At 41.5% G+C, this 72,089-nt stretch overlaps 1 protein-coding gene and 1 non-coding gene across 2 annotated transcripts; both read left to right on the forward strand.

Moving 5' to 3' along the window:
- The first annotated feature begins 5,767 nt into the window (after positions 1-5,767).
- LOC131217493 (protein SMALL AUXIN UP-REGULATED RNA 12-like) lies at positions 5,768-6,463 on the forward strand. Its single transcript, XM_058212428.1, has one exon. The coding sequence runs from the start codon at positions 5,877-5,879 to the stop codon at positions 6,369-6,371; it is 495 nt and encodes a 164-aa protein (XP_058068411.1). The 5' UTR covers positions 5,768-5,876; the 3' UTR covers positions 6,372-6,463.
- A 26,790-nt stretch (positions 6,464-33,253) lies between these two features.
- LOC131217811 (small nucleolar RNA R71) lies at positions 33,254-33,359 on the forward strand. Its single transcript, XR_009157401.1, has one exon. It is a non-coding gene; the product is annotated as a small nucleolar RNA R71 (small nucleolar RNA).
- The last annotated feature ends 38,730 nt before the right edge of the window (positions 33,360-72,089 follow it).

Consider the following 72,089-nt stretch of genomic DNA (forward strand, 5'->3'; position numbering starts at 1 on the left):
GATCCTTCGGTCGGTTTTAGTAAAGTTGGTCCATTCCATAACCGAGTCTCTAGACTTGTCATATTTTTTTCCCCAATAGAACTAATTAAGGAGAAATAGAAAAACATGTTTGGCTTAAAGTGACTTCCGCCACTGTTTGGATACGAAGGATTTTGCAAGAGATCTTGCCGAGAAGGATTTTTCGGCGGTTTTTCTTTTTTTTAACACACGCACTCACATCATAGTGGAATTTCACTGCAATGGATACTTGAACCGATGACCTTATATTGAAACTCTTGTAAGTCTACCATTGAAGCACGAGTAAGATCTAGGTGGCATATATTTACATTAAAAATAACTTATGCTTTGGCCATGTAGTGGATGATATGCATGCTCTATGTGTTTTCATTGTGGAAGGTCCGGACGTCATCGATAATGGTTGACAAGGCATGCTGCATACAGCTTGTAAATCTTTGTGGCTAGAGGTGCATGGCATGAGAATGCGAATTTGGTACTATGCTTGGGACTGAGCTCCCTATGCACTAAAGGTGGCAGGATTTCAATAGATTGTAGGTCAATGTCGGAGATGAGCCCATAGAATGCATGTTTGAAAGTTGTTTGATTGAGCATGCTCTGTTTAATTAATAGGGACGTGGATTGTCAAGCGAAAGCCTTTTTCGAGAGCTTCCTACTATGAGAAGCTAGGTGGGGTCATAAGAAATCCACTTTGTCCATCCATTTTTCCAGAACGTGTTAGGAATAGGCCCAAAGGGAGATAGATCCAAAATTCAAGTGGGTTGCATGACAGTATACAGTGAAGATTGAACGTACAATGTTGAATCTTTAATAGGGCTATAAAAGTTTTGGATCAATTGTTTGTGTGTGTGTGTGTGTTTTCAATTCATCCCAGTAAGAATGACTTTATTGAATTGTATGGATGACATATACATCATCTTGGACCCATGGAGGTCACAATGGTAGGCATTTCTCTACTCACTTTTTCGTAGTAGCTCACTTGAATTGTGGATCTTCATTTTGATGTCCTAATATAATCTAGCAAAATAGATGGATTTGGTGAATTTCTAACAACCATCGTGGCGGGCCTTACCTAGCTTTTCATGGAAGGAATTTGAGCTTTGCGGGCAATTTGTGTCCATCTAACACCGACTTGTCATTCAATAAAATATTCATTTAAAAAGATGAGAAGGAAGCTCGGGTTTAGATGGGGCAATGCCCAATTGTATTCACGTTATGAATATTCACCTTCAATGTGTTAAATGAAGTGGCAATGCAGTGAATAAACGGTTTGTGAAATTTAATATTTGGGTGAGAAATGGATAGAAAATGATGGTTCCAAGGTGGACAGGACATTTCCTCTATAGAAGCAAACAAGGATCTTTTGGTGAATTTTTCACTTTGAGAAATGGAAGGTGGAAAATATAATTCCATAATAATTAAAAAATATATTTTCATTTCCATGGATTCCACCCATCCTAAAGTATTATTAGTTATTGTGTAATCCACAATCACTAAAAAATGAATAATATAAACAAATAGCAAATTGGGTTTCATAAATGCCATCGAGCAAGAAAGTTGTGGAGCTTCATTGACAACTTCTGATCACGTAGATAGAAAAAATGTGCCATGGGAAAGGTGTCTGATATGTTCGGGTATTTAAAGTTATAACTAAGTCTGCGCAAACTAATGTAGAGTGGCTTGCTAACAGTTTCATGGCTAAGATGGATAAGAAAAGGCCTGGTCGACGACAGAAGTGATATGGACCATCGGACCTTAAATTGAACGTATCTCACAAATCCAGCTTGCATAACCCGGCAGAGCTAGGTTGGGTGGCTAAAGTAGTACGTTCTACCCCAAAATCATATATTTTACATTTGATAACTCATTCCGGTTTGCGAGATACGTTTGATTTAACGTCCAATGGTCCGGATCACTTCTGTCGTCGACTAGGCCTTTCTTATCTATCTTGGCCATGAAACTGTCTGTGACCCGCTCTACATCACAAATGGTCTAAGGCTAACTTCATTTGTGGCCCATCTAAATAAGATATAATACTTTCAATAGCAATAGCATAAATAAAAATTCATAAAGCGTGGAAAAAAAAAAAAAAAAATTTATCTTGTACAAGTTGAAGGCAATGTGTAAAACGTGGACACAAAGGGGGAAGTGGGTGAAGTCAGTTTGCATATCAACTGGCCTAACCTGCTTTTGAGGTGGGTCCAGGCAATTTCGGTCAAGCCAATTTGGTTATTGGATGGGCTTGGGCTAAAAAATGTGGTCTATTTAAGTAAATGAGTCAGGTTCAAGTTGATCCTACTGGCCATATTAATGGGTTGGGCCAAATGACGAAGCTGACCGGACGGAAAATCAGGAAAAAAAAAAAAAACTACATATAAGTGTAAACACGGCAACATGGCAATATTCTAGAGAAAAACTAATGAAATGATATTATTGTGTTATTTTCAAAATCTAGGTAGTTTTAAATTATGAAAATTTATTATGGAAATGACCCGATATTTATGAAAAGTTTGTTTAAAATTCAACTATTCCATTAATAACTATATATTGTAATAAATATTAATTTTCTATTTTAATGAGATTTTTCTGATAATATAGCAAGAAAACCTTTTAAATTTTGAAAATCTCATGGGAAATTCTGATGGGGTTGGACAGATTTATCACTGTGTATGTGTGTATGCATTCATCAATTTGTTTGAGCTGGGTTGCGATGGGTGGGGTTGGGTCGAGCCGGGTTTCGACCCAATTACATTGTGCCGGGTTTGATGGATTGTAAGTGAGTGGTAGAGTTGAGCCATTGGGTGTTGTTGGCTCATTTGGTAAATGGGTCACGTTTAGGGCTGACCCAAACCTCACCCATTGCTACTCAACCCAACTTTACTAAGTTTGAGTCAAGTAGTTGGGAGAACTTATTATTATTATTTAATCTCATAATGGTTAAAAATGAGTTCCTCGATGTGTGACCCACCATTCTTGCATGGTCCCACATATCTGACTAGATGTGGATTAGCTGCCAGCCCCAACCTCGGTTGGAAGCTAGGTCGTTCCCACCTTGAAATTTATGTGAAACCGACTGTCCATCCATTTTGCCAGCTGATGCTAGGCTGTGAACTCAGAAATAGACAGTTCCAAAATTTAAATTAGCCCATAATAAAAAAAACAGAGGAGATTAAATGTCCGTTGGGAAGGTCATGGAAGTTTTGGACCGTGCGTTTATTTTTTTTCCTTTCTACAGTATACATTTCTCTACCTACTTTTTTTTTTCAGTTTTGTGGTCCACTTGATACATGATTTAGAAAACGAATGGATAGGGTGAATTTCTCAAAAACATAACGGTGGGCCCCACTTAGCTTCTGACCCACAGGAGTTCCTGTGGTCACGGTTCGCCGCAGGCAATCCACTTCCACCACCAACTGACCAAACAAGCAGGGGACACTGTCACCGGCTAGCTGTGGGCGCGGAGTAGCTACTGACAGGTCGAGAGACTCGCTACTGAAGTGAGGTCACCAAATTCCGTGGCCCCACATGTATGTTTTGTATCCACACGTTCCATCCATTTGGAGAGTTCATTTCACGGCAATATCCAAAGAAAGAGTTAAATCCAAAGCTCCAGTGGACCCCAGCACAGGAAATCGTGGGGACAGTGACCTCCACGGTTAAAAACCACTAAAGGCCACAAAAGTTTTATATCAAGCTGATATTTGTGTTTTCTCCTATTTCATATCTGTTTTAACTTTTGAATAGGTTGGATTTCATATAAACATTATAGTGGGCCTTAGGATAGTTTCAACTTTGAGAATCACTCTCTCCACTGTCTTTTATGATTGGGTCCCTAAAAATTTTTATTTGCCTCATTCTCTGACTCATGCACTGAAATGGTATCTCAAAATAGATGGGCAGTGTGGATACAAAACATACATCATAGTGGGGCCACAGAACTTGGTGACGTCACTTCCGTAGCCGGCTCCTCGTGCTCAACCGGTCATTATCTAATCCGCGTCAGCCCTACCATGATGGAAGCGGCTGGGCTGGTATACCACACACCAGCAACTTATCTGGTGTGGTGTGGGTATGTGCCGTGTTTAAGATAAGCACTGACGCTCCTTGAGCTCTGATTTGTACGTGTGTGTGTGTATATATATATATATATATATTGTTCATCCATTTGCTGAGATCATTTTAGATATTAAAATGAGTAATTTCCAAGGCCTACGTGGTGTGATTTCCACGGTTAAAGCATTTGTAGGCCCCACATAAAGTTTACTTTTCATCCAACCTGTTCATAAGGTCACACAGGCTCGGATGAAGAGAAAAAAAATAAATATAGTATTGTTGTGACCCCAATAGGATTTCAATGGCAGGCATTCAATCCTCAGCTGCTTTTTACAGTATGGTCCACTTGATTTTTTAATCCGTCTAATTTTTCAATTTAAGCTTTACAACGGTCGGGCTCACTAAATGAGCCGACGGTTTCAATACATCTCACACCTCCTGACGAGGCCCACAAAATGTGGTAATGTCAACACACCCACCACATTTGGTGACGTGTGGTACACCAGCCAGGCCGCTTCCTACCCTAACACATAGGTTTTATAGGCGTTGTTTATACTCTTTTTTTTTGAGGCCAATGCTTAAATGGACCACACCATAGGAAACCATGGAGATTGAACATTTATACATGAAAACTTCCAATGAGCCACATCAGCTTTGAATCAAAATGCCACTCATGTCTTTGTAAGATTTCAACAGATTTAAGGGGTCATTCGGCACCATGGATTAGAGGGGGTTTCAAATCCCCCTGATTGCCTGGCAGCATGTAGTAATCGGGGATTGTCAATCCGGGAATTTCCAATCCCTCTTTGAGGGGGTTTGTAATCCACAGCTTAGGTTACACGTAAAATCATTTCAATAGTTACATGTTACATGTATGTCACTGTACACTATCATTTTATTGGACACATGGCCCGCTAATGATGATCAGCACCGTTCAAACATTGTCTATGTAAATTAGCACCGTTCAAACATTGTTCAGCACCGTCCAAACATTATCCATATTAATCAACAATTAAAAATCATTGGTTAGTCACCAAGACATGACCTTGTGCCTGATGTCCATCTAAGACTTGGAATTTCATCATTTTCAGGCAAAGCATGTATTTCAACAGGCTTATCACAACCATAGTATTAAAAATTATATATCTCACTAATTAAGAATATTAAATTTATTTTAGTAATTAAATTCAAACCCTTGTAAATATACCATAAGAATTTTTAGATTAACGTTGATTCAGGATGGGGTGCCGAACTCACGGGAGGATTGCGAATGCAGGGGGTTGCGAATTCAGGGGTGCCAAATCCACGCTCCAAAACAGGCCCGCATTGTATCTTCCTCAATTTTTATATCACACGCTATAATGAGGTGGAAAAAACAATGGACGGCTTGTACAAGACACATACGATATGGTGGGTCCCACATAGCTTTGACACCGGGTAACTTGCTGGTGCTGGGGTCACCAGACAAACAGCGTCGAAACGGAGGGGTATTAACGTAACAGACAAATAATAATAAGGGTAATTCCGTAATTTTTCGTACCCTCCTAATTTTCCGCCCTTCTCTCCCGTTTATTCGCTCTTTACAGCTTTCCTTCTCTATATAAAACTCAAAGACTCTTCACTTCGTTTTCCTTCTCTATATAAAACTCAAAGACTCTTCACTTCGTTTTCCTTCTCCTCTTAAAAAAAAAACAGAGGATCTGAAGCGAAAGAGAGAAAATCCAGAGTCTCTGTTCTTCTTCTTCTTCTTCTTCTCTCTCTCTCTCTCTCTCTCTCTCTCTCTCTCTCTCTCTCTCTCTGTAATTTTAATGGCGAGTGCTATGAAAAAGGTCGAGAAGATCCGCCAAATCGTCCATCTCAAGCAGGTTATGAAGCGCTGGAAATCCATCAGTCTTGGCCGTCGCCGACCCGCCTTCTCCGATTCCGACTCCGCCTCCGATTCCGACTCTCTCCCGACCCGGCCCCGTCGGATACCGTCCGGCTACCTCGCGGTTTACGTCGGGGCCGAGCGGCGCCGGTTCGTGATCCCGACCCGGTTCCTCAACCTCCCGATTTTCGTCTCCCTGCTGAAGAAAGCGGAAGAGGAGTTCGGATTCCAGACGTGCGGTGGCCTGGTTTTTCCCTGCGAAGTGGGTTTTTTCAAAGGGGTTTTGAAGATTCTGGAGAAGGACGAGCAGAGATTCCGTGGAGTAGAACTGGAAGAGGTTTTTAAGACTTCTTCCGAGGTTAGTTTTGATCCTTGCAAGGAAACGATGGGATCTTGCCATGGCTTCACGCCCCTGTTGCAGAAGACTAGGGTTTGAGGGTTTTAGATGGGTTTTTGCTATTTTTTTAGGTCCTTGGTTTTTTTTCCTTTTTAGAAAAAAAGAGGGGTCTTTTTGTAAAAAAAAAAAAAGAAAAAAGAAAAAAAAAAGGGTCTTTTAGATGCAATGCGAGGGGGTTTAGGGTTTTTCCTTCCCTTCTTTTTTCCATCCATGAAGCCAATGTTTGGGGGTTTCAATGAGATGTTGATTAGCTTTTCTATTTTATTTTATTTTTTAACGGTAGATTTTGCATGTTTTATGATGATGATGACGATACTGATGTGATGAACGGCGATGATGATGTGATGAACGGTGATGATGGATGCTCCAGATTATCAATGATTTTATTTTCTGTTATATTTGGATTTTAAGTTTCCAATTTTACCCTTGCGAATTCCACCAATTTTATTAGGAAGGGCAGTTTCAATAGGTTGGACCATTATTTAAGGTCCATTCACAAAATAACTTCCAACCTTTCATGTGCGTGCCACATCTAAACCGTCCAATGGTTTGGCCCAGTCATTGGGACTACCTTACGTTAAAATCAACCACATCCACTCACCGAGTGGGCCATACTTGTATTTTATAATTTATCAACGGCTAAGCATTATTTAAGGTCCATTCACAAAATAACTTCCAACCTTTCATGTACGTGCCACATCTAAACCGTCCAATGGTTTGGCCCAGTCATTGGGATTACCTTACGTTAAAACCAACCACATCCACTCATCGAGTGGACCATATTTGCATTTTGAATTTATCAACGGCTAAGCATTATTTTCCACATAATTAGTGGATAGGGCTTATTTCTGCATAAGACAATCCTTACAGCATATTGGAAGGGTTGGATGTCGCATACAAATGATAGGTAGGAAGTTATTTGGTGGCTGTACCGTAAGTAATGGTACAATCCGTTGTACTTTAGACTTTCTCTTATTTATTTATACATTTTCAAAGATAAAAAGAAAAATAAAAAAGGTTTCAGGTGAAGTTGCAGTTGTGGGTGAAGATTAGTGTTGTTGGGAGAACCATGTCTGGCATTTAGCACTTTTTTTCCGGCCACGTGTCGCATGTACGGACATCAGTAACTTTAAAAGGTGGGCCCACCATGCAGGAGACTTTCGTGGGCCCGTTTGCTTGTTTGGAGCTGTTGTTTTTATTAGGACAGGATCTGTTCTTAAACACTCCATGAATGAGATGGCATTTTACCTTATTTGGCGGATTGCAGGATTTTTTATGGGTTGAAAATGGACGGTTGTTAATCTTTGGAATTCAGTGCCAGCTAGGGCTACCTTGATATGTGTCATATTTCCAGCCATTTGGGGCAAATCAAAGCTGCTGTGGACCACACCACAGGAAAGGGAATTAAACGACCACCATTAAATTTCCTATGTGGGCCCAGAAGTTGTAAATCAAGTATAAACATCATGGTGGGCCTTAGGAAGGTTTAAACGGTTGGGATCATCAAGGTTTCCTATGGTGTGGTCCACTTGAGATATAGATCTGAATCTTTTTGGGCTCATGCCCTAGCAGGAGCTGATGAAAAGGTGGACTCGTGGCCTAAAGATGGACGGCGTAGATATAACACGTACATCAGTGCGGGCCCACAGAGCTTAGAGCTCCAGCAACAGGCAATCCATTTTTAGCGTGGTGGTAGGTGAATAGGTGAATGGTGCAGATCGCGTACATGTATTAAAGCTCATGCACACGTCACACGTGTGCCAGCATGGCACATCAGTGCTGGATCCAATCCATCCATCATATTGGTACTCAGCACTAAGGCTCATGTTGGAATCAGGTGGAAGGGTAAGAAAGCTTCAGTCAAGTTAATAAGAGCCATACAATTGTTTCAATAGTTGTGGCCCAACTGACGAGTGCATTAACTCAATTCTTGCGCCAGAGCATCTAGAAAGTGATTCCATCCGGATGGATGGATTAGATCCGAGACCTATCGTGCAGTGCTGGTACATGAGCTTTATTGCACGCGCATGTGTTAGCAAAGATCTTCATTTCCTTACAGGGGAGCGGATTAGGTGTTACCAAGGTAACACGCTGGTGGGCCCACCTTGATATATGTGTTGAATATCCACGCCGTCCATCCATTTTTCCAAATCATTTTATGTTACGATACAAAAAACGAAGCAGATCCAAGTCTCAAATGGACCACACAGAAGTGATTAAATGTCCACCATTAGAAAATTTTTAGAGGCCACAAAAGTTTTGGATCGGCTGATATAAATTTTTTCCCTTCGTCAAGGTATTTTTTACATAATCAACAGATTGGATGGAAAATAAAAATTACTGTTTGACCTATGAAGTTTTTAATGGTGGGCGTTAAATCAACACTTTTTATGTGATATGGTCCACCTGATATTTGGATCTCCTTTATTTTTTGGATCATACCTTAAAATTATCTTTCAAAACGGATGTACAGTGTGGATATACTACACATACATCAAAGTGGGCCCCACGGTCATGGAAACACCCACTAACGTGTTACCCTGGGAACAGATGATCCGCTCCCTGTTTCTAGAACATAGAAGTGGAGGTTTACTTAGAATACATCCCACTGTATTCGCACTGCATACGTCATGATCTGGTCATCAAAATTTTATACGAGTGGTGGCCCACGAAAGAACGGTTGACCGTCGATCAAATTATTATATGTTTCGATTATATAATTCAATTTGTGAATATCCTCCGTACAAAGTGAGGCCATTATAGGATTTGGACTCGGTAGTAATCCCTCCTCGGTACGGAAACGGATTGGCTACTCCCCCTGCCACCAGCCCCCTGGCTGGTGTTCGGTGCTCTCTGGGCCCCACCATGATATATGTGTTTCATCCATTCCTTTCATCCATTTTTAAAGATAATTTTAGGGCTTGAACCCAGAAATGAAAGGGATATGAGTCTCAGGTGGATCACACCACAGGAAAACAATAATGATTGGATATCCACCATTAAAATCCTCCTAAGGCCCATTGTACTGTTTATTTGACATCCAATCTGTTGATTAGGTCATACAGACCCAGATGAAGGGAAATAACAAAGATCAGCTTGATCCAAAACTTTTATGGCCCCCAAAAATTTTTTAATGGTCAACGTTCATTCAACACTGTTTTCTGTAATGTGGTCCAGTTGAGATTGGGATATATCTATTTTTTTCTTTTGTACATGAAATGATCTAGAAAAATAGATGGACGGCATGGATGAAACACATACATCATGGTGGCACCCACAAAGCACCGACCACCAGCCATTGGCTGATGGCAGGGGGAGTAGCCAATCCGTTCCCCCTCGGTACTGGACAGTGTAGGGGCCCACCATGATGTATGTGTTTTATCTACCGCTCATTTCATCGCATGAGACCAAAAAATAGATAAATCTAAATCTCAGGTGGACCATACCATAAAAACAATAGTGATTAAACCCTCATCACTAAAAAAATTTAGACACCCACAATAATATTTATTAGCCATCCAACCTGTTGATTAGGTCATACGGACCTGGATGAAGGGAAAACGAAAATATCAGCTTGATATAAAACTGTTGTGGCCTTCAAGAAGTTTTTAACGGTGATCGATCAATCACCACTGTTTTATGTGGTGAGATTCAACTGAGATTTTGATCTGCCTGATTTTAGGGCTCATCAACTAAAATGAGCCGTTAAAATGGATAGACGGCATGTATGAAACATATATATTTGGGTGGAGCCCACATAGAAAAGGTCACTACCGAATCCGAATCAACCGTTATGTACATGGTTGGATAAGCTAACATGGCCCCAGATCCTACGGCTATGACCTGTCAATAGTACGGATTTATTCTATGCGAATAAAAGATTTATTCAAGCAAACCACGTAAGGTTGATGGCGAGTTGGCATTGCCAAGGATTTTTAATTTTAATAAAAAAATCCAAGCTGGCATTGGGAGTGATGGTGTACGTGTATTGCTACATCTGTGTGTTTGTTCTGTATTTTAGTGTTTAATTAGAGGAAGGAACCTGCTCGTGCTTGCCAGCTTCTCCTTTTCAAGGAAAAATACTTTAAATACTCTGGGAATGTGTGATAGATGATACCAGGACTGTTTGATACTATTGAAAATTTGTATACTGACATGCAAGTTATTCAAACTAAGCTGTCCAAATTGGAAACGGATTGGCTACTCCCCCTGACACCAGCCCTCGGGCTGGTGGTTGCTTTGTGGGCCCCACCATGATGTATGTGTTTCATCCATTCCGTTCATCCATTTTTAAAGATCAATTTATGGTTTGATCCCAAAAATTAGAGTTATATAAATCTCAGGTGGACCACACCACATGAAAAATAATAGTGATTGGATATCCACCATTAAAATCCTCCTGAGGCCTACTGTACTGTTTATTTGACATCCAATCTGTTGATCAGCTCATACAAGCCCAGGTGAAGGGAAAAAACAAAAATCAGCTTGATCCAAAACTTTTATAGCCCCCAAAATGTTTTTAATGGTCGACGCTCATTCAATACTGTTTCCTGTAATGTGGTCCAATCGAGATTGGGATCTACCTCATTTTTGGTCTCGTACTGTAAAATGATCTTTAAAAATAGATGGACAGCATTGATGAAACACATACATCATAGTGGGCCCCACAGCGCACCGACTATTAGCCATTGGCTGGTCCCAGGGGGAGTAGCCAATCCGTTTCCGTCCAAATTGTCGGTGTCAGCTCAGGGAATGGATTAAGTGTTGCCCAAGTAACAACATCTTAGTGGGTGTTACCCTTATTGTGGGGCCCACCATAATGGTTTTTTGTATATTCACTCCGTCCCTGTTTCTCCAGCCCAGTTTAGGACGTGATGCCAAAAATTAAGTAGATCCAAATCTCAGGTGGACCACACCACAGAAAAAAGTGGTGATTGAATGCCTATCATTAAAAACTTCCTATGTCCTACTGTAATGTTTCCTTTCCATCCAACCCCTTGATGAGGTCAACCAGACCTAGATGAAGGAAAAATATGAAGATTAGCTTGATCTATTACTTTTGTGGCCCACAAAAAGCTTTTAATGGTCATTTACCATTGTTTCCAGTTGTGTGGTCCACCTGAGATATGGATCTGCTTAAGTTTTTGGATTATGCCCTAAAATGACATGTGAAAACAGATGGAAAGTGTGGATATATAAAAGATTCATCAGGGTTGGCCCCACATGGTAACACACAATCCAGTTTAAATGTATCATTGACCGCAGTTTACTTTTATTTGGTCGTCCAGCTATTAAATTTCAATATATTTACTGGACGACTAACAATGAAAAAAATAAATGAAATGATCATATTTAGTAAAAAAGTGTCCAAGAATTAGAGGTTGTGATGGTTCCACCAATCTGATTTTTACACTAACTTTCTGGCACCAGCTTCCACAATTTAGTTTAATTTGAGTTAATGTTTTGCACATGTATGGCTTTTGGGTTCCTGGGTATCAACTGTCGTACATGGCCAGATTATAAAATAACTCCTTTTGTTCTTAATATATATCATGCCTTCTAAGATCAATGAAACTAATGATGAATTCATGTATGATGAAACATTTCATAAAGCTTTAACTCTTAGGACATTGATGTTTGGTGGGCCTACTAGACGGCGTTTGTTGGCCCAATGCTGTATGTATTTTGTCCAAACTGTCCATCCATTCTTTATCATTATTTTAAGGCATAGGCACAAATATGAGACGGAATCAAATCTCATGTGGACCACACCACAGAAAAACAGTGTTTATTCACCATTAAAAACTTTTTGGGCCATCGTGGTTTATTTGCCATCCAAGCTATTGATGAGGTCACAAACTCATGGATGAAGGAAAAACACAAATATCAGCTTGATCCAAAAAATTTGTGGCATGCAATCACTACTTTTTTCTTGTGGTGTGGCCTATCTGAAATTTTATATACCTTATTTTTTATCTCATACCCTAATATAGTAGGAAAATGGATGGATGGCATGGATAAAACACACACATGATGGTGAGCTCCACAGAGCACCATCTAGTAGCAAAGTGTCAGTGGGTATCCCCATTGAGACTTTTATGTGTTTTACATCATAATTTAAAAAAATAAAGATGACTCTTTAGTAGTATGCATGGGATAGCTGTGTGTAAGTCCAGACCGCACCAATGGTGGATGGACCAAAACTGAAAAATTGCTCTAAGAAGGTGTTGGAAACCGTACACCTTTTCATTTTATGTGCAAATCAATGAGATTAAGAATATAAAATATTTGATGGATAATAATCACTTTTAACTTAAATAAGCGAAAAATAGGTGGTGAAATCCCACTATGGCGTATGTGGGTGTGTAGCGTGTGCCTTTGTAAAAAATAAAAAAATAAATAAATAAATAAAAGCTAAACATCAAATACATATGATGCAAGAAACAAATTTTTTATGTGAAAAATCCTCCTATATTAAGGAAAAACCCATGGAACCTAATCCAATACAAATCCATTATAATAAAAATAATGAAAGTATAATCATTTAAAAACTTCTTTTAAATACCCAAACTATGTTACTCAAATGTAGATTACAAGCAACATAAAAGAAAATGTTTTCTCACAAATTAGGGAACGTAGAAAATTCCGAGCACAACTCCGGGAGAAGACAATCATAGAAACTGGCATTATGGATGGATTTTCACAAACCTAAAGATTAATATTTGAGTGGTTGTAGGCTTTTGATCTTTTTCTTCTACAAAATCTTATTTTTTCTTCTTTTTCTTATTTTTTTCCACAGGAAAGAAAATTCAAATGTTACTAAAACTCACTCTCAAGCAAAAAGGCCGTTTTCTCTTTCTACTTGGTCAAAAAACCAAAATAACCCCACCCCACACCCGCATATGACAATAAAAGACTACTTAAGACTACACATGTGAGTCTCATTTCCACCTGAGGAGAGACCGCCGATAGAAGATTGTACTAACCAATTGATTTTTCTCTTTGAATTTGGACAACTCATTGTTTTTCTTTTAACCATCCATTTGATAGCCATTAATAGAATGGTTACGACTGCTCAACTAATGTTATTTTGAAAATATGATCTATTTAAATGGGACCCATAATTGTTATCAGTTGGGACAGTTGTACATATCGGCACATGTTAGGTGGAGGTTGAGTCACCACCATCTTTTCTACGGTGAAAAACAACAAACATATAACTCTTATCCCAGGGTCTTTTTCAATATATATTCTTTTTCTTTTCTGATTAGGACATTTTATTAAAAAATAACAGATGAGGATAATGGGTCTAAATACATGGAATGCTTTACTGATTTGTTTAGTCATGGATGTGTTTTGTGCTGATTTTGGAAAAAATAAACATTAATGTTTAATTCATCTTATATACATATATATATATATAGAGAGAGAGAGAGAGAGAGAGAGAGAGAGAGAGAGAGAGAGAGAGAGAGAGAGAGCATTGGATGAGGAAAACAGGCTACTTACCAACCAACACTTTTGGAATATGCGGAAGTATCTCTAGACTAATCCAACACTTCTATCTATTGGCTCTCTATGGAAACCAATAAAAATTTGGACAACCATTGGCAATTTTGGGCCAATTAGATTACGTAACAAGTTTTATAAAATTATTGTAATGGTTAATATGTTGAGACCCATCTCGTGATGGTTGGGTTGTCCATTCAAATCAGTCCTTTTACTTTGGTGGCAATTCATAATAATATCGTACCTTATTCTAATGAAAAAAAGAGAAACCTAATAATGCATGTGTGCAGATTGATATTACAGAAGTAGAAGACAAGTTTGATTATTGGTTTTTTATGGAAGCGATAATGGAAGAGAATGGTTCGTATTCAGAATGGATTTGTTTGATTGTACCCTTGATCAATGCCATGTTAGTTAATGGAAAACCATATGAGGTGTTTTCCCCAAAATGGGACCTATGTTCTACCCATGGCTTTTTCTACTATTACCATGAATATGTGAAGATTGAAGAACAATGATACCTTGATATTCCTAAGAGTTGTTAGACCACCATCTAAAGAAGGATCTTTTGCAATGGAAGAGTTAAATATCCATGCCTATAAAAGATAGAAGAGTTACTCTTATCAAAGCCATGATTGTGATGATTCATCACACCATGACCCGCCGTCATCAATGAAATTGAGTGACTTTAGAGGAATTTCCTTTGGGTATCTTCTAAGAACTATGGTAGCTCCCATGAATGATCACAAGGCCAAAAGATCATGGGAGGTTGGGCATATGACCATTGAAAGTCTTTAACCTAGCTATGGTGATGAAGTTGGGTTGAGCCATTGGTGGTTGGAATGCCATGCCTTCTGAATATCTTATCATTCATATACATGTTAGGAAAGTAATCTTTAATTGCCGGCGACTTATTTATTAGTGGTCCGTTTGACAAATTGATAATGAAAAAATATTAACGTTTACAAGGATTGGTAGATCCATTTTGCATAGAATTCTTTTAAGTTTCGAAGGGTGAGATCTTCTCCACTGGTAACTAGATCGAAAGCTTGGTGAGATCTATTCAAAAGCTGGAGTTGGCTAATGAAATCATTGCCATTCAAATTCCTACAAGCAGTATATAAATGTGCCTAACTTAACTTTGAAGGGATAGTTATTGGGAATCTCTAGATGGTAGGTATTGAGTTGGTCACTCCATCAAGTTTAGTAACTTTATTGTGGAGTTAGCTCCACCAATAAAAAATTGTAATGGTAACTTGGTAGAATGCATGATTTGCACCTTGCCCCGAACCTTTAGCATCATCCATCTCAAGATTGAGGCTGATTTTAGTAATTATATTATAGAGGCCACTCGCATCAAGCTGAGAAAATTCATTATTAAGTTAGGTTCACTTATAAAATTTTTAATTAATTTAATGGATATTTTTTGCTCTATTTCATGGTTTGATGCTTGCCCTAGCATCAATATAACCATGTCCATTAGGTACATAGCCTCATATTTATCACCGGAAAAAAAATCAAGACAATGCAAAACTTATGCAGTCCACGATGTTAAAAAAAATGGTTGGAAGCAACCTAATGGTTAGTTTAGTGCAGGGCCAAATGTATTGTTTATGTTAACATATAAAAATATCTATGCATAATTAATATAGGCGAAGTAAAATAACAAAGGAAAAGAGCTAAATAAAAGCATTGGAAGCCAAAACAAAAACAAAAGAATAAGAGAGATGCAAGTTACATAGCTTATCTCACTTTCATTCTATCACTTCATAATAACTGTTGATGCAGTTTCTAGCTCTCTCCTTTCGCTACTTTTGAGTACCTGCACAGGAAGAGGACAAAGGAGACCTTGGCTAAAGTAAGGGACTTACCTGTAACACCCTGGAAATCGGGGGTCGCGCATCCGCCGACTCCCGAGTTCCCGAGAGTCCTATTAACAGATATTCATTAGTGTGCACTTAATTTGTTCGAGTTGCGCAGTTTGGAGTCCCCTGTACATGAAACATGAACACTCATGTCTGCTGAAATGAAGAGGTCTGATGTACATAAATACAAGTCCAAAAAATATAAATGGGTCGCGCATGGCGTTATCCAACCAAAATAACAAAAGAATATGATGTCCAAAAGAATGGGACTGAGCCCTGCGCCCAGTCATCCTATCCCGCCTCTCAAGCAGGCGGCGAACCCTCCATCAGCTGGAAGTAAGACATCTCCAACTCCTCGTCCAGGCTCGCCTCGCTAGGCTCCTCCAGTCCTGAGTCACCTGCATCTATGAAAGGATCTGGTTGGTGTTTTAAAACACCGTCCCAGAGTGGGAGTGAGTGATCAACTCAGTGGGTGCTATTAGCCATAAGTTGTAACAAGCATCAATTGTAATAAGAATTTAATGAAAAGTGATCAATCATCAGCATCTGTCTAGTCTTGTTAATGCGCATGCATGCAGGATGATATGATGTATGCCCTCACCCAACACTCCCTCGTGCGACGCCATCTAACGATCGCCAATGCCAACACTCTCTCAGTGCAACCTCAACTGCCGAGTCGCCAACCTAACTAATGCAATGCGATGCGGTCGTGTTAGCCGAGTTATTAGTTAGGTTCATTCATCCAGCAGATTTGGGAATCCGGAACACCCCATTTAATTAATGCCCTAAATTGGTTGCGAGGCCAAGACCCCCCAATGCGTGAGGCCGAGGCCCCGCGGTCCGTGATCCCGTCGGGTTCCTCATCCCCGACTTCAAGCACATGAGGAGTGCCAAGTAGAAGGGATCGCTCGCGGTCACTACGGGGAGGCGCGGTACCCCAGCGTAGGCCGACAGCTCAGACACAGTGTCCCATTCCACCATGCCCGGCTTACGAGGCTGTGGGCCGATTTTAAGTGGGTTGTCGTTGGGCTACAATGGTTGTGGGGAGTCCCAGGTTCCATACAAATGTGAGCAAACAGGGTTAACAATCGTGGTTGGCCAGACAGTAAACTAGACCCCACGAGTCCAGGCAAGCGTGTGGCGGAACGACATCGGGTGCAAGCAACCCACGTAGTCTAACTACAGCCGCCCACACACACTTGCCCAAATCCGAGGGTTTAGCCCCAAGGCGGTCCTACCAATGAGACCACCTTAGCTTTCCTTGTTTCCTTGACCAACCGCAAGGTTTGAATGGTGATCCACAACATGTCAACGGACAGGAGTATCAACAGGCAAGAGCGTCATGTTCTCATACCTCAATCATGTAATCCAGATTCATCAAATAAGCAAGCTAACAATTTATGAGCAATGGTGCATGTGTGTTGGGTGTGTTGGTGGGGAAGTTGCTCACTTCCTATAACTCATGGAAACAAATTACACATGTGGTAATTAGGGCGTGCATACTATAGGGCATCAATCTTATGAGCAATCCAACAAGTCATCAACAAGCAGTCATCAAATTTCAACAAGTCATGTAAGAAACACGAATAGCATCATGTGAGGAAATCAAACAAAACACACAATTTCATACTATTAAAATAGGCATACCTCCCTAGGTTTTCTCTACACTCTCAAAATGCACATCCCAACAATCAAAATCATTAAACTCATATTGTAATTGATGCTAGGCCACCTAGGAGTAATAGTCCGCACCTATGGCTCGATGGAGACTCGAAAAACGCCTTAGGAATGAGGGCCTTTGGGTAGAACGGTCGGAAATCCTAATTCAAGCTATTGCATGTTAGAATTCTAACCCAAAACCACAATTCTACTCGAATTTTAAGAAGGATGGTGAAAAACTCACCTAGGCAACCCACAGATAGTTGCTGCTGCTAAGGAAAGGAGTTCTCTCCTTGCAAGAGTGGCAAGCGTTGAAAAGGGTTGGCTTTCTTGGGGCCCACCTTGTTCTAGGGTCCACCTTGATCTCCTCCTTCTCTCTCTCTTCTCCTCTTTACTCTCCCTTACTCTCTTTCTCTCTTGGTAGTTGTGGCAAATGGGAGAGGAATTTATGAGGGATAGGTTTTAATCCCTACACTTGGGCCCTTTGGCCTTAAGTTCCCTTAAATTTCCAAATTAGCCTAATAAGGGACATTTTCGAGGTTGGCGTGGCCCTAATGCTCCTTTGGCCACCAAATTCGGTGGGTAGGTGCCTTATGGCCCGTCTAGGGCCTGTGTAAATTTTGGGAATAAACGGATAGACGAAAGTGGGGTTTGAGTCAAAGGCTTTGATCTTGAAATGGCCCTGTGGGGTCCATTCTAGTGATTTGAGTAATTCTAGTTGTCCTCAGGCTATGATATTTCTAGGATGGGTGCTTCATGGCCCGATGAAGGGCCACGCAAAATTTGGGGACGATCGGACTAGGCGTTTGATCGCACGGGTTCAATTTGTGATCGACGGTGACCGACCCACGATCGGGTCCCAGAGTTGGTGGACAGGTGTAGGAAAATCCATTAGGCCTCCACGGTAAATATGGAAGGGATCCAACGGTCGGATGACCTGAAATCTTGGTTCCATTTGCAAGCGCCAGATTTTGGTCCTGGCGTGGTTGAGGTACATTAAGTTAGGGTCAGATCCCACTTCTGGGTGTCTGCTGGGCCCGTGGTCCGCGATGGTCCACAAGCCCAGTGAGCCCTATGATCCCCTAAATTTCTAGATTTTTCTGACCTTCTGGCGTCGCGGTATAGCCCGCACGGGCTGTTACTCAGTGTAAATGGTCATCCAGCTTGGCGGCCTGCACTTGGTCTTGCCAAGGCCTGTCTGGTTTATTCAACCAAGCTAATTCTAGGTTAATTAGCTTATGGTATCCCTGCCACGAATGTTTCAAACGTCCGGTCCTGCGGAAAATCCTACGTGGATGCCTCAGGACCCTGTACCGTTTGGACGGGTTGTTACAGAAAATGTGAAATTTATTTTAGGGTGAGAGAATGTACATGTGCATACCTTTCACCTTAAGCGTCTCCTTTCTCGACTATTGAATTAAATCAATATTCACTATACTGTCAAACATCGGCTGAGCCAATAGTGTCGGTCGTACTAGAAGGCTCCCTTTCGACAGAAGCCTTTTGACTCTGTCGAGGATATCGCTTGCGTCGACCGTAATATGATCGACCGATGCTAGTCGATTATAACAACCCGTCCAACCAGTACAGTGTCCTGGGACGTCCACGTAGGATTTTCCGCAGGACCGATCATTTAAACCATGCGCGGTGAGGTGCCACAATCAAATCAACCTAGGAGTAGCCCATTACCTTAAAGGCTTCGCCCTTTGGACGTATAAGTCTCAATCAGGCTCGGCGCCCGAAAAGCCCATGTTGTGTCAGTAGAGTTGGTCCATTCCATAGCTAACTTATCGACTTGTCAGATTTTTTCTTTAATAATAACTTTTCACTAAAACAAAAGAAATAAAAAATAAACAATTAATCTCTTTATCCCACTCTTCTACCTTAGGAGAACTTCTTATTAAAAATACCTTTTAAAAATTTTACACTTTTCACTACATTATCCTCCTTACACAGGGAATACCCACAAAAGAGAGCAGTCATCAAAAGCTAAAGTGAAGTAGGCTCCATGCAATACCCCATCACATGAAGCAGTGGTCATTGAACGCCCACCGTTAAAAACTTAATGGATCCACCGTAATTTATATTTTCCATCTAAACCGGATGAAGTTAAAGCAAAAATATCCAAAACATTTATGGTCCATGGAAAGTTTTTAATGGTCAATCACCGTTAAAATGATCTGGAAAACGGATGGACGGACTTGGATTGAGTCCTACCCTGCCGGTCTCCAGCTGAGAACGGGCAGGAGCTTTGAGTGGCCACCTTAATGTATGGGTCTTATCCACACCAGCCATCCATTTTTTTTCCTATCATTTTATGATATAAGTCCCAAAAATGAGGCAGATCCAAGGCTGATGTGGACTATAAATTGAGGATTAAACTCTTACCGTTGAAAACTTCTCGGGCCACATAAGTTTTGGATAGAGCTGATATTTGTGTTTTCTCTTCATCCAGGTGTATGTAACTTTATGAATAGGTTGGATGGCAAATAAACATCACGGTGGACCTCAGAAAATTTTCAACGGTGAGAATCATCATCACCGCTATTTCCTCTAGTGTGATCCACTTGAGCCTGATTTCTACCTCATTTTTTTCCTTCTACCCTAAAATGATACAAAAAAATGGATGATCGGTGTGGATAAGACCCATACATCACAGTGGCCACTCAAAGCTCCTGCCCGTTCCCAGCTGGAGACGGTCGGGGGTCGGACGCAATCCGCGTCCCGGCCCATAGCACGAAAAAATGTACGATACATGGCCAGCAGCTTTGGGCAGATACACAGGTTTCCACTTCTGTCATATGGGGCCCATGGTTCGGTGTATTTGTTGATTTTCCACTATGGATGAACAATCCAATAAAAATTCCCTGGATAGGACAGTGCCAACCGTTCAATTTATGTAATTGAAGATAAACGGTTAGGAAGAGAAATTCTACAACGGCCCACATTTGACCGATATATGGGATCATTAAATCTCAAATATTTTATAGAATTCCCAATAGAAAGTGGGCTCAATAAATAACGGTCTGGATTAGAGAAAATTAGGCTGCACGTGTCGTATTTGAAAACGCGTGTATACTGCGAAGATGGGGAACATGGATCATACTGATATAACATTCGAATGGAGAATAGGTATTTTAGCCAATTGGTTTTAAACAGTTAGGGGCATATACGTCATTTCACATTGAAATCTACGGAATGGTGACGCTTTTCGTCCTGAGTGTACGGTCTGGCATTCTTTCTAGAGGAGCCTTATCTTTCCTAAAATGCCTCAAACACCCCCTCCTTGAGCTTTCAAACTATCGACTCTAAAAGGCAATGGCATTATTGTTATTTCGTCAAAGAAAATAGGTATTTTACAACATATCTTACCCTAATTGCTTTTTCAGTCGTCCATGAAGATGGAGGACCATTCAACGGATCTCAGCAAATCTCGCGTGCTTACTGCTTAGCCTTTTACGGGTCGGAAAAAACATTTAATACTCTGATGGAGTATGATATATGATACACAGGCACTTGAAAATTGTAAAAAAATATATAATTAATTCAACTAGAAAGTTCAAATTATTGTTGTCCAATTTAGATATATTATGCAATAAAAATTACACTTATTTGGTTCAATTACTGTTGGATTGGTGGACATTTATTGGACGGTAGAAATGAAAAGCATACGAGGCTCCTACTTCAACCAGTACGTGTCCAGAATCGGAAGATGATTGTTTTAAAAAATCTGGTTCTGGGAATATATCTTATAAATATTGTTATTCACTACTTTAGACGGTTTATTTGAATTGTGTTATGCCACGTGTACAATATCTGAGTTACTGCGTATCAAGCGTCGTACTCTTACGGAGTATCAAATAAACTCCCCTTTCTGCTCTTCCTACTTTACAGAAGCGACGAAAAAAATGGGTACGCGCGCAAGTAGCTATCCAGCATTATATATATCAGGGCCCAAAGCCATATTCTGATTATTTCTTATGATGCGCGTGTATAAAATAAATGGACGGTTAAAAGAAATCAACAAACATCCACCACACACCTGATGAACGTATTAGTCTTACCTTTCGGGACATATTTCGCATCCTCTGGGACCCACTTAGTGAACGGCTTGGATCTTTACTCATATGTCATATTGGCGGGTATAGGGAAGTGCGAATCGGATGGCTACCATTGCGTGTAGCTATATCTCTGCGACTGCGCCTCTTACCTTCCTCCAATACATCGCGACACATAGGAATTGCGATGCACAGCAACTTTATCCCTTGAAATGATTCGTATTACCATGATCCAGACCGTTTACACGATCAAACATCAACATATGCACTGTATTTAGAAAAAATAATAATCATAACAATCTCATAGGTTGAACATTTCATCATACACCGCATTTACATCACTTCGTAACCTCATTTCATAATTTCACGTATTTACAGGAGTCTTTTCCATGCATGACCTTGAGTCCAATTGTCGAAAAAGATAAAATCATTCAATTTATCAAGTTTCCCTTGTATTTATGTCTAATCAGGTCCCCATTATATACAAGGGCGTTGGATGATAAATAATATCTCTTCCATTTTATCCGGGTCATGTTCAAATTTTCAAAAAGATTTTTTCGACGACGAATGTCAAATCAAGTCTATTTCATTTCATCCAGCATCTCCAGCTATGACCGTCTAATACTTTGATCGATGCCATCAGGCACGGTATGCTGGATCACATTGACACATCAATTACAAAAAATCTCGAGGGTTAAAAAGTCAAATCGAATGATGGGTCAAATCAATCCCTAGTGGTACGATAACATCAAACTCTACAAAAGCAATATCCATGCAAATACCAAAATGCAGGGTACGTTTGCTCAGCACAAAACAACAAAAAGAAATTAAAAAGATAAGAAAAAGAATACAAACATAAGATGATTGGCTTGACCCCACAGCTTCAAGTAAGTTATTCTAGAAAAATGGCAAATCTAAGACACTTTGTTTTGATACTGGATTAGCATATCCATGCTCCCACTTACAAAATGAACTATTACAAACTACACTGGCAAGTTGAATGGTCAAAGAATAAGCCAGATAACTCTAGTCTAAAACACTTGCAAAACTATTGCATATTATGCAAAAGATTTGTCAAGCTGCAAAATGCAATGGTAATTGACTTTACAAACGATATGTTTGCAAGCAAACCTAAGGGATTGTGCATCATCAAAAAAATTACTATTTCCAAATCCAACGTATGTTATCCTGATAAGATCGCAAGGGTTCTAATTACTCAAACATCCAACCTAGTAGATTTCTTTGATGCGTATACAACCAACGTCATGGAAGGATTGTAATTAGATATTGCAACATTTTCTATACCTTCACGAATTATTTGAGTTAAGCTTCTAATCAAACAAGCTTCTCGATCACAACACTTTGACAAGTAGAATAACTAATCGCCTCTTCGTTTATTCTAGGTGAAATGTCCACTCGCTTTGACAATCGATTGTATCCCAACTTCTTTCAAAAATAGGCATTTGCAAACACCCCACTAATCAAAACACAACCCTATTGCTTTGTAACTTTGATGGCCCTTGGTCCAAGTAGGTACACACAATGATGACCAACAGCCCCGATTGTTTTAATTCTCCTACATGGCCCCCACCATGGTAGGGCACACTGATGCACGAAAGATTTCGCCCATCCATTAAACAGGTCGTAGCCCCAAAAATGGGCCATTCTACCCGAACACAGCTTCGGTGGATCCCTGACTGTGGGGTCCACCTCGATGTATTTGTCTTATATCCACACTGTCCATTCATTTCTCCAATTCATTTTAAAGCACGAGCCCAAAATTGAAGCAAATCCACATTTCAGGTGGATCACATCACAGGAACAACAGTGATTAATTATTAAAAACTTTTTGTGAGCCACAAAAGTGTTAGATCAAGCTGATATTTTTCTGATCACTTCCCCCAGGTCTTTGTGACCTTATCCATGGGTTGGATGGTAGTTAAATATTCCAGTGTCCCCTAAGAAGTGTTTAATGGTGAGCATTCAATCACTATTATTTCCTGTGATGCGGTCCACCTGAGATTTGTATCTGCTACATTCAGTTCTTACCCTAAAATAAGCTGGAGAAACAGATAAACGGCATGGATATAATACAAATACATCACGGTGGGCCCCATAGTCAGGGAGCCACCGACCTCGGTGGATCCGTAGATCCACTGAAACCACGTCCATTCTACTTGTGGCTGGGGATAGCCCGGGGTTTAGGGACCTCAAATTAGTGTCTTATAAATAGATGGTTAAAAATATATAAATTAACAGTTCAGAAGAAATATCATATTTTGAACGGTTCTGATCAGCTCTTATGGTGGGATCCACTATTTGGCTTCTTACTTTAATGGTTTTGATCAGCAAAACAAGTGCTCTACTTCTAGAGCTGGGCATCGGACCGAGTCAGACGGATTGGGTCCAACTCAACTAGGTCCAGATTCCACGTGGCCTGACCCGAACTCAATCCGATCCGGACCGAGTCCGGGTCATCTGACTCGATCCGATCCGATGCACCGCTAACTAAGTCCGACTCGGTCAGGAAAACCAAATCGGATCGGGTTGGGTACCGTTCGGATCGAGCTACATAAATATGATGAGTATAGAACACCAATTGATTTGTTTTAGCTACCCATTTTCTCATACTTGTGTGGCCCATCTGATCAATGGACTAGTCAATTATTCGGGGCCGATGAACGACGAGGAATAACGTAATTCTTGTCTGTTGAGGAGTTTTTAAAACGTTGTACATTTCACATGTCTCGATCTATTTTCACTCCAACGTGCAAGTAATCACAGAGTCGATGAAGGTAGGGCCCTACTAACAGACAGCGCAGGTTCCACAATCCACACAAATTGAAGTATCAATCGATCAAGTTAACAGTCATTTTTCCCCTTTTATTTTGGACCATCCAAAATTTCTCTCTTCATTTTCCGATATTCTAACTAAAAAATGGACATCAAGATATTTATTTTCGATAATTTTTTTTGTAGATTAGTAAAAAATTGGTGGAGTCACACAAATTAATAGTTCCAATTTAATGATAACACAACCATGTATGCCAAGAACCATCAATGCACCGAGATTCGTCCATCGCTGGAAGGCCAAAGTTATTTTTAACATTATTAATAGAATAGATGGAAAATAACCGTTATGGTGGGGCCCATGTAACTTTGATCTAATTTGAGTCATTCATACAACTCAAAGCTTGAGGCGTGTACACACTCGTCTTCGCACGACACGTATCTACAAAACTACAACAGCTTGTCCTGCGTAGCTTGCGTGGGACGCGGATTAGCTACTCCCTACTGACAGGTTAAGTAGTTAGAGGCTAGAGCTTACACTCCCTACTGAAGTGACGTGACCAAGTTCTATGGGACCCACCATGATATATGTGTTGTATCTGCACTGTCCATTCATTTGGAGATATCAATTTAGGGCAGGAGCCAAAGAATGAGTCAGATCCAAAGCTTAAATGAACCCCACCACAGAAAACAGTGGAGAGAGTGATGCCCACCATTAAAATTTTCTAAGGCCCACAAAAGTTTTCGATCAAACCGAAATTTGTGTTTTCCCTTCTTTCATGTTTGTCTTAACTTGTGAACACGTTGGATCTCAGATAAATGTTCACTCCCCAAGTATAGGGTTGTGATGTAGTAATAAACTCGGTGAGACCGAGGTCGAATCCACAGGGACTGAAACTTGTATGTGATCTGAAACTAACTAAATATAGAACTAGCAAAAAAGATGTAATCTAAATCCAATGTAAATTGATGAATAATAGTGAGAGATTAAACTTAAGGAATTCAGAGGAAGGGAAACTGGGGATTCAGAGGATCCACTTGTAAAGATCAGGGAGATCTTATGCCATCATCATGTAAACTAAACTGAACTTCTTTGAATATAGTTTTTAAAGAGATGAAAAGTATATGAATTAGAATGAATTCCATCATCAATCCATGCCCAGGAGACAAAGCAAACAACAGAATTAAACTAATTACCAACCAGTCAACAATGCATGAAAGTTAGGAAGGGTATCATCATCCGACCATGCCCAGGAGGCAATGGTGAATAACAGGGCTTCCTAACGTCATATACATCAAAAGGGAAAAGGAGATATTGAAGGCCATTGCAGATCCATTGTAATTTCAGTCACAACAGACCATTAAAGACAAAGAAAAACATTCCTTTAATTTAACTAAGAACAACATCAGTTCAGTTTAAACGAAAAAACATAAGTAAAAAAAAACTCCCATCAGGCTACAAGCTTCACCTCTTAGCCCCAGCTAAGAGGTTTAGCCTAAGATAGACATAATTAGGCTGATTCTTTAAAATAAATAAAAATAAAAGAAAACAAACTCTTCACTACTCTGTCTCTGACTGCTCCACATCCAGCCGAGCGCCCCAAACCGAGTCTCCACGGCTGCCTCTGCCCACGTCCCTGCCAAACTGTTGCTCACGTGCCACACTCCTCTTCTCTCTCTCTCTCTCTGTTTTATATGTGCAAGGGCAGTGCAGACGGAGGCTTTTGGAGAGAGAACTTGCTGGAGTCGGACTTTACGCACGCCCTCTGCTGCGATGATACCTTACGTAGTCATGAATGCGGGTCTCCACTCTTCTTCTTCTTTGCTTTCTTTCCAAAAGGACAACGTCCTCTGGGAGTTTTTAGACAGACCTACATGATGAACGGTTCAGATCGTCCGTCCGATCGCCCCCAAGAGCACACAATCTGCCGCAAAAGCCGGACCGCGTCCGGCGCAAAAACAGGACCTGCGTATCGTTACGCTATGATGATGGTGGGGTCCACAATCAGCTTCAAATGATCAATTCAAGCCGTCCATTGCATTCTGCTCGAAAAGCCAGGCGGGAATCACTGTATTTGGATCAAAATCGGTGTGGTCCATGGATGCTTTCATTCAGCCGTCCATTCCTACGTTTGAACGGCTGGATTTCTCTCCTCGCGATCTTTTGCAATTCCGCCACCTAGGCAGTGATAAGAGGTGTCGTGGGGATCTGCTGGACCGTCCGGATTGGACCGTTGAAACACGGTGGTGGCCCACAAACGCCAGCCGCAGATGCGTAGTGAAGACGCTAGAGTTTTTTTTTTTTAAAATTTGAGAAGATATCGGTCAGCGTAACGCTGACCGATTGGGACAATGGCGGTGCACGACGAGTCGTGCACATGCACTCTCTTGAGTGGGGTCCACTGAGATTTTTGTGAGAAATCCGTTCCGTCCATCCTTTTCCTCATCCACTTTAAGGCGCTGATAATGAAATTTAAGTATACCCAGATATCAGGCCGGCCCCAAATCAAGATTTTAGGGGTTGATCTGTCTGTTGGGCCACTTCTGGAGGGATCTGAGGGTTGAAATTCGCCATGTACGGTTAATTTGTGGGCCCTTGGCCATGTATGAAGTTTTGAGCTGAACGGATGGTGGGAACCTCGTGATCTTGCATTCTGGCTGACTTTCAGGCCGCTTGATCTTTAGTTTCTCGATTTTCACGGATCCCTGGCGTGTAATTCCGTTGATCTTAGTCCCCTGGAGTTCGTCGCTTGCCTTGGTGACTTCAAACCGTTAAATCCATGCTTTTAGTACCCTTTCCCAGTCCAGGCTCATGAATACGCCCTGCATCACAAACATGATTAAATCAGGCCGATAAACAGTACTATGTTTGTAAATCCTAGCAATAACTGGGGTCTGATATGCAATATTCGACCCTCAATACAACCCCCAACCAGCATCTTGCTAGTCCCGAGCAAGGTATGCGAAAAATAAATTGAGAATTACAGGACAATTTCTACAAACTCAAGAGATTTATGAAAAACAATTCAGATACTCGAATTCTAAGATTCATGAATGTTAGCATTACTTTCTCCTGAAATCAAGCTCACAGTAAACTTCATAATCAAGCTCAAATATTAATCCATTAATTAGAATAATTCTAAATATTGAGTTCCATGGGTGTATCGTGTAATCTCGGCTTATCATTAAGGTTCACTTCTTAATTTTATGATATTATCGGTAAACACTAAGATAATTCATAATAACTCAAACTTTCCTCACGGATCATTTTTTCATTAATCGACCTTTGATACATATATATATATATATATATATATATATATATATATATATATATATATATATTTCATTAAAATACCGCCAAGGGGAGGAATCAAATCTTCACCTATAGGGAGCAAACCTATGATGAAGACCATTGCCCACCCCTTTCCGCCGGCTACTTTGAAAAATTGAACCTTCACCTATAGGGAGCAAACCTATGGTGAAGATTATTCACCTAATCCTTTCAATTTTCTTAGGCCGGTTCCTTTCATGCTTAGTGAGTACCAAGTAAATCCTTCAATATCAAACTGAAACCTTAATGAAAAGCGAGATGTGACATGTGAGATCATAACTCAATCAATGTTTACAACTTCTAATTCTGGATTAACAATTCAAACTTAATTATGCAATCCAACAGATACTGAATCCAAGCGTCTTAAATTTCCAACATCATGTATCTCGAATATTCCAAGTGCCTTAGATGGCTGTCAAAATTCCTTCGAATTTATAAAAAAGTCCAGAAAAATTAAAAATTTTCACAATTTTTGTTCAAGACCAGGAAAACGCTGATTAGGAAACCTAATTTCTCACCCCCAACCTAAAATCTACATTGTCCTCAATGTAAAAGAAATAAGCATGCAATACACATGGGACAACGAAAATATAAGAGGAGTGATGGAAAGATAGTACCTGGATGAAAGACTCAAGAGGCTTTCCAAAGATATCTACGTAAGAGCGGGTCAGCACAAGAGAGAAACCCACAGAAGTAAAATAAAATAACAAAAATAAAATCCTACCTATACCACTTCCGTAGATGCTCTCGATTGCATTTAGCGTATGCAACAAGCTTTTAAACCCCTAGGTTGCCCCTAGCGGACGAGTTGTAGTCTCGTGAGGGTTTGCAGTAATGTTACCCACAAACATTGAACTGACTAATGATAAAAACGAAATGAAATGAAGAGCTGGGTTGCCTCCCAGGAGCGTTAAGTTTACCGTCTTCAGCCAGACAAAAAAAGTAACTACCCTAGTCCTATGAAAGCGATAAACCTACCTATACCTCCATCAGACTAGGAGATCAATCCTGGTAAACAGGAGCAATCAGGGTCATGGACATGTCCTCTGAATCAAATTTCTCGACAAATGGTTTCAATCGATGTCCATTGACTTTAAACTCCTTGCCATTGTCGGGATCTCTTATCTCAACGGCCCCATGAGGAAAAACAGTAACAACAATGTAAGGGCCGGTCCAACGAGATCGAAGCTTACCCGGAAAGAGATGTAATCGAGAATTGTACAAAAAGACCTTCTAACAAGGCGTGAATGATTTTCGTAAAATGTGTTGGTCATGAAATGCTTTCATCTTGTCCTTGTAAATTCTCGAATTATCGTACGCCTCATTCCGGATTTCCTCAAGTTCATTCAGTTGAAGTTTGCGTAGCGAGCCAGTGTTGTCCAGATTGAAATTAAAATTTTTGATCGCCCAGTAAGCTCTGTATTCCAGCTCCACAGGCAAGTGGCAAGCTTTCCCATAGACAAGTCTAAAGGGAGACATTCCAATAGGGGTTTTAAAGGCAATACGGTATGCCCATAAGGCATCGGTCAATCGAATTGACCAATCCTTACGATCAGGGTTAACTGTTTTCTCCAAAATGTGTTTAATTTTTCTATTAGAAATCTCAGCTTGCCCACTTGTCTGTGGGTGGTACGGGGTGCTCACCTTATGAGAGATACCGTATTTCTTCATTAAGCTCTCAAATGGTTTATTACAAAAGTATGAGCCCCCATCACTAATGATGGCTCGAGGCATTCCGAATCGAGAAAGGATGTTTTCTTTTAGGAATTTAATGACCGTGCGATGGTCATTAGTTCGACACGGAATCGCTTCGACCCATTTAGTGACATAATCCACGGCGAGCAAAATATACAGATTTCCAAACGATTGGGGGAATGGTCCCATGAAATCGATGCCCCAGCAATCAAATGCTTCAATGATAAGGATGAGATTCAAAGGCATCATATTTCGACGGGACAATGCTCCCAATTTCTGACAACGCTCACAAGCTTTGCAAAACTCATAAGTGTCCCTAAACATAGTGGGCCAGTAAAAGCCACACTGCAGAATCTTGGCCGTGGTCTTTTTAGCAGAAAAGTGACCACCACAGGCCTGTGAGTGACAGAAGGAGATGACGCTCTGATGCTCATCGTCTGGTACACATCTCCTTAGGATTTGGTCTGGGCAATATTTAAATAAATAAGGATCATCCCAGAAAAAGTTGCGCACCTCGGTGAAGAATTTCTTCTTATCTTGCGCAGTCCACTGTGTCGGTATGGAACCTGTGGTAAGATAATTAGCAATATCAGCGAACCAAGGAGAATGGGAGACTCTAAACAGTTGTTCATCAGGGAACATATCATTGATATGGGTCGCCTCAAGGGAATCAGAGGTATTAAGGCGAGAAAGGTGATCGGCCACTACGTTCTCTACTCCCTTTTTATCTTTAATTTCCAAATCAAATTCTTGGAATAAAAGGATCCATCGTATCAGGCGGGGCTTAGAATCATTCTTAGAAAGAAGATACTTGAGTGCTGCATGATCTGTGTAGATAATGATCTTGGATCCGATCGGTAGGACCTAAATTTGTCCAAGGCGAACACTACGGATAAGAGTTCCTTTTCCGTAGTCGAGTAGTTCACTTGGGCAAGATTTAGAGTTCTACTCGCGTAATGAATGACGTAAGGTCTCTTATCTTTTCTCTGGCCTAGGACCGCTCCGAGAGCATAATCAGAAGCGTCGCACATAAGCTCAAAAGGAAGGCTCCAGTCGGGTGGCTGCATGATAGGTGCATTGGTTAACGTGCCTTTAATCTTGGTGAAAGCTTCCTGGCATTGCTCAGTCCACTCGAGCATCCTTTTGAAGAAGATTACATAAAGGACGAGAGAGGAGACTAAAGTCCTTTATGAATCGCCTGTAAAATCCTGCGTGTCTTAAGAAGGATCGCACGTCTCTGATGTTCTTGGGTGGAGGTAGGTTAGAGATAAGATCGATTTTTGCCTTATCTACCTCGATTCCCTTGGACGAGATGATATGCCCAAGGACAATTCCCTTCTGAACCATGAAATGACACTTCTCCCAATTAAGTACCAAGTTCTTTTCTTCACATCTTTTCAGCACACATTTAAGACTTTCCAAGCACTTACTGAAGGATGGACCATAAACAGAGAAATCGTCCATGAAGACCTCTAGATATTGCCCCACCATGTCAGAAAAGATACTAAGCATACATCGCTGAAAGGTGGCAGGGGCATTACATAGTCCGAATGGCATCCTTCGGTAGGTAAAGGTGCCGTAGGGACATGTAAATGTAGTCTTTTCCTGGTCTTCAGGGGCTATCTCTATCTGGTTGTAACCCGAATACCCGTCAAGGAAACTGTAATAGGAATGACCAGCTAACCTTTCCAGGATCTGATCAATGAATGGTAAAGGAAAGTGGTCTTTCCTCGTGACGGTATTCAACTTCCTGTAGTCAATGCACATTCTCCAACCAGTAGTGACTCTAGTTGGCACGAGTTCATTTTTAGCATTAGCTACGATGGTGATTCCGGACTTCTTAAGGACCACTTGAGTTGGACTCACCCATTGACTATCAGATATAGAGTATATGATGCCCACATCCAATAGTTTAAGAACCTCGGCCTTAACCACTTCCTTCATGTTTGGATTTAGTCTACATTGTGGTTGCCGAGTGGTTTTTGCATTATCCTCAAGATATATGTGGTGAGTACAAATCGAGGGATCGATTCCCTTGAGGTCCGCTATCGTCCATCCCAGGGCTCCTTTATGCTCAATGAGAGTAGATATGAGCATACTCTCCTGTTCTTTCTCTAGGTGGGCAGAGATCACCACCGGGTATGTCTCATCTTGACCTAAATAAGCATATTTCAAATCAGAGGGCAAAGGTTTTAGATCAAGCTTCGGCGGCTTGAGATTAGACGGTAGAGGCACTACATCGGTTTGTGGCAATTCTTCAAATTGTGGCCTCCACCGGTTAACTTCAAGTACCGGTGCAGTATCAAGCAAGGCGCACGTCTCCCTAATCATGTCATCATCAAAATCATGGGCGTGGGCCAGGCACGTCTCTAGAGAGTCAGAGGATAAGGTTAGAAGTGTTGTATCTTCCACGAAAGAGTCAATCATGTTAATGTCGTGGAAATCGTCATCATCCTCTGAGTTGCTGCCGTTATTGAAAAATATGTTTGACTCCAATGTCAAATTTTCAAAAGACATAGTCATGACACCATTCCTGCAATTGATAATTGCATTTGACGTGGTAAGGAATGGGTGACCAAGAATGACGGGAATCTGAGTGCTCATGTTATTGATGGGTTCGGTGTCCAGGATGATAAAATCTATAGCGTAGTAAAATCTATCGACCTGGACTAACACATCCTCAATTATCCCTCTTGGTACACGAACAGAGCGATCAGCAAGTTGTAGTGTGGTCAGGGTGGGTTTTATCTCACCCAAATCTAACTGTTTGTATACCGAGTAGGGAATCAGATTTACGCTCGCTCCTAAGTCAAGAAGTACGTGATCAATTTGATGGTTCCCGATTACACATGATATGGTTGGGCTACCGAGATCCTTGAATTTCTACGGCACGTCTTGCTTCAGGATGGCACTCACTTTCTCAGTCAAGAAGATTTTCTTTTGAATAATTTTTCGTCTTTTGGTCGTGCATAAGTCTTTCAGAAATTTGGCATATGAAAGAATCTGTTTCACGACATCAAGTAGAGGAATATTGACTTTCACTTGTTTCAACACCTCTAGAATATCTTGAGAGTTAGAGAGAGGTTTTGGTGAAACCAACCGTTGGGGGAACGGAGCAACTGGCTTCTCTAGAAGTTCCGGTTCTAATTTTTGTGGAGCATCACTGAATCCATCATTGTTGTCCTCTTCTGGTTCTTGAGGCTTTTCGGACCTAACCGGAAGAGTTTTATCAATGATCTTTCCACTCCTAAGAGTGGTGATGGATTTAGCGTGCCCCATCTGATTTGAAGAGCTGGGATCATTAATCTCGTACTGCGGTTTAGGATTGGGGAGAGGTTGTGCAGGAAGCATCCCCTTTTCTATAACCGTCATACGAGAATCTATCTTTTGCATAAAATCTGTAATTCCCCGCATTGCCTGAGCCAGCTCTTGTATGGAATTTTCAACCGGTTCCTCTTGAGGTTTCACTTGATTTGGATTTTGATTGAAGAAACCTTGAGGAGTAGCCATTTGTCCATTCCTCCAACTAAAGTTTGGATGATTTTTCCAACCAGGATTGTACGTATTGGAGTTAGGTCCAGTAAAAGGTCTTTGATAGTTGTTTACGGCATTAGCTTGTTCATTCAACACTCCTCGAAAGGCGGGTATTGTAGGACAATTTTCAATTGTATGAATGTTGCAATCACAGATGCCACAAACAATTTCATTAACCTTATCCTTCTTTCCTTCCATAGCCTCAACTTTCCTTATGAGAGTAGTCACTTTACACTTGAGATCATCCTCTTCTTTCAAGAGATATAATCCACCTTTTTTCTTTAATTGAGTCGGCCTAGACGTGGTGTTCGACTTTGGGTAATAGTCCCATGATTGTGTTTTTTCAGCAAGACTATTGAGGTAATCTCATACCTCATCAACATCTTTATTAATGAACTCTCTATTACACATGTCTCGACCATTTGGCGCCTGGAAGATGTTAGTCCATCATAGAAAAAATTTGTAATGCGCCACGTTTCAAATCCGTGTTGTGGGCATGAACTGACCAAATCTTTGAACATTTCCCAACATTGGAGAATGTTTCATCTTCCTTTTGGGCAAAGTTCATAATCGCTTTTCTGAGGGTAATCGTTTTATGATGTGGGAAGAATTTTTTTATGAATTCCATCTGCATATCGTTCCATGTACCAATGGATCTAGGACGCAGTGAATGTAACCACGTCTTAGCTTTCTCTTTTAAGGAAAAAGGAAAGAGTTTTAGCCTAATTATATCCTCAGATACATTAGGAAAACATAATGTAGCTATAATCTCATCGAACTCTTTCAAATGTAAATATGGACTCTCTGATTCAAGTCCATGGAATTTGGGAAGGAGTTGGATAACTCCTGGCTTGATGTCCATTTGTCCTGTGTTTTCAGAAAAAATCATGCATGAAGGCGTACTTACTCCCGCCGGTTGTAGATAATCTCATAAAGTACAAGGCGGGGGTGCCTGATGCATCTCATTCTCATCTTGGGTATCCTCCACCCTGGGTGGAAGTAAAGGAGGTTGGTCTTCAGCCATAACTTCAGTTAACTCAGGGGATTTCAAGCGGCGTCTAGTCCTGCGATGGATAGTCAACCCCTCAACCAATCCTCCTTCAGTCAAGAGACGTCGAGTGTTGTCACGGGCCCACTTGGGCATGAAACACTCACAGCCCTTAATTAAATTCAAAACCTATTCCTAAGAAAGGAAAAGAAAATCTAGAAAGAAAGAGAGAGTTGGAAAGAAATTACCAAATTGGAGTCCCTAAGTTAAAAAACCTGCAAAATAAAACAAAATAAGTTAGATTCTAAAAAGGAGAGGAACAATCCTTTAAAAGAAAGATAGCAGTAAACTGTTTTCTAAAAGAAAGAATTCCTAAAAGAAAGTGGAAACTTCTAAAATAAATTAGGAAAGTCCTAAACTAGAAAGTAAATTACTAAAAGAGAACTGAAAAATAGGAAGTAGAGAAGGAGCTTACCGAATTAGAAATTTCTATCTTAAAGTGGATCCCACTCTAATAGCTCCGAATAAATTAAATACATGCATTAAGATACGAAGGCTTCTTATTCCACAACAACGAAAGCACTTTTTCATTCTTTCATATACTAGGGGATTTCACTTGGAAAAGAAAATGTTCCATACTAACGGATTCGGGTCCATGACCATGGTTCCAATGCACGAGATCTTGTAGCACTTACCAATGAGGCCCTATCAATTAGTATTACACAGAAGAAATCCATTATAGACACTAATACAATTAGATCAGCTCTTCATAGACAAACTTGGGATTTGCGATCCCAGGTAAGATTGGTTCAGGATCATGAGATCCTTTTCTATCAGATAGGAAGGGCTGTTGCACAAAATGTACTTCTAAGTAATTGCCCCATAGATCCTATATCTATCTATATGAAGAAGAAATCATGTAAGGAAGGTTAGTTTCTAAAAAAAAATAAAATTCTACAAGTAGAAAATTTCTAAAAATAAATTAGGAAACAAAGTTAGATTCTAAAAGAGTTAAAATTAGAAAGTTACTAAAAATAGAAAGTTAATTTCTAAAAAGGAAAATAACTAACCTAGTTTCTAAAAACAAAAGAGGAAAGTTTCTAAAAATAAACTATTTCCTATAGATAGGAGGATACTAGAAATAGAAAATTTCTAAAATTTAAACCCTAATTTTAAGAGTAGAAAAAGTAGAGAAATTAGGAAGGAATTACCAATTTAGAAACTCATGTCAGGGTCCTACAAAATCAAGAAAACGGGTTAGTTTCTAAAAACAAAATAAAATGAAAAACCTTAACCTAAAGTTAGTAAAATCCTAATCTTAAATTAATTCTAAACCTAATTAATTTCAGAGAATCGCAACCGTCAGTCCCCGACAACGGCGCCAAAAACTTGTTCACTCCCCAAGTATAGGGTTGTGATGTAGTAATAAACTCGGTGAGACCGAGGTCGAATCCACAGGGACTGAAACTTGTACGTGATCTGAAACTAACTAAATATAGAACTAGTAAAAAAGATGTAATCTAAATCCAATGTAAATTGATGAATAATGGTGAGAGATTAAACTTAAGGAATTCAGAGGAAGGGAAACTGGGGATTCAGAGGATCCACTTGTAGAGATCAGGGAGATCTTATGCCATCATCATGTAAACTAAACTGAACTTCTTTGAATATAGTTTTTAAAGAGATGAAAAGTATATGAATTAGAATGGATTCCATCATCAATCCATGCCCAGGAGGCAAAGCAAACAACAGAATTAAACTAATTACCAACCAGTCAACAATGCATGAAAGTTAGGAAGGGTATCATCATCCGACCATGCTCAGGAGGCAATGGTGAATAACAGGGCTTCCTGACGTCATATACATCAAAAGGGAAAAGGAGATATTCAAGGCCATTGCAGATCCATTGTAATTTCAGTCACAACAGACCATTAAAGACAAAGAAAAACATTCCTTTAATTTAACTAAGAACAACATCAGTTCAGTTTAAACGAAAAAACATAAGTAAAAAAAACTCCCATCAGGCTACAAGCTTCACCTCTTAGCCCCAGAAATAGATATAATTAGGCTGATTCTTTAAAATAAATAAAAATAAAAGAAAACAAACTCTTCACTACTCTGTCTCTGACTGCTCCACATCCAGCCGAGCGCCCCAAACCGAGTCTCCACGGCTGCCTCTGCCCACGTCCCTGCCAAACTGTTGCTCACGTGCCACACTCCTCTTCTCTCTCTCTCTCTCTCTCTCTCTCTCTCTCTCTCTCTCTCTCTCTCTCTCTCTCTCTCTCTCTCTCTGTTTTATATGTGCCAGGGCAGTGCAGACGGAGGTTTTTGGAGAGAGACCTTGCTGGAGTCGGACTTTACGCACGCCCTCTGCTGCGACGATACCTTATGCAGTCATGAATGCGGGTCTCCACTCTTCTTCTTCTTTGCTTTCTTTCCAAAAGGACAATGTCCTCTGGGGGTTTTTAGACAGACCTACATGATGAACGGTTCAGATCGTCCGTCCGATCGCCCCCAAGAGCGCACAATCTGCCGCAAAAGCCGGACCGCATCCGGCACAAAAACAGGGCCTGCGTATCGTTACGCTGTGATGATGGTGGGGTCCACAATCAGCTTCAAATGATCAATCCAAGCCGTCCACTGCATTCTGCTCGAAAAGCCAGGCGGGAATCACTGTATTGGATCAAAATCGGTGTGGTCCATGGATGCTTTCATTCAGTCGTCCATTCCTGCGTTTGAACGGCTGGATTTCTCTCCTCACGATCTTTTGCAATTCCGCCACCTAGGCAGTGATAAGAGGTGTCATGGGGATCTGCTGGACCGTCCGGATTGGACCGTTGAAACACGGTGGTGGCCCACAAACGCTAGCCGTAGATGCGTAGTGAAGACGCTGGAGTTTTTTTTTTGAAAATTTGAGAAGATATCGGTCAGCGTAACGCTGACCGATTGGGACAATGCGGTGCACGACGAGTGCGTGCACATTGTGCACATGCACTCTCTTGATTGGGGTCCACTGAGATTTTTGTGAGAAATCCGTTCCGTCCATCCTTTTCCTCATCCACTTTAAGGCATTGATAATGAAATTTAAGTACACCCAGATATCAGGCGGGCCCCAAATCAAGATTTTAGGGGTTGATCTGTCCGTTGGGCCACTTCTGGAGGGATCTGAGGGTTGAAATTCGCCATGTACGGTTAATTTGTGGGCCCTTGGCCATGTATGAAGTTTTGAGCTGAATGGATGGTGGGAACCTCGTGATCTTGCATTCTAGCTGACTTTCAGGCCGCTTGAGCTCTAGTTTCTCAATTTTCGCGGATTCCTGGCGTGTAATTCCGTTGATCTTGGTCCCCTGGAGTCCGTCGCTTGCCTTGGTGACTTCAGACCGTTAAATCCATGCTTTTAGTACCCTTTCCCAGTCCAGGCTCATAAATACGCCCTGCATCACAAACATGATTAAATCAGGCCGATAAACAGTACTATGTTTGTAAATCCTGGCAATAACTGGGGTCTGATATGCAATATTCGACCCTCAACAATAAACATCATAGTGGACCTTAGGAAAGTGTCAACGGTAGGAGTCACTCTTCCCACAGTTTTCTGTGGTGGGGTCCACTCCAAATCTAGATCTGACTCATTCTTTGTCTCATGGCCTAAAATGATCTTTACAAATTGATGGACGGTGTGGATATAACACATACATCATAGTGGGTCTCACAAAACTTGGTGACATCACTTCAGTGGGGAGTCTCACTGGCTACTCAACCTGTCACTTGTCAGTAGCTTACGTGTGATACAAGTAATTAATTTGAAATTTATCCAGGCCACACACGGTAGTGTAGTTGGCGTGCACGTGGGCCCATCGTGAATGCATGTGGTTGATCCACACCATCCATTCATTTTTCTAGATCATTTTAATGGTTGAACCCAAAATTTATGCATATCCAAAGCTTAAGTGGACCATACCATCGGAAAAAGTAGAAGCACTGATGATGCAAACATCCAATGGCTCTATTTTAACCTCAGTTCTTTATTTCTCAATCTATTTTAACTTCATACTATATGACTGGATCGGATCGGATCCAATCGGATCTCGGATCGGTCCAGATTGGCATTGAACCAAACTCAATCCGATGAACCGTCGGATCAGACTGACCCTACTGGAACCGCACCGATCCAGGCCGTCGGTTCGGTTCGAATCGGGTCAGATCTAATCGGATTGGGTCGGATCCACCAGATCGGATCAGACATGCCCAGCTCTATCTATTTCTACAGACTGGACATATTAGTAGAATATTCACGATGCATAGGACCCTACAATTCCTCAATCCAATACCTGATGGTGATGGATGATTCAGAATCTCAGACAGGTGCCCATCAAATGGATGGTTGAAATGAAATATTGAACGGTCGAGATTTTAAAAACAAATGTTCATTAGTCAGAAGTAAAGATCATCCAATGGACGGTTTAAAACTTTCGGTAAACTACGCCATCTCCACATACCACAGTGGCTACGGACCGTGGCAAGGCATGCATTTTGATCATGGACCAAACGCAGGGTACGGTTGTAAGGCAATTCTGACCGTCCAAATCGCTGACCCAACTGTGGATGGAACACAACTGGAAATTCCTCTAGTAAGATGACATCAACCTTTTGATTTCCCCCTTCTAATCTGAGCCGCGCACTATATTGCTTTTAACCGTCCATTTAATTAAATGGACGGTAAGGATTGCTGCATTGATGTACGCTCCGTCCTCAATGGGACCCACCAATTGGATGGTCTGGATGGTTGTCCAAGTGCCACATGTGAGAGGATGAGTCACCACCAATCGGATTTTTATTTATGAAAGTGAGGGCGCCTTATTCAGTAATCCAAGCCGTTGAAAGGAGGTACGCAGTGGCTACGATTCAACCAATAAAAGGGTAAGAAATCTTTTGGCTAGGAGCTTCTACTCTAGGGGGATTTTGGTGGGTGGGCCATCCAGTGTGATTCTCATCGTATCGACGGTTTGGATCATTAAACCATGGGCACGGTCTACCAGTAGAGATTGAAACTTTAATGTTCTGTGTGATCTCTTGGCCCGAGATTTTGGTTTTCTAAAAATCCAATTAGTGGGAGACAAGATCTTAACCGTCGGTCAAAATATTCCCTGATGATTTCATATTATCTCTTGAGTCAGATAGAGTCCATGAGGAGCTTGAATAAAAGATTAAAAAATAAAATAAAATCTATAGAACAATTCGTTGGGGCAAACAAACTGCACAAGTGGGCCCACCTAGGTAAGATCCTGACTGTTGGATTGAACTCCATTAGATCTGGACCACTGACTGTAAGTGTCCATTTTCAAGAGCGAGGATCATCTAATAGGGAAGATAGATAACCAAAGAATTCCTACAGGTAAGATCCTATTCCTAGCCATTCCTTCAGCCCGCAATTGGGCCTAATATCGGGCTTAGGTGGAGTACCAACCAATGCTGTAAATATCGACGATATCAGTCGATATATCCCATGATATATCTCATATCTCACCTATGTGATACAAAACGTACATGTAGTGCTGATATATCCCACATGTTCAATCTAGTAAATATTTTCAATTTCCGATCCTTTTTCCTGTTGAAATTATATTAAATAAATGTCAAATGGTTACAAATCCATTAGTTCTTCATGTTTTGCATGAAAAATCATGGAGTTAAGCTTTGATTTCAATATTCATTGGTTCTCCATGTTCTCTCTGTGTTTTTTTTTTTTTGAAATTTCCTTCAACCGGCTATTAATTGAAACTAATTTCGAAATATTTAGGAGTACTTAATGAAATGATCATCACAAACACTCTAATTTTGAAATTTGAGTGTAGATGATCTGATTTGGGGAAAATTCGAAATTTACCCAATTTCTCCCAAATTGCTTGCAATGTTGCACTCAAAAAATGCAATCAAGCATTTATGATGGCTTATTTACTGCCTTTTTAAGTTCTTATCAATTTTCAGAAAATAAATATCAATTTTAATTAAAAATTAATTTTAAAAATATTAAAATATTAATATTTTTTTTCAAAATTTTTCCTCAATGAGCTTGTCAATTGAGATTAATTTCGAAGTATTTAGGAATGTTTGATGAAATGATCATCACATATACTCGAAATATTATTCATTCAATTTGAATATAGTTACATTAGTTGTAACACCCTGAAAATCGGGGGTCGCGCATCCGCTCAACTCCCGAGTTCCCGAAAGTCACTATTACAGATTTTTATTTACATGCACTTAATCTGTTTAAGTTGCGCAGCCTGTAATTCTCTGAACATGGGACATGAATGCACCAGTCTGCTGAAATGAACGAGGGCGATATATATATATATATATATATATATATATATATATATATATATATATATATATATATATATATATATATATATATATACAAGTCCAAAAATAAATGGGTCGCGCAAGGCGTTGCCCAAACAAAATAGCAAAAGAATGTAATATCCCAAAAGAATGAGACTTAGCCCAGCGCTCAGCCATCCTATCCCGCCTCTCATGCAGGCGGCGAACCCTCCATCAGCTGGAAGTATGACAGCTCCAACTCCTCGTCCAGGCTCGCCTCGCTAGGCTCCTCCAGTCCTGAGTCACCTGCATCTATGAAAGGGTCTGGTTGGTATTTTAAAACACCGTCCCAGAGTGGGAGTGAGTGATCAACTCAGTGGGTGTTATTAGCCATAAGTTATAACAAGCATCAATTGTAATAAGAATTTAATGAAAAACGATCAATCATCAGCATCTGTCTAGTCTTGTTAATGCGCATGCATGCAGGATGATATGATGTATGCCCTCGCCCAACACTCCCTCATGCGACACCATCTAACGATCGCCAATGCCAACACTCCCTCAGTGCGACCTCGACTGCCGAGTCGCCAACCTAACTAATGCGATGCGATGTGGTCGTGTTAGCCGAATTATTAGTTAGGTTCATTCATCTTGCAGATTTGGGAATCTGGTACACCCCATCTAATTAATGCCCTAATCTGGGTGCGAAGCCAAGACCCCTCAATGCGTGAGGCCGAGGCTCCGCGGTCCGTGATCTCGTCGGGTTCCTCATCCCCGACTTCAAGTACATGAGGAGTGCTAAGAGGAAGGGATCGCTCGCGGTCACTACGGGGAGGCGCGGTACCCCAGCGTAGGCCTACAGCTCAGACACGGTATCCCATTCCACCATGCCCGGCTCACGAGGCTGTGGACCGGTTCAAGCGAGTTGTCGTTGGGCTGCAATGGTTATGGGGAGTCCCAGGTTCCATACAAATGTGAGCAAACAGGGTTAACAATCGTGGTTGGCCAGAAAGTAGACTAAACCGCACGAGTCCAGGCAAGCGTATGGCGGAACGACCTTGGGTGCAAGCAACCCACGTAGCCTAACTACAGTCGCCCACACACACTCGCCCAAATCCGTGGGTTTAGCCCCAGGGCGGTCCTACCGACGAGACCACCTTAGCTTTCCTTGTTTCCTTGGCCAACCGCAGGGTTTGCATGGTGGTCCACAACACGTCAACGGACAGGGATATCAATAGGCAAGATCATCATGTTCTCATACATCAATCATATAATCCAGATTCACCTAATAAGCAAGCTAACAATTTATAAACAATGGTGCATGTGTGTTGGGTGTGTCAGTGGGAAAGTTGCTCACTTCCTACAACTCATGGAAACAAATTACACATGTGGTAAATAGGGCGTGCATACTATAGGGCATCAATCATATGAGTAATCTAACAAGTCAACAACAAGCGATCAACAAATTTCAACAAGTCATGTAAGAAGCACGAATAGCATCATGTGAGGAAATCAAATAAAACATACAATTTAGTACCATTAAAATAGGCATAAATCCCTAGGTTTTCTCTACACTCTCTAAATGCATCATCCCAACAATCATAATCATTAAATTCATATTGAAATTGGTGCTAGGCCACCTAGGAGTAATAGTCCGCACCTATGGCTCATTGGAGACTCGAAAAACGCCCTAGGAAAGAGGGCTTTCGGGTGGAACGGTCGGAATCCCTAAATCAAGCAATTGCATGTTAGATTTTCAACCCAATTCCACATTACTACATGAACTTCAAGAAGGATGGATGAAAAACTCACCTAGGTAACCCACGGATGGTTGTTGAGGCTAAGGAAAGGAGTTTTCTCCTTGCAAGAGTGGTAAAGAGTTGGAAGGGTTGGCTTTCTTGGGGCCCACCTTGATCTAGGGTCCACCTTGGATCTCCTCCTCCTCTCTCTCTTCCTCTTTACTCTCCTTTACTCTCTTTCTCTCTTGGTAGTTGTAGCAAATGGGAGAGGGAGTTATGAGGGATAGGGTTTATTCTCTAGACTTGAGCCATTTGGCCTTAAGTTCCCTCATATTCCCAAAATAGCGTACAAGGTCTCCTTTTTTAAGTTGGAGCGGCCCTGACACTCCTTTGGCCACCAAATTTGGTGGGCAGGTGCCTCATGGCCCGTCTAGGGCCCGCGTAAAATTTGGGAATAAACGGATAGACGAAAATGGGATTTAAGTCAAAGGCTTTGATCTTTAAACGGCCCTGTGGGGTCCATTTTAGTGATTTGACTAATTCTGGTAGTCCTCAGGCTATGAAGTTTTTAGGATGGGTGATCCATGGCCCGATGAAGGGCCACGCAAAATTTGGGGACGATCGGACCAGGAGTTTGACCGCACGGGTCCGATTTGTGATCGACAGTAACCGGCCCACGATCGGGTCCCAGAGTTGGTGGCCAGGCGTAGGAAAATCTATTAGGCCTCCACGGTAAATATGGAAGAGATCCAATAGTCAGATAACCTGGAATCTTGGTTCCATTTGCAAGCGCCAGATTGATCCTGGCATGGTTGCGGTGCATTAAGTCAGTGCCAGATCCCACTTCTGAGAGTCTGCCGGGTCCGCGGTCCGCGATCGACGACAAGCCCAGTGAGCCCTATGATCCCCTAAATTTCTAGATTTTTCTGACCTTCCAGCGTCGCGATATAGCCCGGACGGACTGTAGCTCATTGTAAATGGTCATCCGGCTTGGCGGCCCGTACTTGATCTTGCCATGGCCTGTCCGGTACAGGCAAATGGGCTAATCCTAGATTAATTAGCTCATGGTATCCCTGCCACGAATGTTTCAAACATTCGGTCCTGCAGAAAAAATCCTACGTGGACGCCTCAGGACACTGTACCGATTGGACGGGATATTACATTAGTTCAATCAAACAGCACATAGCTTAGGAGCCTATAAAAAGGAAACATATTATGTGCACTTCTTTTTTGAGATGTTATGATTTAAAAATATATATTAATGTCTTTCTTAATAATCCTTGAAGTTTTATTGAAAAATTTAATTATTTCCCAATGTTTCCTCATGTGTTTTCAAAAAGTGTAATAAATTATCCGATACAAATGATATATCTCGTGTGATAACCGATATGTATCTCTATCCCAAAGATGTGATACGTAACACAATACTGATATTTCGAACGTTGGTACCAACTATGGCTGAAAGTTGGGCAGGTTCAACCCGACTAACCCGTGACCGGCCTTACATTAGGTTGAGCTTTGGCATGATGTATCGGGTTCGGTATCGAGCTTAGGCTACGCAAACACTAACTCGATAAAACTTAGGTTGGGCTCCAATTGAGGTCTCGAGTTACCCGATCCAACTTGAACTCAATTACTATATAAATTATAATTGAGTGCGAATTGTCCGTGTTGAAGGCACATGAAATTCCAATGTCATCAGGTCTCACTGGTCCACGTCATTTTTGATGACACAAGCTAACAAGATACGCTGGATTTTTCTCTACCAAATAGAGTGTCCTACATAACACAACACAACTTTTAAAAAAGTAGTTGTCATTTAGTTTAACATGTTTGTTTTTTAAAAATAAAATTCTTTATTATAAATCACTACATATATAATTAATAAAATCAGAAGTAGAAAAAATAAAATGTAAGTTGAAATATAATATACTAATGTAATAATGAAAATATTAGCATGCATCCACCTGACCAACCCAACTAACTCGACCGAGCCCGCTTGGGTTGGGCTTGGGTTAAGAATTCCCAGCCCCAAGGTTGGGTTGATTTGGGTTAGGGTTAAGGTATAAGAACCTTGAGTTGGTTTGAGTTAGGGTTGAGCACGAACCCGGCCCAACCTGCCTGACTTTCAGCCCTAATATCAACCCTTAATCAGGCCGGATACTCCAAACCACAATCGGCCCGGCCCGGCCGTTATTTCTAAAACAATTCAAATTTTAAAAATAAAAATTTTCCCTCCCTTCCCACTCAGAACTCTCACTCTATCTCGATCTCGAGAAGTGTGTGGAGGGAAAATGGTGGAAAGTGTGACTTGGGTTTTCTTCGTTTTGTTGGATTGTATTGGTTTGTCACTGTATCTGCAACTGTTTTATTGGGTTTTGGGCTGTTTGGGGGTTGTTTTTATTAATGGTTGATTGGAATTTAGAGGAGTTTCTACAACCTGACTCTCAATGGCTATCTTCCCTCATTTGTTTTTTATTCTTTTACTTGGGTTTGTTTGTAGGCTTGTGAGAGAGAAAAGAACAGTGAGAAGATGAGAAGTTTTGAGAAAGGTGGGATGATGAAGAGCTAGAGATGTGATAGCTCTGTATTTGGACGTGGAAAGTTTGTCGGAGGTTACTGATATGGATCTAAGAAGTAATCCAAGAAGCACCGTAAGTTTCTTCTTTTGAGTTTTTGTGGCTTTTTGGCTTTTTTCTTTTTGTTTGTTTGTTTGTATTATTGATTTTCAGTTCCCATGTCTTTGAAGAGATGTTGGGTCTCTCTTTCTGGTTTTGCATTTGAAAGGCAGTCAGTTTTGAAATTTAAAGGGAACGAAAGGCAAATGCTCCTTTATTTCTGTAAGTCTTCTTTTTCTCTTCTCTGCTTTTGAAATTTTGAAGAGAACCCATTTATTTAAAGTTTCTGTATAAACAATCTGGGCCGGACTTAGGGTGGACCATTTGGTCCGTTATGGGCTTGGGTTGGGTTTGGTTTTAGATTTTAAATTGCAGGCTGGGCTTGGACAGAGCTTGGCCCGCCAGCTTTCGAGGTTGGGTATTAGATTGGAAAAGATCTGGAACTTTTGTAATATAATGAACGGCTCAGATCTTTTGAAAGTGGGTGTCTGGGTTGGGCCCAGATAGTGAATTACAAGTCATGAATGGGCTTGTTTCTTTTGGCCCATTTCAAACACAGGTCGTTCTCAGTATATGCTAACTAGATTCACAGATTCAAATACTAAAAGATGGGTCCCACCTATACCATTGGATGACTGATAATAGTCAACATCACAGAATTTGTGAAGCACATGACCATCTTCAAATACTGAAAGGTAGGTCCCACCTATACCATTGGATGATTGATAACACTCTACATCTCTGTCTACCTAAACTTATTTGCCCACAAGTTTCCAGGTGGACCTTTTGATAATCTAGACCAAATTTCATTAGGTGGGCCAGGCGATGGATGGATGACCAAAAACTTTCCAACTTGAAAATCCTAGGCGTCTTATTGATTGCTTGCAAATGAATGGTTGAAAATATACATTGCCCAATTTCTGCATCAAACCGGGAAAAAAAAAATTAAAAATTAAAAAAATTAAATTTTAAAAAAAAAAAAAAAAAAAAACCTAATTGAGGAGACTGATTTCTGCCCAGATGAGCCCGAGTGCTGCTGGTCCAATCTTCCAAGTATTTCAGCTTTTAGCCCCCGCATCTTTGTTGAATCATGCCATAGATAGGTGTTGTCGTCTTTGTTGCGACCAGAACAATAGTCTGAGGTCCCCCTCTTCAGAGGTGGAGTCAGGTGGGAGGATGCTGGCTCCCTGTGCTGGTGCAGTTTTTGGGGCTCCAATGCAGGTTGTGGATGGATGTGGATGTGTTAGCTTGGATTTGGAATTTGGGTTAATCAAGGTATTTTTCAATGAGGTTAGCCTAATCTTATATTCAAGAGACTCTTCTTTAATTCTTTGCCCCATTTCCTTGGAGTTCAGCAAATCAGCCACATAGATATGAATCAAGCAAAGTACTTCAATCACAATAACTAAGTCCAATCACAAACAAAATGAATTTAACGTGGAAAAATCCATGCGGAAAAAACCAAGGCACAAATCGACATATATCACTATGAAAGTAGAAATTACAAGAGATAGAGAGAATATCCGATCCGAACAAGTCTCAAATCTCTCTTTACAAGCTCTTAAAAGCCTTATGAACGAATTAGAAAGTTCTTGAATACATCTTAATTCCAATTACACCCATATTTATAGTTTATAGGAGAATTACAATTGGAATCGAAAACAAATTCTATGGATATGCAACTCTGTGTAACTTTGTGCGATCACTTGATGGCACCATTGATGACATCAACAGAGTGTCACTTACATCGAACTAAGCACCAAAACATTTCAGTGATAAATCATGGATTTTACAAATTTTTTCAATGGCATTGAGTAGGACACTTAAAGTGTCCAACGATAAATATGAGAAATTTCGGGTTTTTACGATGGCATTGAACCTATCATCGATAGACCTGTTGATTTACAGGTTTAAGACATCAATCATCAGTATTCACTTTTTTCTTCTGTTTTTTTTCTCTTCAACATATAGAAGAGACTTATAACAAGCGAAATTCAAAATTTTTGTATAACTATTTCAATTGAGTTGAATAGTTTTATTTTCTAAGTAAGAAAGTTATAGGTGGTTTGCTCTCACCTAAAAAAAAATCCAACAAATTATTGTTTCATAATGAAATACTACATTTTCGTACTGATTCACTTTTTTAAAAAAATGAAAAGCGTGGATTATTAAATTAAAAAGGGCGGATCTAAAAGTCTCTTTTTTCTAACAATCATAAATAAAAATAAAAAAACAAAAACAAAAAATATTTATATTTGTAAATAGGATTATATTTTCTAGTGCATTTGTCATATTATGTTACCGTGAGATTATGGAGGGATTGAAAGTGTATCAAAGTTCTTCAAGTTTCACAAATGTTAATTGAATGACCTTTACCTACCCAAACTATGCCTTCATCACCATTTCTAGAATGTGGTTGTGAAGGCATGGTTGAAATAAGAATGACGACTCATTCTATTCATATATATGAAGATTAGAGAACTCTAATGTATTTTTAATCTATATACAATTACGTGGTAGAAAATGCATAATACAATAATTGCACCAGAAATCTTACTTTCATTTATAGGTCATATGTATATATATGTGTGTGTGTGTGTATGGAAATGCTCACTTGCGCACCAGTCCGCACGGAACTGGTGTGAACTTTTTTGAGAACCGATCATACGTGATGTGGATCCAAAATTTGAACCGTTCAAGTGAAGCAACACCTCATGAAACCCCCTGAGCCCAAGTTTTACTTTGATCTAAAACTTTGATGCGCCATGAAAAATGAAAACCGTTTCCTCCCTTGATTTGCATTTCTCTTTGCTATGGCCCACCAGAATTTTAGATCATGGTAAAAATTTGTCACATGAGGTTTCATGGGATTCCGCATGACATGGACTGTTCAGATTAGACACCAATGACACGTGTGCAAAGGTGCACACGTGCATAGGTTTGCAGGTGAGCAAGACTCTATATATATATATATATATATATATATATATATTCAATATTATTCTTCTTTTTTTTCTTTATTGTTGTTAAGAAGTGAGGGATCAAGAACAAATTGTAGTGTTTTATTTTGAAAATGAAAAGTGGTTGGATTTTTTAAAAATAAAAGGTGGGAGCACATCACCTATAATTTTGTTACATATAACGATTAAGCTGTACAACTCATTCGAAGGTGCGTCACAAAAATTGAAAGCATTGCTAATCATATGCCTCTTCACCCCTTCATGTAGAAGAAAAAAGAATAAAAAAATATCAAACAATATAGAGTAAGAAGTAGAGGTGGGTGTCAAGTCAAACCTAATTAGGTCCAACTCGAATCAATCCAATTTTTGCAAATACCTGACCTGAACTCGATCTGATTCAGGACCGAGTTCGGTAGGGCTGACTCGATTCAAACCGATTCCTTTCTGGCCTGACACGAACCAAGTCCGACTCAGTCAAGGAAATCGAATCGGATCGAGTTAAGTCTATCTGGTCGATTCGAGCCAGAGACTCTGGTGCTATGAAAGAAACAAAAGGGAAATCAGGAGAGAAAGAGGGAGAGAAAGGAGGAGAGAGAAGGAGAGGAGGGAAATCGAGAGGGAAAGGAGGAGAGAAAAGAGGGAAGGAGAGGAAGTTGGCTCGGGCTCCGGTGCCGCATAGGTTCATTTGGCGGCGCCGGCTCAGGTAGGGTTAGGGTTCAGTTAGAAGAAGGGTTAATGTTATAATTTTTTTTTTAAAAAGTAAAATTTGAATTTATACTACCCGATTCTAGTCCGGATTGGATTAGATTGGACCGGATCGAGTTGCTACATGACCCGAATTTTGCTCGTTTTGGTGTCGGATCCGAGTGGGTCTACTCGATCCAACTCAACCCTGGCTTTCGGTGCGGGTTAGATCAAATCCGACCGGTTCGATCAGTTGAGTTAGATCCTGCCCACCTCTAGTTAGAAGACACATCTCCTTGTACTGACATACATTAAATGAGCCAAACGATAGGAGTGAAGTCTGGTCAATTTCAGTCCCAGGGTCATTCACTGGTAGCTTACCGTTAAAAAGGTGGGACGCATATAAAGATTGCCTGGGCCCAAAAAGAAAATGGTCCTATCATCAGGAAGTCTACAATTTTGAAATAGATGGAAAGCCATTGGTTTGAATCAATTCATATTATATGGCCCACCTGACGAGTGGATTGTTTTAGCTTCGGCTGTAATCATCTTTATATTTATGGTCGACGTTATTCACGGTTCTGATCTTTAATTCATGTGATTCGTGAGGATAAAATAAAGCCGTTTGTATTTTAGAGTAAACATGCAACGTTGTACGGATTTCTTTTGTTATTGAATTTTATAAAATTAGAACCGTTTAGGAGGTGGGCCACATCATGAATACAACCTAGTGCAAAACCTGGCCCAGCGGAACAAAATGATGGACGGTTTAAGATCCTGACTGTTTGATCGAACTGCATTTCATCTGGACCATTGGCTGTAAATGTTCATTTTCAAGCGTGAGGATCATCCAATAGGGGAGATTTACCAGATGAACAATTTAGGATACCTGGGCCTGCCTTTCGGTGATCCGAGCCGATCATATGGTGGGAACATGATGGATGGAAGATAACCAAAGAATTCCCAAAGTTAAGATGATAATATGAAATTGGTCCACCTCAACTTGGATAATTGACTGTAATCGCCCATTTGGAAGGCAGCGATGGAATATCTAGGATCTTCTGATAGGTTGCTACTCGGTTAATATCTTATTCATCAGAGGTAGCTCATGCCAAATTTGCATAGGCCCATTTTCTTTAGGGCCATCATGGACTCAGTCTGCTCTCGGGGCAGGCTTTATAGACCTTGGCCTGGACCTAGCCTGGTTCATTAGCAGCCCTAGTCATAGGCCGTTTAGATGAACAGTTTAGAATACTGAAAGGTGGGTCCCACTCATACCTATGAATGATTGATAATAGGCATCATCTCAGAATTTGGGAAGCATCTATGGCGATTATCTAGGTGGACCCTCTTTTGATTGTCTAGGCCAATTTTTATGATACGGGCCGCACGATGGAATGATATACAAAAACTCTCCCACTGGAAGATCCTAAGGGCCCATTTGGCTAGTCAGATTGGAAGGGATTGGAAGTTAAATCCCGGGATTAGCCGGGCGTGCCAAAGAGAGTCGGTGATCTGATCCCAATCCCATGGGTCTTAAGACAATCCACTGACAACAACATCATTACCTTTAAATCCCATCCAATCCACCTTAATACATTCAAATTTGCCCGAGACGTGTTTGGTTCAAGGGATTGGAAGGGATGGGAAGGTTTAATCCTGGGATTGGCCGGGCGTGCCAAACAGACTGGATATAGCAATACCATGAATCTCAAGACAATCCATTGACAACACCATCATTACCTAGAAATCCATGCCATCCACCCTACTACCATTCAATCCCTCTCAAACCACCCAGCCAAACGGATCCCATGGGATTAGGAGGGATGGGATGGATTTTAAGGTAATGATAATAGTGTCAGTGGATTGGTTTAAGATCCGTGGGATTGCTATATCCCAGGACAAGTTCACCAAGTCTGCTTGGCACACCCAACATATCCCAGGATTTTATCTTCCAATCCATTCCAATCCGTCCAGCCAAACAAGCCCCAGGCACAATTGAAAGGGATTAGGAGGGATGGGATCAATTTTAGGGCCCGTTTAGCCGGGTGGATTGGAAGGGATTGAATGGTATTAGGGTGGATAGCATGGATTTCAAGGTAATGATGGTGTTGTCAGTGGATTGTCTTAAGATCCATGGGATTGCAATATCGCGGGATTACTATATCGAGTCTGTTTGGCACGCTCGGCCAATCCTGGGATTAAACCTTCCTATCCCTTCCAATCCCTCAAACCAAACATGTCCCAGGAAAATTTGAACGGAATAGGGCAGATTGGATGGGATTTAAAGGTAATGATGGTGTTGTCAATGGATTGTCTTAAGATCCATGGGATTGCTATATCTCGGGATCTGATCACCCAGTATGTTTGGCACGCCCGGCCAATCCCGGGATTTAACTTCCAATCCCTTCCAATACCATCCAATCCCTTCCAATCCGCCGGCCAAACTGGCCCTTAAGGTGATGATGGTGATGTCAATGGATTGGTTTAAGATCCATGGGTTTGTTATATCCCAGGACAAGTTCATCGGGTCTGTTTGGCTTGTTTGGCATATCTCGGGATTTTAGCATCCCATCCCTCCTAATCCCTCTTAATCTGCCCGGCCAAATAGGCCCGCCCCGATTAAATGAATGTTTAAAAATAATACATGGGCCAATTTCAGCATCCAATTGGAAAAGAAAGTCCTAGTTGGAAAAAAAATTCAGCATCCAATTGTAAATTTGCATATATCTCGGTGCCGGACAAACAAAGTCAGTGGGCCCAAATTGGTGGGCCACACTAGCTCTGATGTTGTGTGAATTTGGTCAACAAATGAGGTTGATGTATAACTGAGAGTGCTTATAGCCATGTTATTGCCTCTTGATAGATCTGTAAAAACAGGAAGTAGAGAAAAGGAGATGAGCCCGCCTCGATTATCGAGCACGACCTCCATGAACAGCTCGAGTGTAGATCGCCAGCAATGATCTTGACCTCGACGTCTTGTTATCGTGACGAACAAACAACTTTAGGTACCTACTTAACCTCAACAATACGCCCTAACAATGATTGACTATTAAACTCTGTCCATAAGATCTCAGCTAATACGACTTAGAGGTTGGCATCAGCTATCGGTCTTGACCTTCTCGGATGTCAACCACCAAGAGTGTAACACCTCGGGTTTTCAGGGGCCGTGTAGGAACTCGGCCTCTAAATTTTCGGGTGTCGCTTATATCCTAATTATGGTGATTTGTACATAAATCAGTTTAAATGAGCAATAAAGGAATCGGCTGGAACATAAACCACAACCACAACTAATCTACTGAAATAAATGCGACTAAGAACTACAAGTCTATAGGAATATCAAACGGGTCGCACAAGGCGTCGCCCAAAAAAATTTATAAAATAAATGTCCAAAAGAAATGGTGCACTAGATCCACAGCTCAACAACCCATAATCAACCCACACAGTATACGGTGATCCGCCCATAAGCTGGAAGTAGGAAGCTCCTCTTCCTCATCCATGCTCACACCGCTTGGCTTGTCAAGCTCTGTCTCACCTGCATCTAGTAAAGGGTCTGGTTGGTGTTTTAAAACACCATCTCAGAGTGGGAGTGAGTAACTAACTCAGTGGGTGCCATTAGCCATAAGTTACATCAAATAACAATTCCGTGATGAATTTAATGAAAAGCATAAATTCACACATCTCTAACTAATATTGTTAAATGCGTATGCTTGAATTATGGTATGATACATGACCTCACCCACAATACTCTCTCGAGTAACTTTATCTCACGGTCGTGCATGACCAACACTCCCTTATTGTGACCTCAACTACCGAGTTGTCAAATCCTAGCTAATGCGATGCATGAATAATGTTAACCGAGTATTTAGCTAATTTCGTTCATTTAACATATTGGAAAAACTGGTATACCCCGATGATATCAATGTCCTCATCCATTTGCGAGGCCAGGACCCCTCAACGTGCGAGACCAAAACCCCGCGATCCTTGATCCCAACGAAATCTCCACCCCCGATTGCAAGCACGTGGGGAGTGCTGGGAAGTGGAATCGCTCGCGGTCACTACGGGGAGGCTCCTCGCCCTAGCGTAGACCGACAGCTTGGACATGGTATCCCATTCCACCATGCCCGGCTCACGAGACTGTGGATCAGTTTCCAGCTATTGACAGTGAGCGTCAGTGGGCGAGGGGTGTTTCAGGTTCTAAACAGGCGTGAGCAAAGCTATAACGCCCTAGAAATCGGGTGTCATGTATATACTCGACTCTCGAATTCCCGGGGTTACTTATAGCCAGTTTTCATTAATATGCGATTCAGTCTAAATGCGCAGCCTGAAATTTCCTGGAACATGAAGTACATCCACACAAGTTACTGAAATGAAAGAAACCAAATACAAATATATATATATATATATATATATATATACACACATATCCAAAAGAATAAATGGGTTGCACATGACGCTACCCAACAAAATCACAAAAGAATAGTAAGTCCAAAAGGAATAGAACTGAGCCCCCTGTTCAACGATCCAATCTCGCCTCTTAAGATGGTGGAGAACAGTCCATAACTAGAAGTAGGACAGCTCGTCCTCCTCGAAGCTCGCCTCACCAGGGTCCTCAAGCCCTGAGTCACCTGCATCTATGAACGGGTCTGGTTGGTGTTTTAAAACACCGTCGCAGAGTAGGAGTGAGTGATCAACTCAGTGGGTGCTATTAGTCTTAAGTTATAACAGACATCAATTATAATATGAACTTAATAAAAAGCAGTCAATCATTAACACCTAGCAATACTTATTAAAATGCATATATGCGGGGTGATATGATCCATGTCCTTACCACAACGCTCCCTCGAGCGACTCCATCTAACGATCGGTTATGACCACACTCCCTCGGAGCGACCTCGACTTCCGAGTTGCCACCTTAACTAATGCGATGCAATGTGATCGTGTTAGCCAAGTTATTAGTTAAGTCTATTCATCCAGCAGATTGGAGAATCTGATACACCCCACGTATCAATGCCCTAAACTGGTTGCGAGGCCAAGACCCCCCAATGCGTGGGGCTGAAACCACACAGTCCGTGATCCCATTGGGTTCCTCATCCCCGACTTCAAGCACATGAGGAGTGCCGAGAGAAAGGGATCACTTGCAGTCACTACGGGGAGGCGCGGCACCCCGGTGCAGGCTGACAGCTTGGACACAGTGTCCCATTCCACCATGTTCGGCTCACGAGGCTGTGGACCAGCTGCAATCAGTTATTGGTGGGCCACTTACTGTTGTAGGGTGTCCCAGGTTCCATACATGTGTGAGCAACAGGGTTAACAAATAAGGTTAGTCAGACAGTAGGTTAGATCGCACGAGTCAGGCGAGCGGGAGACGAGTGACATCGGGCATAAGGAACCCATGTAGTAGAACTATAGCCACTCAAACACACCTGCCCAAACCCACGAATCCAACCCTAGCATAGTCCTACCGATGAGACTACCATCTCACCTCATGTTCCTGATCAACCCAAGAGTGTGAGGGTGATCCATACCCTGCCAACTATCCAAGTTATCATCTAACACATCAATATTATGTTCTCATGCATCTCAACCATACAAAACTAATACTCCTACCAAGCAAGCAAACATTATTAAGAAACAAGGTGTGTGTGAGTGTGTGGGTTTGTGAGGAAGTTAAGCACTTCCTCCATCTCAAGAAATCATAGACACAGGGATAATAAATCATACACACAATGAAGCACCACATATGAGGGAAATAAATCAAGCAAACATGAGCATACTATCATCCATACTTAATATCATGTGAGAGGCAAGATCAACACCAAATTTGAGAGCTAAGCATGCACATCCATACAATTCCAACAAACATATGATTCCTAGGGTTTCTCTAGAATTTCAAATATAACATCCAAGCAATCAAAATCATTAAGCTCGTACTAAAATTGGTGCTAGGCCACCTAAGAACAATAGTCCGCACCTATGGATCGTTGGATGTTCGGAAAAACGACCTAGGAATGAGGGCTTTTGGGTCGACCGGCCGGAATCCCTAGAACAAGCCTTTGCATGTTAGAATTCCATGACAATCTCTTCTTAATACATGAATTTTCAAGAAGAAGAGGTCAAGGATCTTACCTAGATGACCCACGGACGATTGTTGAGGTTATAGTGTAGAGTTTCCTTGGGGAAAGGATAGGGAGTTGAAAGGGTTGATTCCCTTGGGCCCCACCTCGATCTAAGGTCCAACTTAGCTCTCCTTCACTCTCTCTTTCTTCTCCTCTTGCTTTCTAGCTCTCTCTTTACTCCCTTGGTAATGGTAGTTGTGGTGAGAGTTATGAGATAAGGGCTAGGGCTTTATTTCCTAGAGTTGGGCTAATTGGCGTTAAGTTTCCTAAAATACCCACAATGGCCCTCTAGGACCCCCTATCAATGTTAGGGGCGGACCTAACACTCCCTTGGTCACCAAATCTGGTATGTAGGTGCCTTATGGCCCAATGAGGGGCCATATAAAATTTGAGGACAAACGGAAGAACGGATATGGAGTCTAAGTAAACGATTTCGTCCTTTAAATGGCCCTGTGGGGTCCATTCTGGTGATTGAAATGGTTTTGGTGGCCCTTTGGCCATGACAGTTATAAAGTAGGTGCTTCTTGGCCCGATGAAGGGCCATGCAAAATTTGAGAACAATCGAATATAGGGTTTGGTCATACGGGCCCGATTTGCGATCAACGGTCACCGTGTCACGATCGTGTCCTAAATTTCGTGGATGGGCGTAGAAAAATACATTAGACTTTCACCATAATTTTGAAGAAATTCGATGGCTACAATGTCTCATATTTCAGTTTTACTTACAAGTGTCAGATTCGAATTTGGGCCTTAGTGGAGTGCATTTGGCAAGTGCCAGATTCCACTTCTGAGTGTCCACCAGGCCCGTGTTTCGCGATGGTCTACAAGCCCAGTGAGACCAATGCTTCCCAAAATTTTTATAATTTCCTGACCTTCCCATGCCGTTGTAGGGCCCGCACGGGCTGTTGCTAAGTGCTACTACTATATGGCTCGACGGCCCAAGCTTGGTCCTGTCATGGCTTGTCTAGTTTGCTCAATTGGGCCAATCCAAGATGCATTTATTTGTGGCACCTCACTGTGGGTGGATTAAACAAATGGTCCTGCGGCAAATCCTACGTAGACACCCCAGGACACTGTTCTGGTTGGACGGGACGTTACAAAAGCAAACATGGTTAATAAACATAATTGGTCAGTCGGTGGACTAGACCGTCCAAGTTCAGGCAAGCATGTAACTCACGACATCGATTTCAAGCAACCCATGTAGTCTCACTACCGTCGCCCGTTCGCGTTCGCCCAAATCAGTCAGTCTGGTCATAGGGCGGCCCAACTAGCGGGACTGCCCTCATAAATCGTAGATTCCTAACCAACCTAAAGAATGGAATACATTCAATATCACTTCTAAGCAGATGAGATTCATCTTCAAGTACAGATGGAAATAAACATATAATAAATTAAGCATAGTTTCAAGATGTTAAAATGAATGCAAACTACTCTTAGCAGCAGAAATTAGACGTGTGTGCATGCGGTGTCGGATTGCCTAAGAGACAAGAAGATCACAAGTCAACCATAGAACAGGAAAATACAATCATACATACAAAAAGGAAGAATATGCACGAAATGAGATGCAAGAACGGACATACAACATAGTTTTGAGGTCCAAAACAAATTGAAGACTGATCTAACATTAATTTATCAACACATGCATGTTAGGTAGACTTATCAGACAGGATCCTAATTAGGTTTTCTTCTAAATTACACATGCACATCAATCTATCATTCATAATCAATAAATTTATCCTAGAGTTGGTACTTGACCACCTAAGGATAATGGTCCACACCTATTGTCGACTGGAAGCCTTTGCAAGCGTCCTAACATCGTTGGGTCCGCAAACTCGATGTGTTGGGGCCCTGCGTTGTAAGAAAATGGCAGTAGGATGCATTCATGTTGCAAAAATCAGGGAAGATGCAATTTAGGACCCCATCTTACCTTAGATGAGTTGGAATCTCACTCAACAACTATTGAAGTCGGCGTGGAGAGGTGAAAGTGCCGGGATTTCAACATCCCAAGCTCCAAGCTCACATGCACCACATACATCAAGCACATTCGTTAAACCTATACTAGGCACGATAATCGACTACTTAAAGGTAATGGTCCTCACCTAATTACTATTGGAGAGTGAAGAGGCGATCCTAACGGTGCCGGGTTCGTAGGCTTGAAGTACCGGAGCCCTACATTGTGTAGGATGCACAAGGATTAAAGATAAAGCTGAAATTCATAAAAATTAAACGGAGAATCACCACATTACCTTAATTAGGGTGAGATCCCTCTTCCAACAGCAAGAAATTTAGGAATTTTGACGAAAAAGGGGAGAAAGATGTCGGAATAGACGAGACCCAGCCGCCGAGGGTGCATACAAGGTGGTGGCTCCCACTTTCTCTCTCACTCTCTCTCTTTTTCTCGCTTAGATTTTCTCTTGCTAGAAAATCAGCAAATGAGAGAGGGTTGGGTCATATATACTTTGAGAATTAAATCCCTTGGCCATACGTTTCATAATATCCCTCTAATGGCCCTGTGTGTAACGTCCTGTATTTTCACTGTTTTAGATTTCTAAAAAATCCTTGAATTTTTTTATGTAATTAACTTATATTATCACTTACTGACCATCAGCACTCAATGTTAGTTTATACACGAGTGGTACCAGTAAAGAACCACACAAATCCGATTAATCAGCCATAGGAAGCCAACAGATCCGCTCGATCACTTGAACATCAAGTTTAGCCCCATGATTTACTCACATAGGACCCAAATCTAACCGACCCGTCGCTAACTAATCAAGACAATCATAACTAAATTAAAGATCTAATCGAAGCCAAGTCAGATAAGGCCCGGATCTTGACTAATAGACTAAATAAATCCCGTTACTCTTTTAGCCTAAAACCGACGGTTTATAGTAATCATGACCAAATCTCCACTTTCACTAGTTATAAATAGGCCACATTATGAATACAGTTAATCCAAACCCAAATCATTGCCCATGAGAAATCTCAATACCTAATTCATTCCAGATATGTCCCGATTTTTCGAACAAGCTCTAAACCGCTCATTAGTGGGCCACTAGTTCCAAAACTATAGAATAATGTTTGTCTTATTGGGCTCGACGTCTATCATAGGAGTCAGACCTGGGTAGTGTCCAAAACGGCTCAACTTGGGCCGAAAGCTAAGTGCTTACAACGCGCGAATCCCCTAAGCCAAAATCTAAAACTTAAGTGAAATAAACGTTCCACTCTTTCATGAAGCTGTGGCTTCTGGACCGTCAATCCACAACCAAAATTGGAATACCGATTAATAATATTTCCCTACTCATATCCGTATAGCCGCGGCCTCGATCGACCATCGGTGACCGTTAAACAGACTTCTAATCATATCCGTTGATTGACACATCCAAATGGCGGGCCGATCATATCCATACGTAGATCATCATTAGGGCTAACTATCTTACGGTGTATATCAATTTGTACACCCCATAATGGGCCCTAAAGGTTAGAAAAACCCTCTCATAGGGCTAGTATAGTAAAAACCCAACCATTGGAAACATTTACATCAAATCTGGCACTATATAAGGGCTTCATTTGGGCACCCCCTCTTCCCATACGAATTTACATTTTCAAAGGAGAGAGACAGAAAGAGGAAGAGAAAGAAGAAGAGAAGAAGAGAGAGTAGGGTGGGGAAGCTTTAGTGCTTTCCTTCATCGGTTTCCTCCAATTAAAGCCCTAGCATCGATCACTTTCCTCCACCGAATCTACCTCATTTGTGATTAGGAGGTAAGAAACAAACCTACTTCCTGACCTAGGTTCTTTCTAAAATGGATTACATGAATCTCATATAGTTCTTGATGTTTATATGAGAATTTGTGATTTTCTCCAAATCCCTAACCATGGGAACCTTGTATCCACCACCACAAGAGCAAGATTCCCGTGTAATCACCATTCTTCTTGTCACACCCTGAAATTCAGGTATAGAGTGTGCACCCTCAAACCCGAGTTTCAGTTAGTAACTCGTACACAAAGTATACTAATTTAATTCTTTAATCAGTTTAATCAGAGATGATAATTATATTCAGTCGAAGTTCCACCATAATCTCAATCACACATACATAACACTTAGCACCAATCAACCAAGCATATATAAATCTAAACAACCCGTGAAATAAAATAAACCTTAAAAATCATTCATTTATTATATCATCGTATTATAATTATGCTTATTACATACTAACATTGTTTCAATGAAATAAATTTAAATAATTTTTTAAAATCTCAAAATCAATACCGATATGCATTTTACGTTAATCAAACTATGCTAGCAAGTAATCAGAAATGGTCTAATGCAGCCACTTTATCTTCAGATAAGTATGGCCATGTTTCACATGGATCGTGTTCAGGTACGGTGCATCCTTCCGGTTCTTGCACCACATCATCTGCTAATGGCTCTTCTGTACGATTTTTCCATCAATAAAAAGATAAGTTGGCCAGGCTTAGTAAAATAACCCAGCATGGTTTATAATCATAGCAATTAAAATAACATAAAAATAGATGTACAATGATATGGATGCAAATGACGTATGAATGCAACAGATGGTATAATCATCCATCTGCTTGGGTTGGAGGTCGTCAACCCACATTCACCCGTTGAGTAGGCTTCCACATTTCGGTCGGCTTGAGCATAACCCGCATCTGGTAACGCTCTACTAGGATCAACATTTCTTACAGGGAGGGCCCCTATAATCAACCATGCATTATGTAATGAATGATGGATGATATGTAAACGCATATTTTTCATATTTAACATAGTTGTCTTGATCAGAATATTCATATATGAATTTAGCGAAAATTATCATAACAAAATACTCAAATCAGTATATCAATTAATCAAACAATTACAATGAATTTATTTTAATTTTAATGAATTCTAAAACAAGTTGGGTTACTCACCTGAGTTTGGTAGTATAGACTCTGCAAGGTAATTAAGTTGATTTGAATTCCAAGATCCTATCAATTATATCAATGATACTATTATTCATATATTTTTATTACATAGTGGGGCCCACCTTTGATTAACATCCTAGGTGGCCAAATCCAAAATGATCAAATAATTAAAATTTCTATTTTATATTTCTATCTTTTATTTCTTTTTTAAGATCATAAAATTGATCGGAAATCATTTGATCGGGGTGGCCCATCGGATGATCAGATTAATCTGAAAATTAGGGCCCTTGTATATTTTGGCTTTAAGGATCATATGATCCGTACAGATCCAATTTAATTCGATCAGATTGCACTCATTAAATTTATTCCTAAAATAATACTAAACAGATCTAAAATCATAGAGCATCACTTTGTTAAAATTGTCTCTACACACCCATACAATGATCATATGGATAATCCACACCATCCATTGTATAGATCAAGAAGAAGTTAATAACATTGTAAAAAATTTAAAAAAACTGAGGGTTGGAACTTACCTGATCAAGTCCTCTTAGAATTTCCTCTAGGGCTTCCTATTTTCTTTTTTTTTTTAATGCAGAAACCTTCCATATCCCTTTTTAAAGAAAATTCTCTTAATAAGATAGGATGAGCACATCCTCCTTTATCTTGAATTTGAATTTTTTTAACATTTGATAAAAAAAAAAATTTATTATTACTACTTCAAGAATCGATCCCTAAACCTCTCTCTCAATTAAGAATGTCTCTTCCAACTCAACTATTGACTTGTTCTTCTTTTTTTATTTAATAATAAAATCTTTAAATATTTAATTTAGTTTTTTTTATAATGTACCAAAATTTAGGGTTATTACACTTCTCCATATATGCGTTTTGTAAGCTAGGCCCTTGCATGTATCCTAACATGCGGGTGCATTTGACTCAGGACCTTGGCAAACCCTCCCGCGAGTCCAATACCCCTATGACGATTTCGCAAGCCCTCGGCGACCTAAAGGTGCGGACCATTATCCTTAGGTGGTCAAGTACGAACTCTAGGATAAATTTAATGGTTATTGATGTTAGATTGATGTGCATGTACAATTTAGAGGAAAACCTAATTAGGATCCTGTCTGATAAGTCTACCTAACATGCATGTGTTGATAAATTGATGTTAAATTAGTCTTCAATTTGTTTTGGACCTGGAAACTATGTTGTCTGTCCGTTCTTGCATCTCATTTACTGCATATCCTTCCTTGTTGCATGTACAATTGTATTTTCCTACTGTATGGTTGACTTGTGATCTTCTTGTCTCTTAGGCAATCCGATATCGCATGCACACACGTCTAATTTCTGCTGCTAGGAGTAATTTGCATTCATTTTAACATCTTTAAATTATGCTAAATTTATTATATGTTTATTTCCATCTGTACTTGAAGATGAATCCCATCTGTTTAGAAGTGATATTGAATGTAGTCTATTCTCTGGGTTGGTCAGGAATCTACGATTTGTAAGGGCAGTCCCGCTGGTGGCGCCGCCTTGTGACCAGACTGACTAATATGGACGAACACGAATTGATGATAGTAGTGGGACTACATGGGTTGCTTGCACTCGATGTCGTGCGTTACGTGCTCGCCTGAACTTGGACGGTCTAGTCCACCAACTAACCAACTATATTTGTTAACCATGTTTGCTCACGCCTGTTTGAAACCTGGAACACCCCTCGCTAACTGACGCCACAGTTGGAAACTAATCCACAGTCTCGTGAGCCGAGCATGGTGGAATGAGACACCATGTCCGAGCTGTCGGACTATGCTAGGGCGACGAGCCTCCCCATAGTAACCGCGAGCGATTCCGCTTCCCAGCACTCCCCATGGGCTTGCAATCGGGGGTGGGGATTCCGATGGGATCAAGGATTGAGGGGTCTTAGCCTCCCACGCTGAGGGGTCCTGGCCTCACAAATGGATGAGGGCATTGATATCGTCAGGGTATACTAGTTTCCCCAATTTGCTAGATGGACGGAATTAACTAAATACTTGGTTAACATCATTCATGCATTGCATTAGCTAGGATTTGGTGACTCGACAGTTGAGGTTACAATGAGGGAGCGTTGGTCATGCGTGACCGTGAGACGAAGTCGCTAGAGGGAGTGTTGTGGGTGAGGTCATGCATCATACCATAATTCCGTACGGACAGTGGGCTTGTCACCCATGCAATCATCGAACCTGAAAAAATCATCTAGTCAGAACAATATGTACATCATGTACGATAGTAATAGATGCTGGTCTGTGCCATCTATGCATGATTAGCCAGTCCATTATTAATCTAATTACACTCAGCCATTTTAAATAAGCTCACGGTCACTACGGAGAGCTCTTGGCCCGGCATAGGCCGACGATTCGGGCATAGTATCCCATCACTACCATCCCCGACCCATGAGGCTACTGTCTTAGGGTGTGTGTAGTACCTACTAACATGTGGTCAATCAATTCAACATAAAGGGGCCACCATCAATGTCGATTGGGAATGAAATGTTGAAATTAGCAAATGCGGCGATTAAAGTATGACGGCATAAATGGTTCAAGGACGAGTAAACAACGGTATTTAGAAAAGTTGTGAAGTTCATCCCAAGTCAGTTAGGTGAAACCACACATGGATGGTAAACCCCATGGTCACACACCACAACCAAAACCTCCATGTCAGGGGCCTACTCATGTCACAACTAGTTTAGTTACACCCCAAGTGCGAACTCTCCTTTGCTAGGACTCTCCATGGAGAGATTTTAGTAATATGTGTGTCACATCATTATATCAGTAACATAGATCTTGTCATAAATAGGGAATAAGAAACAATGCATATATTCCTATCAAAACACATTAACTGAATTAACATACGATACATGGCATGAATGGTAGGGTTATTCACCTAGACAGTTCAGAGTATATAATCAAGAGCCTAAACAATAGTAAGCATGAGGATCATTTTGTTAAATATATAGGTCAAGTGAATGCAGTCCATTTTCATCCACAATTTATCATTAGTCAAACTAACCATTAAAATTTACAAAACTATTATTTCTGGTCTAGTTGGGGATGAAAAGTTTAAGGAGAGGAAATCATTACCAGACAAAGCGTAGAGTGCTCCCAGATGCGAGTTTTCTTGAGAAGATAGTGAATTTACACCACTCACGTAACTCCCTGTACAATTTCATTTATATTAGACAATGAGTCACAAAGTTTAATACATGAGGATAGGTGGAGGGTTGAAAGGCCCTAAACCAAGGTTGTTTGGGCTGCAACCAAAGGCGATCAAGCCTACCAACATGTGCCCCCCATTTCAGTGTAAATTGGGCCCAATCAGGGCCCACTTCTGCTACGCCTAATCGGCCTAAAACTGGCTATGGTGGCCCGGTTTGGCCTGAGCATGACAGCCCCTGCTGCATACTCAGCCCATAGGGGCTAGTGTGGGGCATGCCGTATATCAGCTCACTACCTTGGTGCGGCCCACAAGTGTTGTGGTTCAGCCCATCAGGAAGTGAGGCCCACAACATTCATGGTGAGACCTACCAGTGGCTCATGTGGCCCAGTCCAGGAATTCATGTGAGCCCACAGTTATGTATGGTGGGGCCCACCTGAGTTTGGACGTGGCCCACCAATTGTGCAAGGTGTGGCCCAGCAACCGCTTACATGGTGCAGCCCACTGAGCTACAAGCTCAGGCGCGGCCCACTAAGGAAGAACTAAGATGGACAACAATGTTAAAAGGCAGTACTGGTGGAGTAATATGAAGAGGGACATCGCCGACTTTGTGGCAAAATGCATGGTGTGCTAGAAGATCAAAGCCAACCATCGCAAGCCTGCTGGCCTCCTCTAGGCCACTTTCTAAATCATCCAAACCATCCATCTTGTCCACGGGCCCGGTCTGACTAACACGGTATAAGCTTTCGGGCCCGTGCAGAGGGACGAGAAAAATCGTGTGTGACCGTTCGGAATCCTCTGTGCGGCTGAGATTTGAGATGGTGGGCCCATCAGTGACCACCTAGGTGGCCCAAGATCGCAACGATCATGCAATTCCATCCATCCGACCGTTGTAGGGATGTTTTGTCGTTTGCCAAAAAAGGTCGGACACCCGCCTGCAACAAGAAAAGAGTGCGGGAACCTTTCCCTTCTTAGAAGTCGGCTGCCAAACGTTCGATGGGCCTCATCCAATCGTTGAAATCCTCTCCTCCCTGGCTATATATAGAGCCAGAAGCCCTAGGGATTCAGACCAAGAAGAGAGGAAGAAAGAGAGTAGAAAGAGAAGGAAAAAAACAGGGAGGTCCGACACCCTGTTGCAGCAGCCCAGTCGAGGGAGAAGGTGACCGGATTCCTCTTGTTGCAGAAGTATCAGTAGCTCAAGTGACCATTTTTGTTCTCTTTTCCATCTCCCTATAAGCTTTCAGCTAGGTTGGAGTGGCCCTTGCTTAGACCAAAGCCAGGTCAGGTGATGGCTGAGACACGGTCTAACAGCAAGGTCGAACTATCAGTCTGTGACGAACCCAAATAAAGGCCATAGTTCGGGTCGAAAATTAGCCAAGTGATGGCTGTGATCAGACCCAAACAAGGTTGGAAGGGCAACCCAGTCTCAGTCCGGGACCAAGCCAATTAATGGCTGTTAAACGGACTAAGAACCCAGTTAGGATAAGGTCCCTGTTTTGGACTAAAGCTGAGCCAATCAATGGCTCTGCTCTGGGCTGAAGACAGACCATGTGATGACGATGTCGTGGGGCTGAAATCAGACCCATCTACGACATCTGTTTTAGGCCAGAATCAGGCCAATCAATGGCCGACTTTGGACCAAAATGATGGGAGAAAATGAACCATGAAGGCAGTTGAAAACGGATGTTGTTGAGTTAAAATCGCGCCCAGTGTAGGGTCATGTCTTGGGCTGGAATCGCGCTAACTAATGGACGAATTCCAGGCCGGAATGGTGGCAGCATCAAGCCCTGTTTAGTGCTAACTAATTGGCCAAACAGTGGCTGTATGCGGGGTCCAAAAGCTGGTTGAGAGAGTGCAGCAGCATGAGCTGAAAACAGTTGCATGGTAGCTCGATTCCTGGCAAGGATCAGGCCAATCAATGGCTGAATTCTAGGCCAAAGCTATGGCAGTAAAATGGCTCCTGAGCAAGCTCTGTGTTAGGCTGAAAGTGGCCAGCAAGTAGGCCATGATCCGAACTAAAATCGGGTCTCAAGTAGGCCCTGGTTCGAGCTCGAAAAGGTAAATCAAATACTAGATGATATGCTGAAGGCGTGCGTGCTCAACTTTCAAGGCAACTGGGACGATCACCTGGCACTGGTAGAATTCGCATACAATAACAGTTTTTAGTCCAGCATAGACATGACACTGTATAAGGCTCTCTTCGCCCTTACCAAGCTCCTCAGTACTGGGCAGAAATCGAAGAAAGAAGTTTATTAGGACCCGAGCTGGTTCGGGCTACTACTCAGGTCATTGACATAGTTAGAAAACGTCTGCGCACCGCCGAGAGCAAACAGAAGAGCTATGCAGATAATCAACGTCGCGACCTGGAGTTTGCAGCTGACGACCATATATTCCTGAAGGTGTCACCCATGAAGAGTCTGATGAGGTTTGGACAGAAAGGGTAGCTAACACCGCGTTTCATCGGGCCTTTTAAGATTCTGGATCGCATGGGAGCCGTAACATACAACCTTGCACTACCTACTGCACTGGCCGGTATTCACAACATCTTTCACGTATCCATGCTAAAAAAGTATACACCAGATGAATCGCACATCATTAGCTGGGAGCAGATCGAGCTGACAGATAACGCCTCTTACACCAAGGAACCTATCCATATTTTGGACCACAATGAGCAGGTCTTGCGGACGAAGACTATACCTCTAGTCAAGGTTCTTTGGTCACACCATGGGGAAGAAGAAGCGACGTGGGAGCAACAAGTAGAAGTTAGGAAAAAGTATCCTCACCTATTCAGTGACTCACTGCAGGTAATTTCGAGGACGAAATTTCTTTAAGGGGGGTAGACTGTAACACCCCTTACCATTGGTACACGGGTGTTACCTTTTAAAACCCACATCAACCTAAATTAAATTGGATTAATCAATTGGCTTGAACACAGCTTATGCAGGATAGGACTTCCAAGCACCACTAAGGGCTACCTATTAGAGGCCCTAGAAGCTAGAATGCACCCCATGTCAGTCTAGAAGGTAACCTTGCCTAGACACCTCAAATCAGAATAGCTCCAACTCAACTAACTATAGCAATATGTGGTGAAACAATCTTCAAGGGCTAGTAAATAGTCAACCAAGCGCCCATTTCACTTTAAGACCCCAATAAACCATCGAAATTTAATATCAGACCAATTCAACCATCGAGTCAGCAGTTATGGGGCTAAACAAAGCTTAGGACGTGTGGCACGGCCCACCTGGGCCTCGGGTCCACCTTGAAATTGGGTAAATACCCCCTACGACTACTTACAAAATGATTGAACGAATCAGATTCACCGGGAACATCCCGACGAACCGCACACATTGTGCGTGTGCATCCCCTGCACTTGTGCACGATGTGCACTTGAACTTTTGGCTCGGTCAAATGAGCTTTGACCGAGCTCTTTTCAAATATGAGAAAAAACTCATTCCCTTCCGCCAAAACTATGTTCAAACAGGGGAAGTTTTCGACCCCAAAGTAGCCCACCACGGCCACTTTCTGAATCATCCAAACCATCCATCTTGTCCACGAGCCCGGTCCGACCAACACGGTATAAGCTTTCGGGTCCGTGCATAGGGATGAGAAAAATCGGGTGTGACCGTTCGGAATCCTCTATGCGGCTGAGATTTGAGATGGTGGGCCCATCAGTGACCACCTGGGTGGCCCAAGATCGCAATGATCAGGCAATCCCATCCATCCGACCGTTGTAGGGATGTTTTGTCCTTTTCCAAAAAAGGTCAGACACCCGCCTGTAGCAAGAAAAGAGAGTGAGAACCTTTCCCTTCTTGGAAGTCGGCTACCGACCGTCTGATGAGCCTCATCCAACCGTCGAAATCCTCTCCTCCCTGGCTATATATAGAGCCAGAAGCCCTAGGGATTCGGACCAAGAAGAGAGGAAGAAAGAGAGTAGAAAGAGAAGGGGAAAAACAGGGAGGTCCGACACCCTGTTGCAGCAGCGCAGTCGAGGAAGAAGGTGATCGTATTCCTCCTGTTGTAGAAGTATCAGTAGCTCAAGTGACCATTGTCGTTCTCTTTTCCATCTCCCTATAAGATTTCAGCTAGGTTGGAGTGGCCCTTGCTTAGACCAAAGCCAGGTCAGGTGATGGCTGAGACTCAGTCCAACAGCAAGGTCGGACTATCAATCTGTGACGAACTCAAATAAAGGCCATAGTTCGGGTCGAAAATCAGCTAAGTGATGGCTGTGATCAGACCCAAACAAGGTTGGAAGGGCAACCCAGTCTCAGTCCGGGACCAAGCTAATCAATTGCTGTTAAACGGACTAAGAACCCAGTTAGGATAAGGTCCCTGTTTTGGACTGAAGCTGAGCCAATCAATGGCTCTGCTCTGGGCTGAAGACAGACCATGTGATGGCGATGCCGTGGGGCTAAAATCAGACCCATTTGCGACATCTGTTTCCGGCCAGAATCAAGCTAATCAATGGTCGACTTTCAACCGAAAAGATGGCAGAAAATGAACCATGAAGGCAGTTGAAAACGGATGTTGTTTGAGTTAAAATCGGGGCCAGTGTAGGGTCATGTCTTGAGCTAGAATCGCGCCAACTAATGGACGAATTCCAGGCCGGAATGGTGGCAGCATCAAGCCCTGTTTAGTGCTAACTAATTGGCCAAACAGTGGCTGTATGTGGGGTCCAAAAGCTAGTTGAGAGAGTGCAACAGCATGAGCTGAAAACAGTTGCATGGTAGCTCGATTCCTGGCAAGGATCAGGCCAATCAATGGCTGAATTCTAGGCCAAAGCTATGGCAGTAAAATGGCTCCTGAGCAAGCTCTGTGTTAGGCTGAAAGTGGCCAGCAAGTAGGCCATGATCCGGACTAAAATCGGGTCTCAAGTAGGCCCTGGTTCGAGCTCGTACCCTAGCCTTGCAGCTGACCATAGACTGAGTGATGTCAGGACCAATAACAGACCATGATTAACATCAGAAATAGCCCGTGTGAAAGCTTTGTTTGGAGCAGAAAATGGCCCTATCTGGCCGTGTAAACAGGCCTAAAATCAGCCCTAAATGGGCTCTGTATCAGATGGGAATCGGCCAGCGGAGGGGTCTCACGTTAGTGGACTGAAACCTGTTTCCTTCTGCTGCTGCTAAGTTGCAGTCCGAAACCAATTTTATTCGGCCCCGCATGTGTAGTGTCTGGGCTGCACCCTGTTTAAAAACAGTTGGGCCGCGCCTAAGCTTGTAGCTCAGTGGGCTGCACCATGTAAGCGGTTGCTGGGCCGCAACTTGCACAATTGGTGGGCCACGTCCAAACTCAGGTGGGCCCACATGAATGCCTGGACTGGGCCACATGAGCCATTGGTGGGCCTCACCATGAATGTTGTGGGCCTCACTTCCTAATGGGCTGAACCACAACACTTGTGGGCCGCACCAAGGTAGTGGGCTGATGTATGGCAGACCCCACACTAGCCCCTATAGGTTGAGTATGCAGCAGGGGCTGTCATGCTCAGGCCAAATCGGGCCACCATAGCTAGTTTTGGGCCGATTAGGCGTAGCAGAAGTGGGCCCTGATTGGGCCCAATTTACACTGAAATGGGGGGCACATGTTAGTAGGCTTGATCGCCTTTGTTTGCAGCCCAAACAACCATGGTTTAGGGCCTTCCAACCCTCCACCTATCCTCATGTATTAAACTTTATGACTCATTGTCTAATATAAATGAAATTGTACAGGGAGTTACATGAGTGGTGTAAATTCACTATCTTCTCAAGAAAACTCGCATCTAAGAGCACTTTATGCTTTATTTGGTAATGATTTCCTCCCCTTAAGCTTTTCATCCCTAACTAGACCAAAAATAGTAGTTTTGTAAATTTTAATGGTTAGTTGGACTAATGATAAATTTTGAGTAGAAATGGACTGCATTCACTTGACCTATCTATTTAACAAAATGATCATCATGCTTACTATTGTTTAGGCTCTTGATTATATACTTTGAACTGTCTGGGTGAATAAGTCAATCATTCATGCCATGTATCGTATGTTAATTCAGTTAATGTGTTTTGATAGAAATATATGCATTATTTCTTATTCCCTATTCATGACAAGATCTATGTTACTAATATGATGATGTGACACACATATTACTAAAATATCTCCATGGGGAGTCCTAGCAAAGGAGAGTTCGCGCTTGGGGTGTAATTAGACTAGTTGTGACATAAGTAGGCCCCTAACATGGAGGTTTTGGTTGTGGTGTATGACTATGGGGTTTAGCATCCATGTGTGGTTTTGCCTAGGTGACTTGGGATGAACTTCACAACCTTTCTAAATACCGTTGTTTACTCGTCCTTGAACCGTCATGCTGTCATGCTTTAATTGCCGCCTTTGGTAATTTTAACATTTCATTCCTAGTCGGCATTGGTGGTGGCCCCTTTATATTGAATTGATTGACCACATGTTGGTGGGTACTACACACACCTTAAGACAGTAGCCTCATGAGCCGAGTCAGATAAGGTCCGGATCTTGACTAATAGATCAAATCAACCCCATTACTCTTTTAGCCTAAAACCGACGGTTTAGAGTAAACATGACCAAATCTCCACTTCACTACTTATAAATAGGCCACACTATGAACATAGTTAATCCTAACCCTAATCATTGCCCACGAGAAATCTTAATACCTAATTCATTCTAGAAATGTCCCAATTTTCTGAACAAGCACTATACCGCTTGTTGATGGGCCACTAGTCCCAAAACTATAAAATAATGTTCGTCTTAATAGGCTTGACGTCCATCATGGGAGTTAGACCTGCGTGCTGTACAGAACTGCTCAACTTGAGCCAAAGGACGAGTGCATGAGAAGTGCAAATACCCTAAAGGAAGAGGTTGAAACTTAAGTGAATTAAGTCTCCACTCTTATGCAAAGTTGATGATTTTAGACCGTCGGTTTACAATCAAACTTTACACGTAGAGTAAGGATATTTTCCTACTCATATCCATATAGTCGCGGCCCCGATCTACCATCGGTGATCGTTGAACAAACTTTTAACTATATCTATCAATTGGCGCATCCAAATGGTGGGCCAAACATGTCCATACGTAGATCATCATTAGGGCTAACTATCCTACGGTGTGTATCAATATGTGCACCCCGTAGTGAGCCCTAGAGATTAGAAAGATCATCCCATAATACTAGTATAGTAAAAACCTAGCCCTTGGGGCCATTTACACCAAATCTGGCATTATAAAAGGACTTCATTTGAGCACCCCCTCTCCCCATACGAATTTGCCCTAGAGCAAAAGCAAAAAAAAGGGAGAGAGGGAGAAGAAAAAGAGGAGAAAAGAGAAGAGAGAGACCTTGGGGTGTGGGTGTTGGTGCACCTCCGCTCTCTCATCCCCTCTTTAGCTGCCTTGCCGTAGTCGGAGTCGTCATTGGAGCTTTCCCGACAATGGTTGGAGGTAAGCGTTGAATCTCAAATATAATTTAGGGTTTCAATAGTTGTTTATCCCAAATCTTAGAAGCTTGTATGCTTATCTATGCATTTTAACAATGATTTCTTAACACCGTAACCCTACGGGAGCCGTGGATCGAGCGGTTCATCACAAGGTGCGAACTATTATCCTGTAACATCCTGGATTTTCACTGTTTTAGATTTCCAAAAATCCTTGAATTTTTTTTTAATTAATTAACTTATAATATCCCTTAATGACCATTAACACTCAATGTTAGTTTATACAAGGGTGTACCAGTAAAGAACCGCACTAGTCCGATTAATCAGCCGTAGAAAACCAATGAATCCGCCCAATCACTTGAACATCAGGTGTAGTGTAACGTCCCACCCAACCAGAACAGTGTCCTGGGGCGTCCACGTAGGATTTGTCACAGGACTGTTCATTTAAGCCACTCATAGTGAGGTATCACAAATAAATTAGACCAAGATTAACTCAATTGAATAGACCAGACGAGCCTTGATAGAACCTGGTGCGGGCTTCCAAGTCAGATGGCTGTTTACACTTAGCGACAGCCCGTGCGGGCTATACCGCGACATGAGAAGGTCAGAAAATTATAAAAATTCAAGGGAGCATAGATCTCACTGGGCTTGGGGACCATCGCAGACAACGGACCCAGTGGACACCCAGAAGTGGAATCTGACACTTGCCAGATGCGCCCCACCAATGCCAAAATTAGAATCTGGCACGTGTAAATAAAACTGAAATGTAAGACATTTCAGCTGTCAGATTTCTTCATAATTTACGATGAGGGTCTAATATATTTTTCTACATCCGCCCATAAAAATCTGGGTCCCGATCGTGGCACGGTGACCGTTGATCACGAATCAGACCCGTGCAACTAAACCCCATATCTGATCATTTTCAAATTTTGCATGGCCCTTCATCGGGCCATGGAGCACCTATCCTATAAGTTTCATGGTCAGAGGGCCACCAGAACTGCCCCGGTTATCCAAACAAGCTCTAGACCGCTCGTTGGTGGATCACTGGTTTCAAAACTATAGAATAATATCCGTCTCATTGGGCTTGACGTCCATCGCGGGAATCGGACCTGGGTACGGTCCAGAACCGCTCAACTTGAGCTGAAGGACGAGTGCATGAGAAGTGCAAATACCCTAAAGGAAAGAGTTGAAACTTAAGTGAATTGAATCGTCCACTCTTATGCAAAGTTGAGGATTTCGGATTGTCGGTTTGTGACCAAACTTTACCCATAGAGTAAGGATATTTTCCTGCTCATATCCATATAGCCGCGGCCCTGATCGACTATCGGTGACCATTGAACAGACTTCTTATCATATCTGTCGATCGGCGCATCCAAATGGCGGGCCGATCATATCCATACGTAGATCATCATTAGGGCTAGCTATCCTACGGTGTATATTAACTTGTACACCCCATAGTGGGTCCTAGAGCTTAGAAAGACCCTCTCATAGGTCTAGTATAGTAAAAACCTAGCACTTGGGGCCATTTGCACCAAATCTGGCATTATAAAAGGGCCTCATTTGGGCCCCCCTCTCCCCATACGAATTTGCCCTAGAGAAGGAAGGAGAGAAGAGAGAAAAGGGAGAAGAGAAAGAGGAGAAAGGAGGAGAAAGAGAGAGGAAGAAGAAAGGAAAGGAGTATGTGGTAGGAGGTGAGGCCCAAGGAAGCTCAACCTTGCAAACTCTCTACCCATTCTCCAAGGAAAGCTCCACCAAACTCACCTATGCCAAGAAGCGGAGGTAAGAATGGTATATTTCCCTTCAATAGAGCAACTTATTGTAGATTTCTAGGCATTAATGTTATCTTTCTTGATTTTGATTTAGAAAATGGTGGTTTTACCCAAATCCCCAAACCCTAAGATCTCAAAGAATGAAAATCTCCCCTTAAGGTGCGGACTATTATCCTTAGGTGGCCTAGCACCAACTATAGTTGGAGTTTAATAATTTTGTTTGCTTGGTATGTTGTATAGAAGAATTTAAAGGAACCTAAGGATGACACGTTGTTGGAATTGTATGAATTGCATGTTTATTTCTCTTTAATGTTAATTTTGCCTCTCTCATGATTTAGTGTATGGATGATTATATGCTCATGTTTGGTTGATTTCTTTTTCTCATATGTATTGCTTCATATTGTGTATGATTTATTTGCTCTTATGTATTTGATCCCTTGAGGTGTAGGAAGTGCTTAACTTCCTCACCAACCCACACCACACACATACACCTTATTCATGATATTAATAGTTTGCTAGCTAGAGAAATTTGAATTGTATGTCGAGCAACATGAGAACATTGTGTTGAATATGTTTGAT

The sequence above is a fragment of the Magnolia sinica genome, chromosome 10, assembly GCF_029962835.1.
Source record: "Magnolia sinica isolate HGM2019 chromosome 10, MsV1, whole genome shotgun sequence".
Lineage (NCBI taxonomy): Eukaryota > Viridiplantae > Streptophyta > Magnoliopsida > Magnoliales > Magnoliaceae > Magnolia > Magnolia sinica.

What these genes read in the sequence shown, in the direction of transcription:
- LOC131217493 (XM_058212428.1), top strand. Translation starts at nt 5,877, where the DNA reads ATGGCGAGTGCTATGAAAAAGGTCGAGAAGATCCGCCAAATCGTCCAT.